Genomic DNA, 72,089 nt, shown 5'->3' with positions numbered 1-72,089 from the left:
CACACACACACACACACACACACACACACACACACACACACACACAACGATGGCCACATCTGAAAGGATGTTGACGTGTCAGATGAGTGGAGCAAATGGAGCGGCTTGCGCTGTGTGTACTCAGGGCTGAGCACAAATGCAACGGGGTGACTGTTAATGTTACACGTTAATAACAATAATAATAAGAAGAACAATAATACATTTTATTTGTGGGCGCCTTTCAGAGCACTTAAGGACACCTTACAGAAGACAGTAAAAAACCAGCATCTCTTTATGACACATAAATTCAGAACAAAGCAGGTCGACAATAAAAAGTTAACACAACAGATAAAATCATCATCTGCACAAAACTCAGTGAGGCGTGGCTCAGACTGAACATGCCAGTTTGAAAAGGTGCGTTTTGAGATGGGATGTGAAGGTTGAAAGGGAGTCGGTGTTGTGAAGGTCTTGTGGGAGAGAGCTCCATAGGCGGGGGGCAGAACGACTGAAGGCTCTAGACCCCATGGTAGTCCAGCGGGCCGACGGTGTAAGTGAGTTGGAGGGCAGAAGAGGATGTGAGTGCGAGAGGGCGTGTGGATATGAAGGAGTTCAGAAAGGTATTAAGGAGCTAGGTCATTAAGGGTCTTAAAGGTGAGGAGCAGGATCTTGAAGTCAGTAGGGTATTCAACAGGGAGCCGGTGGAGCTGCTGCAGAACAGGAGTGATGTGGTCTATGGAAGGAGTTCTGCTCATGATACAGGCAGCTGGATTCTGGACCAACTGCAGTTTATGAAGACAGGTGAAGGACAGACCAGAGGAGATAGCCTGATGTTGGGTGAAGGCCGGAGAAACTAGCCGCCGCTGCCCGCTGGATCTCTTTGCTCTGTCGTTGTTGTAATGTTTCTTATTATAAATGAAGAAACGTGGGTTCAACAATTACAACTATTTATTCAAGTACCGTGACAACTCAGCTAACACGTGTATCAAGTATCGTGTGGCGTCTTCTTCTGCCACAATCCTAGACTACTAAAGACAATACTGTTATAGCTTACAGGTAGGTACGTTTGTGGCTACTGCCCTCAGGTGGTAAGTATTGGTATAAATATTAGTATTAACTCCTGTCACCACATCCCCTTTCCTTTACATACAGCGCTACACAAACAAACTATTCATCTAGCCTTAGTAGCAACTTCCAACTGTAATAAAAACATCCTGTCACCCACAAGCATGAACAGCAGCTTTTTCAGCAGCATAAACAAACATATGTATCTCGTTTTTCCAGCAGAACGAACAAGCACATAGAGCTATTTCTACCAGCATAACCAGGTTCCTTTTACTAAGTGTTCATGTTTGATTGCAGTCTTTCTTTCAAGACTATATCACAAGGATACAGCTCAGCTTTTTCTTCCATTACAGATTCAACCAGTCAGGTGCTTCCATCTTGCGTGTGGATCTTCTCAGCACAGGTGAGTGTGCAGGTGATGTGTGCCTCTGCTCAGCTGGCGCTTCAGCGGATGCACTGCAGGTTGGATCTTCTTCATTTGTTTGTTCTTGCAGTGTCTCGTGTTTTCAGCAAGCTGCTTTGATTCGTCCTCAGGATTTGACCATCCTCTGTTCTGACTGTGTAGGGTCTTGGACTTACTTCCTCCTGAACAATGGCTTTCTTATTCCAGCTGCTTCTCGATGACTTTTCATAGTTTGCTTTTTGTCTTTTTTGCAGATGCTTTTGTTTCTGTTTCACCTCTTTGTGCTTCTTTTGCTCTTCAGTGCAGGGAAGCATGGCGCATAACCTACGTCCCATCACAATCTCAGCACGAAACTTGCCACGTTCAAGCGGCGAAGCTCGGTAACTTAACAGAGCTATTAGATATGGATCTGAGCAGCTGTTTGACTATGTGAACTCCTTTTTCTGCTTTACCATTTGACTGGGCATACAGGGGGCTTGAGGTCACATGTCGAAAGTCATACTCTTAGGCAAAGTCCTGGAACTCTTTGCTGCTGTAGCATGGTCCATTGTCACTGTAGACGACCTGTGGGATTCCATGTCTTGCAAATATTGACTTCGTGTGTCTAACCACTCAAGTAGCAGACATTCTGGGAAGCAGCGCCATCTCTGGATAATTTGACAGGTAGTCGATCACCAGCAGGTAATTCTTTCCATCCAGGTGAAACAGGTCAGTCCCAACTTTCTGCCACAGCTCGTCTGGTAGGTTTGTGATTGCTATTGGCTCTTTTGGCTGTTTTGCGTGATATTTCAGACAGGTCTCACAGCTTGAGACCAGCCTATCGATGTCTGCATTGATTCCTGGCCAATAAACGGCTGTTCTGGCCCTTCTCTTGCATGTTTCCATACCGAGGTGCCCCTCGTGCAGCCTTTTCAGCATCTCTGGTCTCAGTGACTGAGGAATGACAATTCTGTTTTTTTTGAGTAGAAGCCCGTTGACAACGCTCAGCTCAGCTCTGATGTTGTAATACTGTTGACATTCACCTCTAGGCCAACCCTCATTCAGATTCTTGATGACTTTCTGTAGGCCTGTGCCCTTTTCTGTTTCAGCTGCAATCTGCTTGGATTTCCTGTCAGACATGGGTAGTGATTCAGTAATCAGGTTCACGTGGAGAACACATCCGTCTCTGTGGAGCTCCCGCTGCGTACTTCACACTGTGTCGTCACCCCTGGACAAAGCATCAGCGAGCACAATGTGCTTACCCAGTGTGTAGATCAGGTCGAAATCATAGCATTGTAGCTTCATCATCAGTCTTTGAATTCCCGTTGACATCTCGCTGAGGTTTTTCTTGATGATGGCTATTAACGGCTTGTGGTCTGTCTTTGCCACGAACGTTGGTAAGCCATAGACATAACTGTGGAATTTTTCAAAGCCATATACCAGTCCCAAACACTCCTTTTCAATTTGTGCATAGCGACATTCAGCCATGGATATTGTTCTTGATGTGTAGGCGACTGGCCTCCATTGTTTTCCATCAGCCTGTAGTAACACCGCTCCAATCCCATTTTTCGATGCATCAGTGGATATCTTTATCTTTTTGGACGGGTCGAAGAACGTCAGCACTGGTTCTGTTGTGAGAGTGGTTTTCAGTCGTGTCCATTCCTTTTCATGATCCTCAGTCCACTTGAACTCAGTTCTGTCGTGCAACAGCTCTCTCAGGTGCACAGTTTTTGAGGACAGGTTTGGCATGAATTTGCCGATGAAATTGAACATTCCCAGCCCTCTCAACACACCTTTTTTATCCTCGGGCCTGCAAATCTCCAGTATTGCTGTCACCTTGTCTGGCTCCACACCCGTTTCTGACAGTTTGTCTCCCAGAGAGGTGATTTCGTTCACACCAAACTCACATTTTGCTCTGTTCAGCTTGAGTCCATACTTCTGGATGCTTTGGAGCACTTTGATGAGCCTCTCATTGTGCTGCTCCAGTGTGGATCCCCATAGCACGATGTCATCCACATACACATGTACCCCGTCAATACCTTCTATGATGTGCTCCATGGTCCCGTGGAACACTTCGGGAGCAGAGGAGATTCCAAAAGGCAGCCTTTGGAAAGAGTAGCGGCCAAATGGTGTATTGAATGTACAGTACTTTGTGCTATTCTCGTGTAGTTTTATCTGTCAAAAGCCCTGGGGTGCATCCAGCTTGCTGAAGAACTTTGCACCAGCCATCTCACTTGTTATTTCCTCTCTAGTTGGAATTTGGTAATGTTCCCTCTTATGTTGGCATTCAAGTCTTTTGGATCCATGCACACATGTACTAGGTCGCCGTTCTGTTTCTTGACACACACCATCGAATTCACCTGCTCTGTGGGCTCCTCCACCTTTTTTATTACTCCCAGTGACGTCATTCGGTCGAGTTCTTGTTTCAGCTTGTCTCGTAGAGGTGCTGGAACCCGCCTGGGAGCATGGACGACTGGCTGTGCATCATCTTTTAGCTGTATCTTGTAGGTGAATGGTAATACACCAAACCCTTTGAAGCTGTCTGGATACTGATCCACTATTGACTCTATGCTGTTCTGTGCACTGACATTGACGCGGTACGCGGTACACCCTCTTAACTAAGCCTAGATTTTCACATGACTGGTCACCAAGCAGTGAGTCGTGTCCCTCTGGAACTACTACAAACGTGAGGTTGTGTTTTTTTCCTTTAACTCTCACCTTGAGTCTGCATGTGCCTTTGGTGTTGATGAGCTGCCCATTGTAGGCTGAGTGGAATAGAATTTGGATGAATGTATGGCTGTACCTTCATGGCTTTGATGTTGAGCTCATTCATCGGGTTAGCCTTTGCTCCTGTGTCCAGCTTGAGAGGAATGACAGCTCCGTTTATATGCACTGGAACAGTCCACTTGTCCTGCTCAACTCTGTTCACACTTGACTGTTCAGTCCCTTTAGGTGTGACATCTTCCTGCGCTGCCATTCCGACGAAGAATGAATCAGAGATCAGTTTCTTCCACTGCATGCACACATCCACCTCGGCTTTGTTTCCCCTGGGAAAAGCATCGTTTCGCATAGTGATTCTGGCCTTTACATTTATTACAGACTTTGCCATAAGCTGGGCATTGTTTTGGTGCATGTCGAGTGCCACATCTTTTACAATTAAAAGTCTCTAAGCCCTTTTGATGTTTGGACTGCCGCCGTGATGTTCTCTGTTTCTGTGCCCGTGCTGGCAGGCACCGTGGCCATCGCTGCGACGTCTTTTTCACTTTCCTTCGCGCCACCACCGAACGTTCTAGCACGTTGCAGGGCTGCTACCTCACTAGCAGGGCGTATCCTATCCTCACAGCTCCAGCTAAGCTAAGGTCCGTTTCTCGTAGTAATCTCTCTCTCTCACTTTCTTGTCATTAATGCCAAAGACTAATTGATCCCGGATCATTGAATCATGCAGCTCTCCAAATCTGTATGTCTTAGCTTTCAACTTCAAGTCCGTCAAAAAAATGTCAAAGCTGTCACCATGTTGCTGCGTGCGCATGCGAAACACGTACCGCTCGAATGTGGCGTGTTTCCTTTGCGAACAGTGCTCATCAAACTTCGACGGACGTGTCCTCATTAGCTGCGTCGGTATAAACAAACGTGTTGTGTACCTGCAATGCCCGAGGTCCCGCGCAGTCTTCCGTGCGTCCGGTTTGTCCTGCAGGCCGAGGGCTTGCAGGTGCAGCATGAATCGCTGTTTGAACGCCCGCCCCTCGTAGTCCACATTTCCGGCCCCATTCACAGCGTCAGGCGGCTTCAAACTTTCCATGACGGCTGTCTCTGGACCACTCCTGCTACCATGTAATGTTTCTTATTATAAATGAAGAAACTTGGGTTCAACAATTACAACTATTTATTAAAGTACTGTAACAACTCAGCTAACATGTGCATCAAGTATCGTGTGGTGTCTTCTTCTGCCGGAATCCTACAGACTACTAAAGACAATACTGTTATAGCTCACAGGTAGGCACGTCTGTGGCTACTGCCCCCAGGTGGTAAGTATTGGTATAAATATTAGTATTAACTCCTGTCACCACAGTTGTCTCTACTGTTCCTTTAGCTAAATGAACAGTAGCTCATTCTGCTGACAGTTTCAGACACGTTTGCTTGTTTTCATTTTGTTTTTATCTGACAATCTCGTGTGTTTTTGGCTACCAGTTGTTTTATACCTGGCTACTGGTCCCCTCGCCTCCCCCAGCGACTGCCGTTCTACTCCGGAGCCTAGGTTTGGTACAACACCAGCAGTCATGTGGATCAGTGGGCCGTTCAAATGGACCATGTTCTCCTGGATTACTTTATCTTTCACACTCCACCCAGTAACACCGCTGCTTCAATACAGGCAGCGGAACTTGTTCGACTACCACCCCCCCCCCCCACCTCTCTGAGCCTCCACCAGCACTGCAGCTTCACCGGCATATGGTTCGTCATTTTCGTCAGAAATACAGTCACCGTGGATCCCGCTGGAGCTTCGATGACACAAACCCAACCCGTTCCTTCTGGTCTTCCTGTCCCCGTTCCTTCTGGTCTTCCTGTCCTCGTTCCTTCTGGTCTTCCTGTCCCCGTTCCTTCTGGTCTTCCTGTCCCCATTCCTTCTGGCCTTCCTGTCCTCGTTCCTTCTGGTCTTCCTGTCCTCGTTCCTTCTGGTCTTCCTGTCCTCGTTCCTTCTGGTCTTCCTGTCCCCGTTCCTTCTGGCCTTCCTGTCCTCGTTCCTTCTGGTCTTCCTGTCCTCGTTCCTTCTGGTCTTCCTGTCCTCGACCCTCAAGACCCCGACGGACTGTTGCCCACAGAGCCCTAGCTAACCTAGCCAGGTCGGCTAGCATCAAAACCGGGAAAAACAACCTCTCCATCGGGTTATTTAACATCCGCTCGCCAACCAACAAGGGACTCTTACTTCGTGATCTACTGAATGATCGTAAGTTTGATTTCCTATGCTTGACTGAGACGTGGCAACAACCCAATGACTTTTCACTGTTTAATCAAACTATTCCTCCTGGGTTTGTGTCCACCCGCAAATCCCGTGACAGCGGCCGGGGGGGGGGGTGTAATGGGCCAAATCCTACCAGACTAGCCACTGTTTATCGACCACCCAAGCCCAACAACGATTTCTTAAACGAACTTTCTGTTTTTCTAACCTTTTTATGTTCCTTATCCCCCAATGTAATATTGCTGGGTGATTTTAATATACACATGCAGGACACATACTTGATCTGATTTGCTGCTCTGGTGTAACTCCTCTTAACTGCAGTGCATCTGATTTGCCCATTTCCGACCACAAGTTAGTGTCTTGCCATGTTATTTTAACAGTATCCAAAACAAATGTGTCACGCTCCATCTGGTTCCGTAATATTAAGAATATTGATTTATCTGCTCTCACTAGTGAAATTGATAACCTCCCCAGCAAAGACAATTCATCCACCCCAGACGAACTGGTCTCTCATTACAACGGTGGCCTTGATAGTCTTTTAAACGATCTTGCACCTTTAAAAACCCGGTCTGTTTCCTTTACCCACTCTGCCCCTTGGTTACACCTGCACTAGGTCAGTTTAAAGCTAAAGGCCGTCGCCTGGAACGCCTTTACACGAAAACTGGCCTTGTTGTTCATAAAGACATGTATAATGACCACATTCTTCATTATAAGGAGGCTTTGTCCACAGCTAAATTGTCTTATTACGCAAATTTAATTAGATCAGGTGAAGGGAACAATAGAACCCTGTTTTCCGTGGTAAACAATATTTTACGGCCACGGACACTCTTGCATCTCACCTGTATTCATTTGGTCAATGTAATGCCTTCATGACCTTTTTTAATGCCAAAACTGAAAATATTCATCAGCAATTGACCTCGTTAAACAATACTACATACAGTTTATCCTATTCACCCTCCTATGTCCCCCTCTGTTCTTCACTATCTAGTTTTAAACTCCCAACTGTTGCAGAAATATCTGGTCTTAATTGCAAATCCAAATCATCTACCTGTCAGTTAGACCCCCTTCCTACTCATTTAGTAAAAGCCTGTCTACCTTCTCTATCCTCTTTAATAACTGATATCATACATTCCTCCCTTACCTCTGGTCTTGTTCCCTCATCTCTCAAAACAGCTGCAATAACTCCAATACTCAAGAAACCTGGTGCACACTCCAACAATTTGAATAATTTTCACTCAATCTCAAATTTACCATTTCTTTCTAAAATACTTGAAAGAACAGTCACATCTCAGACACACGCTCACTTGACTAACAGCAATCTGTTTGAACAATTCGTCTGGTTTTCGCTCCATGCACAGTACGGAGACCACCTTGGTGAAAATCATTAACGATCTGTTGATGGCAGCTGACTCTGGGCTCTTAACCATACTTGTCCTCCTTGATCTGAGTGTAGCCTTTGATACCATCTCACATAACATCCTCCTAGAAAGATTAGCTTCCATTGTAATAACTGGCACCCCCCTTGACTGGTTTAGATCATATCTCTCTGGCTGCACTCAGTTTGTCCAGCTTAGAAATTTGAGATCTCAGTCCTTTCCTGTTACTACTGGTGTTTCCCATGGCTCTGTATTGGGACCCCTCCTATTCATTATTTACCTACTACCTCTTGGCCACATTTTCAGGAAATTTGGCATTCAGCTTTACTGCTACACGGATGACACCCAGCTTTATCTATCCACCAAACCTACCTCCACTCTTCTGCCCACTTCCCTTTCTGACTGCTTACTAGAAATTAAATCCTGGTTTTCATACCACTTCCTAAAACTTAATAGTTATAAAACCGAGGTCCTCCTAGGAGGCACTAAATTTACTTTGGCCAAAACTGATAGTTTTTCTCTTACTATTGACATTTCTATAGTTTCCCCCATCGCCTCAGGTTAAGAGTCTGGGTGTCATCCTGGACATCACATTATCTTTTGAAGCTCACATCAACAATGTTACTTGGTCTGCATACTTCCACCTACGCAATATTAATCGTCTTCAGCCGTCACTTACACCTAACAGCACCACCATACTCACTCACACCCTGGTCCTCCCCTCCTCACATAGGTGACCTCTTTGACTCCCTGTTCAAACCAGCGTTCCTCCCTATGTGCACATCCTCATCCTTGAAAAAGTGGCCACTGGTCTGTAGATGGTGTAGACTGTGGAGTCCTGGCCTGTAGATGGTGTAGACTGTAGAGTCCTGGCCTGTAGATAGTGTAGACTGTGGAGTCCTGGCCTGTAGATGGTGTAGACTGTGGAGTCCTGGTCTGTAGATAGTGTAGACTGTGGAGTCCTGGCCTGTAGATGGTGTAGACTGTGGAGTCCTGGTCTGATGTGTTAAATCTCCCGTGTTGTGCCATCCTCTTGGCCAGCATCTGTTTAGTTTCCCTGATGTACAAGTCACGTCAATCCTCCTGGCACTTAACAGCATACACTATATTGCTCTGTTTGGGGTTTGAAAGCAACTGAGACGCAGTGTTTGGAAAATATGTGTCTCAACTGTTCCAACACTCCTGCCACATACAGAATCACCACTGGTTTACACTTAGACAGCTGTTGTCCTTCTCCTCTCTTGGATCAGCTGGTGCACTGTTTGGGGTCTTCCTGGCTTTGACAAACGCCCAGTTAGGATAACCACACTTAACCAGGGCCTGTTTAATGTGGGACTTCTCCTCTTCCCCGGCTGCTGTGTGGGTGGAGACATTGTCAGCTCAGTGGTACAGCATCCTGATTACTCCTAGTTTGTGCTCCAGTGGATGATGAGAGTCCAACCTTAAGTACTGATCAGTATGTGTTGGTTTACGGTACACATCAACAATCAAATGTCCCCCATCACCAACTGCAATTTCACAGTGTAAGAAGGCTACCCTGTCATGTTCCACATCCTCGCTGGTGAACTTGATGTGGTGTCCACAGAGTTAATGTGGTCAGTGAAATGTGCTACATCCTGAGATTTAATTTTAACCCAGGTGTCATCCACAAATCTGAACCAATGGCTAGGTGGTGTCCCTAGATAGAACATCAGAGCCTCTTTTCCACTTCCTCCATATACAAGTTGGCCACTACAAGGTAGGTGGGGACTCCCTAAAAACTTGGTGTTTCGCTCGGGGGCAGTGCCTTATGTCCTGCGTCATACGGTGTGTCGTGTGCTTGATGCGCGTGGAGCTCTGTGACCGTCTTTTCTACAAGTCACATTTTGCGCCATTCCACCATCTATCGAGCACAGTATTGGGAGATGATGAAAATAAATTGCACTTGGTTTTTTATTTTAGTTTGGATGAAAATGAGAAGTTGGACTGAGTGGCAAAGTGCGGGCCAGTTTTATTTCTAAAGATTGGAAAATGAGGCAAACTAGACTAAATAATACACGCATACAATATGAGAATGGGTTTACTTAATGCATATCAAGTATGAAGGCATACAGAATATTCATGTTTTTTTTCCCTATAATTTTTGTCACGGTAGGCGCAAAGAGGAGGACCCAAGTGCAGACGGTGGAGGCAAACCAGTTCCGACAAACTCCTTTATTAAAAGGAAACAAAAACCACAGGTACAGATAGCGGGGAGGGCTGACAAACAGGATGAGGAAAAACTTACAAAACAGCAGAAATGGACAAGGGAACGATAACAAAGACAAGGCACTCTGGCGATAAGAATGTCTCTGAGTCTCAGGGGGTGAGAGTGAGACGACCCGACAAAGTGCCAGAGCAACCAAGCGGCATATATACCCAGGGAAGGCCAATCAGGGAGATTGGGCGCAGGTGCGCAGGAGCCAGCCAGCCAACCAGAAACAGGGGAGGTTGAGCGAAGCCGAGCAATCCGGATCACTGAGGACCCCGGGTGCAGGTGTATTAACGCACCAATCAGGGGATGGGAGAGCCACGACCAGAGACCATGACAATTTATATATTTAGTCTCACAGGCGCACCAATGTAGCCTACATGGAACATGCCTGTTTGAGCTGGCCATCTATTTTCAGAAATACTACATTGATATCAGAATACAAATCTATTGATGCAAGATATTACAATACAAATATACAAATACAGACCTCTGCCTGCGTAGATTGTTGTTGTTAGACAGCTAACTGTCAATATATTTTACTATTTGGTTGTATATTTTCCAGTATAACGTGATGGTCAATTTGAGAATTATCAGGGAAAAGCTGCAGGGAACTCTTGTTAGTCGCAGGGAACTCTAGTTAGTTGTAGGGAACTCTAGTTGCAGGGAACTCTAGTTAGTCGCTGGGAACTCTAGTCTCAGGGAACTCTAGTTAGTTGCAGGGAATTCTAGTTAGTTGCAGGGAACTCTAGTCGCAGGGAACTCTAGTTAGTCGCAGGGAACTCTAGTTAATCATAGGGAACTCTAGTCGCAGGGAACTCTAATTAGTCGCTGGGAACTCTAGTCTCAGGGAACTCTAGTTAGTTGCAGGGAATTCTAGTTAGTTGCAGGGAACTCTAGTCGCAGGGAACTCTAGTTAGTCGTAGGGAACTCTAGTTAATCGCGGTTGCAGCCATGCCAGCAGTACAAGGAGCAAAAATCTAAGTGCATCTTCGTAAAACGATGATCGCATCTTTGTATGAAGTTACCATTTGGCCAGAGGTCTCTTGTAGGTTTAATCTTGGGGTTAAGCCAAATATTAGGTTATTAAATGACTTTTTAGGTTACGATTTCGCTAGCTAGCTAGCTTATCCAAAAAGCGAGCGACGAAACGAAGTAATGCACGCGCATCAGGCACACGACACTCTGTGTGACGCAGTAAGTAAGACACCGCCCCTGGGCGAAACACCAAGTTTTTAGGGAGTCCCACTACGGGAGAGACTGGGGAATCCATAGCACACCCATGCCTCTGCCTATAGTACTGCCCCCTGTATGTGAAGTACGTGGGCTGAAGACAGCTTCAGGAGCACACACACTTGGTCAGTGTTAAGGGTGGTTGATGGTCATGCCTATTTGCATATGAAACCAATCGTTGGTTTCGGTTGTTATGCAGCTGTGCTGTGTATAAGGGGGGGGACACCTGCAGTCAGTTGAGACTGACTAAGTCCCTTGGATGTGTGAAGAAACGTTTCTCTCATTAAACGTTGTGTCCAGATGAACTGATTCAGCTTTCTGTGATTTCCTTATCTGGATTATTGAGCATGCATAAAGACATTTTGAGTCATTTTGGCGAAGATTAATTTGAAAGTCAATATATTTTTGCCACTTAGCCAGTAGAAACTGTAGTGTAATTTTAACTACCACCCCCTCCCTGGCTTTGTCTTATTTTACATACTCATTTATGATCACTTATCAGCCCATTTCTTTCATATCATTACAGTGTCTCTCAGCCTTTATAAAAGATGCAGTGGTCAGTTAACCCATTCCCCCCGTCTCTATATGCTGAGTTGGACATGCGTCCACTGACTGGGCTTTTGTGGACTCTGCTGCTCCTCTTTCTTTGGTACTGTTATCGGATGGGCTCTGACCTTCCTACCCCGCGCCGAGTGCACCCCAGCAAACTCATGTCTGGCTGCAGGCACACCATGCTGTCCAGCACTGGAAGCAAGCGCAGTGCAGCATCCAAGTTTTCAAGAACTGATCGTGTCACCCCGTGTATTTCAATGGAAATGGGGGAGGATGAGGAGCAGGGACGGGACTACCTCCATCCAGTGCTGAGTCATCCCTTGTTCCCAGTCCAGGCATCTGAAGAAGGCAAGAGACGTTATGCTGCACTGCAAGAGTATGCCAAGCGCTACAGCTGGGTGGGCATGGGGCGAATCCACAAGGGACTCCGAGAGCAGGTAAAAACAGTTCAGACTGGTCCATACTACCATGCAATGCATCTTCTTGTCTGTGAGTAATGTGTTCCCTAAGGAATCGTGTAAAATAAATGAACACACTTGTTTAGACTTTTTTGTGCTTTTTGCATGCAAAATCCCCCCCCCAAGCATTTATTGTGAATCCTTCTAAACGGGTAAAATCGTGGCATTATAATGGTGAATTTTATGATTTAGAAAATGCTGAAGTGTTATTAAACATCCATCCATTTCATCATAATTTGGAAACGTGTTAAACCAATTGTCATGCTACGCTAACTCCCAGAGCTTCATATGCTGTGAGATTTGTCCATCTAGCCCAGTCACCAGGACACCCCCCCCCCCACTACCACATTTATATACAGAAAAGCTTCCAGAGATTCATAAGCTGTGAGATTTGTCCATCTAGCCCAGTCACCAGGACACCCCCTCACTACCACATTTATATGGAGAAAAGCTTCCAGAGCTTCATACGCAGTGAGATTTGTCCATCTAGCCCAGTCACCAGGACACCCCCCCCACTACCACATTTATATACAGAAAAGCTTCCAGAGCTTCATAAGCTGTGAGATTTGTCCATCTAGCCCAGTCACCAGGACACCCCCTCACTACCACATTTATATGGAGAAAAGCTTCCAGAGCTTCATACGCTGTGAGATTTGTCCATCTAGCCCAGTCACCAGGACACCCCCCCACTACCACATTTATATACAGAAAAGCTTCCAGAGCTTCATACGCTGTGATATTTGTCCAGCTAGCCCAGTCACCAGGACACCCCCCACTACCACATTTATATGGAGAAAAGCTTCAAGAGCTTCATACACTGTGAGATTTGTCCATCTAGCCCAGTCACCGGGACACCCCCTCACTACCACATTTATATGGAGAAAAGCCTCCAGAGCTTCATACGCAGTGAGATTTGTCCATCTAGCCCAGTCACCAGGACACCCCCATCTACCACATTTATATGGAGAAAAGCTTCCAGAGCTTCATACGCTGTGAGATTTGTCCATCTAGCCCAGTCACCAGGACACCCCCTCACTACCACATTTATATGGAGAAAAGCTTCCAGAGCTTCATACGCTGTGAGATTTGTCCATCTAGCCCAGTCACCAGGACACCCCCTCACTACCACATTTATATGGAGAAAAGCCTCCAGAGCTTCATACGCTGTGAGATTTGTCCATCTAGCCCAGTCACCAGGACACCCCCCCACTACCACATTTATATACAGAAAAGCTTCCAGAGCTTCATACGCTGTGAGATTTGTCCATCTAGCCCAGTCACCAGGACACCCCCCTCACTACCACATTTATATACAGAAAAGCTTCCAGAGCTTCATACGCTGTGAGATTTGTCCATCTAGCCCAGTCACCGGGACACCCCCTCACTACCACATTTATATACAGAAAAGCTTCCAGAGCTTCATACGCTGTGAGATTTGTCCATCTAGCCCAGTCACCAGGACACCCCCCCACTACCACATTTATATGGAGAAAAGCTTCCAGAGCTTCATACGCTGTGAGATTTGTCCATCTAGCCCAGTCACCAGGACACTCCCCTCACTACCACATTTATATACAGAAAAGCTTCCAGAGCTTCATACGCTGTGAGATTTGTCCATCTAACCCAGTCACCAGGACACCCCCCCACTACCACATTTATATGGAGAAAAGCTTCCAGAGCTTCATACGCTGTGAGATTTGTCCATCTAGCCCAGTCACCAGGACACCCCCCCACTACCACATTTATATGGAGAAAAGCTTCCAGAGCTTCATACGCTTTGAGATTTGTCCATCTAGCCCAGTCACCAGGACACCCCCTTACTACCACATTTATATGGAGAAAAGCCTCCAGAGCTTCATACGCTGTGAGATTTGTCCATCTAGCCCAGTCACCAAGACACCCCCTCACTACCACATTTATATACAGAAAAGCTTCCAGAGCTTCATACGCTGTGAGATTTGTCCATCTAGCCCAGTCACCAGGACACCCCCTCACTACCACATTTATATGGAGAAAAGCTTCCAGAGCTTCATACGCTGTGAGATTTGTCCATCTAGCCCAGTCACCAGGACACCCCCCACTACCACATTTATATGGAGAAAAGCTTCCAGAGCTTCATAAGCTGTGAGATTTGTCCATCTAGCCCAGTCACCAGGACTCCCCCCTCACCACCACATTTATATGGAGAAAAGCTTCCAGAGCTTCATACGCTGTGAGATTTGTCCATCTAGCCCAGTCACCAGGACACCCCCTCACTACCACATTTATATACAGAAAAGCTTCCAGAGCTTCATACGCTGTGAGATTTGTCCATCTAGCCCAGTCACCAGGATGCCCCCTTACTACCACATTTACATGGAGAAAAGCATACGGTAACAACTTGAACAATTTGGAAGAAAACCTTTTGTGATGTCGGCATTTCTTTACCACAAGCACCTTGATCTGGTGCTAAATCTAATGCAATGGTTCTCAGTCCTGACCCCATTGCCTCTGTTTTGCTGGTTTCCCATCCTGCAAGGTCAGTCAAGTCAAGTCAAATTTATTTGTATAGCCCAAAATCACAAGGAAGTCCCAAAGGGCTTTCCATCAGTACAATATACAACAATATACAACATACAAAGATAGTTAATAGTGTTCACTTGTTATACCTGGTGGAACAGTAAACCAGCGATACTGGGGTCCATAATGACCGGATCGAGAATCACTGATCTGATGTAACTATAGGTCACAAGAAAACCTTGACAGGCAGTGTCATTGTCAAGCAGTTCAGCAATTTGACACTAACCAGTGATTGATTTTACTGCAGGTCAGGCTGAACAACTATTCTACTATCCAGAAGCCTCATCTTTTCTTCCTCCCAGATGTCCCAAGCATCCCCTTCTTCCCACGGGATGCTCATCGGCATGACATCGAGGTCTTAGAGGCCAACTACCCTGTAATCTTGGCAGAGTTCAAGGCTGTTTACCAGAGAGGCATTGACCCAAAATTAGGATGGACGTATCATGGACCAAAGGTACCAGAAATGATAACTCCAAGCGTGTCACCTACTAAGCAGGATACATATTTGTTCTGCATTTTTCCTACAGAAAAGTCTGCACCCTTGGCATGTGGTTTGTTATGCAGTATTGTGGACCAAGTGACATCTGCATGGTTTTTACGAGGTGTTTGTGAAGTTCAAAATGAAATCGGTGCTTTACAATGTGGTAAATTTCACCGATATTTGATTTATCTCCTCCATTTTTGCCGATACTCATCCAAATATATTTTACTTTGGTAAACGTCAAAAAAAGTTACAGTTCCTTTAAGACTAACCTGTTTGACTCATGAAAATCAGAACATACCACTCCATCATATTCAACAGCATTATTGTAGTTCATCCAACAAAAATGCACCTCTTGACTTTACTTCAACATTTGTGTGCATATCTATTCCTATATATTCCAAGGCTGTCAGTGGTTGTCTGTCCTGAGCAGTATGTAATGCGGCTGACCATCTCTTTCAGGGCCAGGCAGTGTTTCCCTTGTACAGAGCAGGCGTCTGTGTCGCAAGCAATTGTCGCTCCTGTCCCTACACCTACCGGACACTCCTCTCCCTACGTACGTTCATAAGCAGTAACACCTTGGGAGCAGCTGGATTCTCCGTTTTAGTGCCCGGGGCCACATTGGGGGGATCATATGGGCCCACCAATACATGTCTACGCTGTCATCTTGGTGAGAAGCACACACATTCATACTGGGAAGAAAGTAAGTGGTCGTGTGATGTGGTAGGAACAGTGAGAGGTAATGTTTACAACATCTTGGGCTCTCATGTCGAGAACCGAAGGCCGTCAGCCAGTGATCTAATATTCTCCTACAGGCCCTCACCCACTCTGCTGATTTCTGGAAACTGATCCACGATCCATGAGTTTTCTGAATTGGAATAGATTTCCCCACTGCACTTGACTGAGTCGGAATCGTTCTACTTTTTTTTAGACCCCCCCCCCCCCGGTATCCGGCCAATTACCCCACTCTTCCGAGCCATCCTGGTCGCTGCTCCACCCCTCTGCCAACCCAGGGAAGGCTGTGGACTACCACATGCCTCCTCCAATACACGTGGAGTCGCCAGCCGCTTCTTTTCACCTGACAGTGAGGAATTTCACCAGGGCATGTGGGAGGATCATGCTATTCCCCTCAGTCCCCCCCCCCCTGAACAGGTGCCCCAACCAACCAGAGGAGGCGCTAGCGCAGCAACCAGGACGCATTCCCACATCCAGCTTCCCACCTGTTGACACGGCCAATTGTGTCTGTAGGGACGCCCGACCAAGCTGGAAGTAACACGGGGATTTGAACCGGCGAGCCCTGTGTTAGTAGGCAACGGAATAGACTGCCACACCACCCAGATGCTCGGAATCATTCTACTTTAAAACGTTGCCCAGAATAGAGATAGGCCATAACTCTGATTCAGGGGTTTAAAGTCATTTCTTTAAAAGTATTAAGTGAGCTTCCACCACAATACATTATAGATCTACTTACTTTACCCAGCATACAACTCTGCTCATGAGATGCAGGATTCCTTGACTTTCCCCATATTCTGGAGGAATCGGCTACTTGGAGCCCCTTCACTCCGAGCACCTCCTACATCAGGGAAATAGACACTCTTTTCAGTGTTTATTCCAGACTCAGGACCTATCTGGTGAATTTGTCTTAAATGTAAAGGTACCAATTTGTGGGAGAAATGCCCATTTGACAACATAATGACTGACACATCTACCTGCACACTAAGTGCTTGAGGTCATTATTATTTTTTTTGTCTGTGAAGTACCATTCTCCTGTCCTTTTGTGAGATTTTAGATCCCTACATTGTCTTCTATCACAGGGAACGTGTTCGGGGCGCAACAGAAGAGTGATGTCCAGATGAACTGACTCAGCTTTCTGGGATTTCCTTACCTGAGCTATTGAACATGCATCAAGACAGAAAAATGAAGTGGTGTCAACACACCAAGGGTTCAGGGCTTGATCCTTTTTTAAAAACAAGATAGCCAGCCAGCCAGCCAGCCAGCCAGCCAGCCAGACGGACAGATGGGTTTTTTACTGTTCTACTTGACGAGATGTGTTGTCACAGCCTGTACATCAAAAATACAAGTCCACCTCCAAACACCCAAATACAAGTTGATCACATCAGAATACAAGTTCACCACCATACGTACTTACATGATACTTGTAATAAAAATATAATCTTCAGGGAGAACAAGTCTTGCACACTCAGTGGCACACAAAATTTAAGAAAAACAAGAAAACACGTTCAAGTGAGCAAGGCAACAGTACACTTGCCTCGCATCCCTGTCTCACACATCCTGAGTTTGTGTGTCTGTGGGGGGGGGGGGGGGCTGCATGATTATATCTTGCACGTTGTGTTACCACCTCCCATTTTTCTGTCTGACTTTACTAAAACTGAAGAGCTAACCAAATACCGAGAACCTTCTTTCGTTTTGCAGAAAAATAAGAGCTCCAATGGCATTTAGTGAGGGTTTAGCACAACCAGAGTATATAACAATAATAATAATAATACTAATAATAAAAACTCAAACTTACATAGTGCCTTGTGATGCAGTCAGATTAGCTTCTGACTGTCACACATCTTGTGTGATTAGAATGATTTGGGGTGGAGGTTCACCTCCCCAGCTGTGGCACACTTGGTGCTCTTGACTCCTCCGTCGATAATCCGCTGCTTCTGTCTGAGCCCACGCTGAACTGAGCAAGTGTGAAACCATTAAAAAGCCATCGTTTGTAAGTGAGGTGAAAAACTAAAACAAAAAATTGTATATTGTAGGCCTGCAGACACCTCCCCTTTGTGAGCTGGTTGTGGGAGGGGAGCCTCAGTGCTGGTCGGAGGGACACTGCCTCCTGGTGGATGACTCGTTCCTTCACACCATCTCTCACAAGGGTCTGTGAAGCACATTTCATTTTGAAATACATAAAGTTGGAGCCGAGGCTTGTACATAGTATATCTGTTGATGAGTAGAAGAGAAACACAGCCATGCCTGTTTTACTTGTCTCATACTATACATAACAAAATAAAAAGGCCAGAGGTTCCCCGTACGAGTTTTGTCATGTACCTCCTGATGTGCAAGGTAATGTGTTTCATGAAGTGACACCTTTCCAGTACTTGTAGTAGTACTTACAAGCAGGCATAAGTTCCAGTAAAGGTGTTAATATGAATGAGTTGGTTACTCCAACATAGTCTATCAACACAAACAAACAAAACAACAACAGCTGCACATTTACCTGAAAGCAGAACAATGTGTGTTTCTGCAGGACTGCCAGAAGATGGGCCACGAGTCCTTTTCAGCGTGGACCTCTGGCATCCCAACCTGGCTGCAGCAGAGCGACAAGCGCTGGATTTTATTTTCAGCCCTGAACCCTGAACCCTGAACCTGTGAACCCTGAACCTGTGAACCCTGAACCTGCTCCTGTACTACCCATGTACAGTACACGTACAGTACATGTAGAGGTGTACAGTGCATATACTACATGTACAGGACATGTTGATGTACATATAGAGCTGTACAGTACGTATAGATGTACATGTAGGTGTACAGTACATGTACAGTACATATAGACGTGTACAGTACATATAGCTGCACATATAGAGGTGTACATTACATGTAGATGTACAGTACATATAGATGTACACATAGAGGTGTACAGTACATATTGATGTACACATAGAGGTGTACAGTACATACAGAGGTGTACAGTACCTATAGATGTATACATATAGAGGTGTACAGCACATGTAGAGGTGTACATATAGAGGTGTACAGTACATATAGATGTACATACAGAGGTGTGCAGTGCATGTAGAGGTGTACATATAGAGGAGTGCAGTACATATAGAGGTGTACAGTACATGCAGAGGTGTACATAGAGAGGTGCAGTACATATAGATGTACATACAGAGGTGTAAAGTACATGTAGAGGTGTACATATAGAGGCGTGCAGTACATATAGATGTACATACAGAGGTGTACAGTGCATGTAGATGTACATATAGAGGTGTGCAGTACATATAGATGTACATATAGAGGTGTACAGTACATGCAGAGGTGTACATATAGAGGTGTGCAGTACATATAGATGTACATACAGAGGTGTACAGTACATGTAGAGGTGTACATATAGAGGAGTGCAGTACATATAGATGTACATACAGAGGTGTACAGTGCATGTAGATGTACATATAGAGGTGTGCAGTACATATAGATGTACATATAGAGGTGTACAGTACATGCAGAGGTGTACATATAGAGGTGTGCAGTACATATAGATGTACATGCAGAGGTGTACAGTACATGTAGAGGTGTACATATAGAGGAGTGCAGTACCTATAGATGTACATATAGAGGTGTGCAGTACATGTAGAGGTGTGCAGTACATATAGAAGTACATATAGAGGTGTGCAGTGCATGTAGATGTACAGTACATGTGGAGGTGTACAGTACATATAGAGGTGCCTTATCTTAACCTTGCCTGCTATGGGTCATAAGATATCTTAATGTTCACATCATCCCAGCTAAAAGAATCACTGTGTGGATCAGACCTACGAACTGTATGAGCCATTAAAACTTATAGCCTAAAAAGATCACAATCACTTTAGACTTTTCAAAAAACACAGGTGCAACATATTGTGTACCGTATTACTGGCATGAACGTACTTTGCATGTGAAACCTTTTTGAGCTGCCATCTGGTTGTTGTATTGCGCTGTGGTGTATGTGGTGCATGTGAAAAACGGTCTTCATGAAATTAAGACTTCTAATAAGTCTCACGTGACTGCTGAACATAAAGATCTTTGCTTTGCTAAATAACAAACTGTGAGAACAGGAAAGGTGCATGTATGCAAACGTCCACATTCATATTTTGGTTTCCTAAGTCGGCCCTGTGATGGCCTGGCGGCCTGTCCAGAATGTCTCCCCACCTGCCGCCCAGTGACTGCTGGGATAGGCTCCAGCATCCCCACCACCCTGACAGCAGGATAAGTGGTGTGGATAATGGATAAATGGGTGGATGGATGGATGGAAGTCAGTACCAACACGTTTTATCTTTTTATGTGCTACATTCAGGTTTATTTGCATGCTGTGGTTCTTGTTTTTATTTTTGGACTCTTGTCCTCTTCTTTGCCTTGTCACTTTCTGCTCTGGTAATCTGTCTGGAATGAGCCATCTGACTAGATCACTATGTATTTACGTGTATCGTATGTACACTATTCGTTCAATGTAGGTAAATATTATCACTATGGTTTGAATATGGCATGCTATACTCGTGAATATCGTACAACCGTTGGCTCAACTCTGTTTCCCTGAAAACAAACCCTCACATGGTATGTGCCAAATAAACCTGTACATTGTGAAATAAACCCATACATTGTGAAATAAACCTATACATTGTGAAATAAACCCACACATTGTGAAATAAACCTATACATTGTGAAATAAATCCACACATTGTGAAATAAACCCGTACATTGTGAAATAAACCTGTACATTGTGAAATAAACCTATATATTGTGAAATAAACCTATACATTGTGAAATAAACCCACACATTGTGAAATAAACCCATACATTGTGAAATAAACCTATACATTGTGAAATAAACCCACACATTGTGAAATAAACCCACACATTGTGAAATAAACCCATACATTGTGAAATAAACCCACACATTGTGAAATAAACCCACACATTGTGAAATAAACCTATACATTGTGAAATAAACCCACACATTGTGAAATAAACATATACATTGTGAAATAAACCCACACATTGTGAAATAAACCCATACATTGTGAAATAAACCCACACATTGTGAAATAAACCCACACATTGTGAAATAAACCTATACATTGTGAAATAAACCCACACATTGTGAAATAAACCCACACATTGTGAAATAAACATATACATTGTGAAATAAACCCACACATTGTGAAATAAACCTGTACATTGTGAAATAAACATATACATTGTGAAATAAACATATACATTGTGAAATAAACCCACACATTGTGAAATAAACCCGTACATTGTGAAATAAACCCACACATTGTGAAATAAACCCGTACATTGTGAAATAAACCCATACATTGTGAAATAAACCTGCACATTGTGAAATAAACCTATACATTGTGAAATAAACCCACACATTGTGAAATAAACCCACACATTGTGAAATAAACCTATACATTGTGAAATAAACCCACACATTGTGAAATAAACCCACACATTGTGAAATAAACAAATACATTGTGAAATAAACCCACACATTGTGAAATAAACCTGTACATTGTGAAATAAACCCACACATTGTGAAATAAACCCACACATTGTGAAATAAACCTGCACATTGTGAAATAAACCTATACATTTTGAAATAAACCCATACATTGTGAAATAAACCCATACATTGTGAAATAAACCCACACATTGTGAAATAAACCTGTACATTGTGAAATAAACCTATACATTGTGAAATAAACCCACACATTGTGAAATAAACCCACACATTGTGAAATAAACCTGCACATTGTGAAATAAACCCGTACATTGTGAAATAAACCTATATATTGTGAAATAAACCCACACATTGTGAAATAAACCCGCACATTGTGAAATAAACCTGCACATTGTGAAATAAACCCATACATTGTGAAATAAACCTGCACATTGTGAAATAAACCCACACATTGTGAAATAAACCCGCACATTGTGAAATAAACCTGCACAATGTGAAATAAACCTGCACATTGTGAAATAAACCCACACATTGTGAAATAAACCTGCACATTGTGAAATAAACCTGCACAATGTGAAATAAACCTGCACAATGTGAAATAAACCTGCACAATGTGAAATAAACCTGCACATTGTGAAATAAACCCACACATTGTGAAATAAACCTGCACATTGTGAAATAAACCTGCTCATTGTGAAATAAACCCACACATTGTGAAATAAACCCGCACATTGTGAAATAAACCTGCACATTGTGAAATAAACCCGCACATTGTGAAATAAACCCACACATTGTGAAATAAACCCACACATTGTGAAATAAACCCATACATTGTGAAATAAACCCACACATTGTGAAATAAACCCACACATTGTGAAATAAACCCACACATTGTGAAATAAACCTGCACAATGTGAAATAAACCCGCACATTGTGAAATAAACCCACACATTGTGAAATAAACCTGCACAATGTGAAATAAACCCGCACATTGTGAAATAAACCCACACATTGTGAAATAAACCTGCACATTGTGAAATAAACCTGCACAATGTGAAATAAACCCACACATTGTGAAATAAACCTGCACAATGTGAAATAAACCCACACATTGTGAAATAAACCTGCACATTGTGAAATAAACCTGCACAATGTGAAATAAACCTGCACAATGTGAAATAAACCTGCACAATGTGAAATAAACCTGCACAATGTGAAATAAACCTGCACATTGTGAAATAAACCCACACATTGTGAAATAAACCTGCACAATGTGAAATAAACCTGCACAATGTGAAATAAACCCACACATTGTGAAATAAACCTGCACATTGTGAAATAAACCTGCACAATGTGAAATAAACCTGCACAATGTGAAATAAACCTGCACAATGTGAAATAAACCTGCACAATGTGAAATAAACCTGCACAATGTGAAATAAACCTGCACATTGTGAAATAAACCTGCACATTGTGAAATAAACCCACACATTGTGAAGTAAACCTGCACAATGTGAAATAAACCTGTACTGACTTATAAATTATAAACCAATTGTGAAGTATACCATGGTGACATGAGGACAGTTTCTTACTTTGCTCACAGTAAAACGAGTTTTTGGTTTGTGACAGTGGACATAAATCATGCAACAATACGGAGCATATCAGTAAATATGAAAGACCACTCAATTCCCAGTCCATGCTGTAGTAGTAGTGTGTTGCATCAGGCAGTTATTTCATGACACATCTCTCAGACTCTCGTCCATAGTATTCGGATGTGCCACGTTTTGACCATCTGGCCTGCTGAATGAAAACAAGACTATGTGAACAACAGAGACAGACCCAAAGGTTGAGATTACCCACTTCCCAATTCATTGTCATATCAACTCATACCTAATGCACTGAAACATAAAACTTCTTTCACACACACACACACACCACTCTATATATATATACACACACACACCACTCTATATATATACACACACACACACACACACACACCACTCTATATATATATATATACACACACACACCCACACACACCACTCTCTCTCTCTCTCTCTCTCTCTCTCTCTCTCTCTCTCTCTCTCTCTCTCTCTCTCTCTCTCTCTCTCTCTCTCTCTCTCTCTATATATATATATATATACACACACACACACACACACACACACACACACACACACACACACACACACACACACACACACACCACTCTCTCTCTATATACACACACACACACCACTATATATATATATATATATACACACATATATACATATATATACATATATACATACATACACACACACACACCACTCTATATATATACACACACACACACCACTCTATATATATACACACACACACCACTATATATATATATATATATATATACACACACACTTGCTTGCTGGTTGTCCATGGTGCCCGATGATGACCACCTTCTTCTATTTGTGGGTCCTTTGAGGACTCAGATAGCAGAAGATCCCTGTGCAGCAGAGATGGTTTTTAAAGTGGCATGGGGGGTGGGGCGCTTCCCCCAACGCCACATGACTTGATTGTAGAGGAGATGGTTCCGATGGCAAGGGGGATCCCTAGACGACCGGCACCTCCACACAACTGCAGGGAGCTGCCAAAAATCCAGTTTTTCGGAAACCGCCTCGAAGCGTGCCGCCACAGCTTGCTTTTCTGTTGGGGTGAGCTCCCTTAGCCTTATGTCTTCCAGACTCACCCACAAGGCAGCGGGGCAGTGGTTGATAGGTGCCAGGGCGTGTCCACCAGGGTGGGCCTGCACACCATATCTCTGGGGCCCGCTGCTGCTCCGAGATCCCCTGCCAAGTTAGCCTGGGGCCGCAAGACCCCAGTTACCACGTGTGGCCACGGGGAGGCCTGGCAGGAGTCTTGGTGAAGGAGAGGCTATGTACTGGCAAGGGAAGGCTTACACGCTAGGATGCTTCCCTATTCGCCACAGAGGCTAGCCAGCGGCAGCAGGCTAAGGGCAGGAGTCTTGGTGAGGGAGAGGCTATGTACTGGCAAGGGAAGGCTTACACGCTAGGATGCTTCCCTATTCGCCACAGAGGCTAGCCAGCGGCAGCAAGCTAAGGGCAGGAGTCTTGGTGAGGGAGAGGCTATGTACTGGCAAGGGAAGGCTTACACGCTAGGATGCTTCCCTATTCGCCACAGAGGCTAGCCAGCGGCAGCAGGCTAAGGGCAGGAGTCTTGGTGAGGGAGAGGCTATGTACTGGCAAGGGAAGGCTTACATGCTAGCATGCTTCCCTATTCGCCACAGAGGCTAGCCAGCGGCAGCAAGCTAAGGGCAGGAGTCTTGGTGAGGGAGAGGCTATGTACTGGCAAGGGAAGGCTTACACGCTAGCATGCTTCCCTATTCGCCACAGAGGCTAGCCAGCGGCAGCAAGCTAAGGGCAGGAAGGACACAAGCGGGTTGGAAGAACACATGCACCTTCCCTCCAACTACACACTGCTGCACTAGACGCATCACAACACCCTGTGTGTATGTACACACACACACACACACACACACACACACACACACACACACACACCACTATATACAGTGCATCCGGAAAGTATTCACAGCCCTTCACTTTCCCCACATGTTGTTATGTTACAGCCTTATTCCAAAATGGATTAAATTCCTTTTTTTTCTCATCAATCTACACACAATACCCCATAATGACAAAGTGAAAGAGGTTTTGTAGAAATTTCTGCAAATTTATTAAAAATAAAAAACTTAAATATTGCATGTACTTAAGTATTCACACCCTTTGCTATGACACTCAAAATTGAGCTCAGGTTCATCCTGTTTCCACTGATCATCCTTGAGATGTTTCTACACCTTGACTTCAGTCCACCTGGAGTAAATTCAATTGATGGGACATGATTTGGAAAGGCACACACCTGTCTATATAAGGTCCCTCTGTTGACAGTGCATGTCAGAGCAGAAACCAAGCCATGAAGTCAAAGGAATCGTCTGTGGACCTCCGAGACAGGATTGTATCGAGGCACAGATCTGGGGAATGGTACAAAAACATTTCTACAGCTTTGAAGGTCCCGAAGAGCACAGTGGTCTCCATCATTCGTAAATGGAGGAAGTTTGGATCCACCAGGACTCTTCCTAGATCTGGCCACCAAGCCAAACTGAGCAATCGGGGGAGAACGGCCTTGGTCAGGGAGGTGACCAAGAACCCGATGGTCACTCTGACAGAGCTCCAGCGTTCCTCTGTGGAGATGGGAGAACCTTCCAGAAGGACAACCATCTCTGCAGCACTCCACCAATCAGGCCTTTATGGTAGAGTGGCCAGACGGAAGCCTCTGCTCAGTAAAAGGCACATGACAGCCCGCTTGGAGTTTGCCAGAAAGCACCTTAAGGACTCTCAGACCATGAGAAACAAGATTCTCTAGTCTGATGAAACCAAGATTGAACTCTTTGGCCTGAATGCCAAACGTCACGTCTGGAGGAAACCAGGCACCTCTCATCACCTTGCTAATACCATCCCTACAGTGAAGCATGGTGGTGGCAGCATCATGCTGTGGGGATGTTCTTCAGCGGCAGGAACTGGGAGACTAGTCAGGATCGAGGGAAAGATGAATGGAGCAAAGTACAGAGAGATCCTTGATGAAAACCTGCTCCAGAGCGCTCAGGACCTCAGACTGGGGCGAAGGTTTACCTTTCAACATGACAACGACCCTAAGCACACAGCCAAGACAACGAAGGAGTGGCTTTGGGACAAGTCTGTGAATGTCCTTGAGTGGCCCAGCCAGAGCCCAGACTTGAACCCCATTGAACATCTCTGGAAAGACCTGAAAATAGCTGTGCAGCGACGCTCCCCATCTAAACTTACAGAGCTGGAGAGGATCTGCAGAGAAGAATGGGAGAAATACCCCAAATATAGGTGTGCCAAGCTTGTAGCTTCATACCCAAGAAGACTTGAGGCTGTAATCGCTGCCAAGGGTGCCTCAACCAAGTACTGAGTAAAGGCTGTGAATACTTATGTACATGCAATATTTCAGTTTTTTATTTTTAATACATTTGCAAAAATTTCTACAAAACCTTTTTCACTTTGTCATTATGGGGTATTGTGTGTAGATTGATGAGGGGAAAAAGGAATTTAATCCATTTTGGAATAAGGCTGTAACATAACAAAATGTGGGGAAAGTGAAGGGCTGTGAATACTTTCCAGATGCACTGTGTGTATATATATATATATATATGTGTGTGTGTATATATATATATATATATATATACATACATACATACATACATACATACACATACATACACACATATAGTATATAGGGTATGTTAAATTGGACATATCAGATCACAGGGTGAGCCTAATATACACACCCTGTGATCTGATATGTCTTATTTAATATATACATCATGTGACCTTTTATGTCTTATTTAATATACACACCCTGTGACCTGATGTGTCTGATTTAATATACACATCATGTGACCTGATGTGTCTGATTTAATATACACATCATGTGACCTGATGTGTCTGATTTAATATACACATCATGTGACCTGATATGTCTGATTTAATATACACATCATGTGACCTGATGTGTCTGATTTAATATACACATCATGTGACCTTATATGTCTGATTTAATATACACATCATGTGATCTGATATGTCTGCCAGTTTCACCCTCAAACATCAACATGTTCTCCCCTCTTTTAGACCTACTGACTCTGAAAGACCGTTGAGTCAACTGATGATGAGATGTATAAAAACATTCCCCACCGTGTCCACAGCCCACCTGGTTCCCCACCGTGCCCACAGCCCACCTGGTTCCCCACCGTGCCCACAGCCCACCTGGTTCCCCATCATGCCCACAGCCCACCTGGTCCCCCACCGTGTCCACAGCCCACCTGGTTCCCCACCGTGCCCACAGCCCACCTGGTTCCCCACCGTGCCCACAGCCCACCTGGTTCCCCACCGTGTCCACAGCCCACCTGGTTCCCCACCGTGCCCACAGCCCACCTGGTTCCCCACTGTGCCCACAGCCCACCTGGTTCCCCACAGTGCCCACAGCCCACCTGGTTCCACACCGTGCCCACAGCCTACCTGGTTCCCCGTCGTGCCCACAGCCCACCTGGTTCCTCACCGTGCCCACAGCCCAACTGGTTCCACACCGTGCCCACAGCCTACCTGGTTCCCCGTCGTGCCCACAGCCCAACTGGTTCCCCACCGTGCCCACAGCCCACCTGGTTCCCCGTCGTGCCCACAGCCCAACTGGTTCCCCACCGTACACACAGCCCACCTGATTCCCTATCATGCCCACAGCCCAACTGGTTCCCCACCGTGCCCACAGCCCACCTGGTTCCCCGTCGTGCCCACAGCCCAACTGGTTCCCCACCTAGCCCACAGCCCACCTGGTTCCCCACCGTGCCCACAGCCCAACTGGTTCCACACCGTGCCCACAGCCTACCTGGTTCCCCGTCGTGCCCACAGCCCACCTGGTTCCTCACCGTGCCCACAGCCCAACTGGTTCCCCACCGTGCCCACAGCCCACCTGGTTCCCCGTCGTGCCCACAGCCCAACTGGTTCCCCACCGTACACACAGCCCACCTGATTCCCTATCATGCGCACAGCCCACCTGGTTCCCCACCGTGCTCACAGCCCACCTGATTCCCTATCATGCGCACAGCCAAACTGGTTCCCCACCGTGCCCACAGCCCAACTGGTTCCCCACCGCGTGCACAGCCCACCTGGTTCCCCACCATGCCCACAGCCCACCTGGTTCCCCACCGTGCTCACAGCCCACCTGATTCCCTATCATGCGCACAGCCAAACTGGTTCCCCACCGTGCCCACAGCCCAACTGGTTCCCCACCGCGTGCACAGCCCACCTGGTTCCCCACCATGCCCACAGCCCACCTGGTTCCCCGTCGTGTCCACAGCCCAACTGGTTCCCCACCGTGTCCACAGCCCAACTGGTTCCCCACCGTGCCCACAGCCCAACTGGTTCCCCACCGTGCCCACAGCCCACCTGGTTCCCCACCGTGCCCACAGCCCACCTGATTCCCTATCATGCGCACAGCCCAACTGGTTCCCCACCGCGTGCACAGCCCACCTGGTTCCCCACCGTGTCCACAACCCACCTGGTTCCCCACCGTGCCCACAGCCCACCTGGTTCCCCACCGTGCCCACAGCCCACCTGGTTCCCCACCGTGCCCACAGCCCACCTGGTTCCCCACCGCGTGCACAGCCCACCTGGTTCCCCAACGTGTCCACAGCCCACCTGGTTCCCCACCACGCCCACAGCCCACCTGATTCCCTATCATGCCCACAGCCCACCTGGTTCCCCACCGTGCCCACAGCCCACCTGGTTACTCGCAAGACTCCACATCCACTGGAATAGAAACCAGCCATGTGGAGCCCACACAGACGGAAACGCCCCTGAATCAGCATCAAGGCTGGATTATTTCGTGATGGAATGGAGCATTGTGGACTTTTAAACACCAGCAAGAGATGTGGTTTTGAGGTCAAGCCCCAAGGGTATTACACCACCACCAATCAGGCAACACTCGCTATACACGCTGATGCGCATCGCACAACCAGGATGTGGTATGTAGCATGTGACGTCACGGTATTGACAGATTGGATTCTTTGTAGCCATGATACATTTCTAATTAAATGGCTGTGAGCCCTGGGGTGAAAGTAGGACAACACGGTGGGAGAGGGCAGCGCAGATCAGACGTCTGCAGCCATGACATGAATTTGACATGAATAACTTAAATTTAAATGCTCTTTAATTCCGTTTGGCTGTGTGCTCCAGTTGAGATGCAGCTCCTAAACTGAAGCTCTTTTTTGGTGTCATTTGGGTATTATTTAGCCAGCAGCTGAGTAGATGAGAGTTTGTGTGGCGGTTTTGTCTTATCTGCCATCTGCTTATCTGGGGGTCCCATGATGTGGATTAGAGAGATTGAACTAATCCCTTCCTGAAAGACAGATTATTCCGGAGATGTTTTAATGCATAACTAGGCATACTGGTCTCCCATTCCGTGTTCATGAAACACAGGAGGCAAAGCATCTCATTACTTGTATTTTTAGTAAAATAAAGTAAATCAATAAATAATGATACTGAATCACAACAACAGATTTGATTTTATAGGTATGTTTTATTTATTCATTGTTTCACCGGCACAGAAGCCAGTGTGAAGGACAAGACATCTATTATATATCATTTCAACGGCAGAGTCCGTTTTTGAAAGGTAGTACATATAAGACATGCATGCATTAGGGATACCCACTTGGACTATGAAGTCGGACCCCTTTGAGGTTTATAATACTTAATCACATTTTATGTAGCTGAGAAAGGATGACAACTGGCTCACGTGCACGTAGCTCACTCACTCGGTGGTCTCTGTGGGTGCTTTCTGCAGCTCAGCCTCATGGGGGGCTGGAGCCCCCTCCCAAAGCCTTAGGTGCACACACCACTCACATTTTATGGGCAGTTTAGACAGTCCAGTTCAGCTCACATACATGTCTTGGAAAAGCCATGCAGACGCAAGGAGGACACGCATACTCGCAGAAAAGCCAGGACCCAACCCCAAACCCGATCCCTGTGAGGCGACAGTGCGCCACGCCGCTTTTAACCACGGCTTCTGCACACTACAGTTACATGATCATTAAAGTTGATAAGCTGTTGCCCAGCATGAATCGTAGTGATTAGCAACATTTCTATTATACCACAGAATTCCTAAAAATATGACCTTTACTTATGCAAGATGCTAGAAGAAGCAAGTGGTGGGGCATACATCATTATTACCACAAGAAATGACCAGGAGGCCTAAATACACGAGAAGGGGGCATTAATCTGCTGGTTGAGAACATGGCGTTTGTGTCAGCAGTACACATCAGGATTTGTGGCTGAGCCACTGTAACCTTCGCCAAAGTGATGCAGGCCGTTTACTTTTTCCTGTCATACACAAACAACTCCCCAGCAGCTTGTTTTCTAGAGGTGCAGCAGGGCTTTCCTCCAAAGCTCGCTCACGCCGGATTTCTGCTGCGTTACAGCGTGACCCTCCTCCAGCCTCACAGCCGCCTGGCATCCTGGGAGTTACCCTTTCTGCAACTCTTCTGAAATCCGACTTTCAAATGGTTGCAAAGTCAAAAAGCAATGTCTTTAAAATTTGCTGATGTTTAGTTCGATTAATAAACGAGATAGAATATGAAATTGCAATTTACAACAACATGGGTGCAGTTGTGCGAGATGTGATGGCTGACGTGGAGTGGTGTTGGAACAAGTGCTGCTGGTGCATCAGCCTCACTTTAACACAAACACCAATGGCAGGGCTGTGAACCAATGGCAGCGCTGTGAACCAACGGCTGGGAACCAACGGCTGTGAACCAATGGCAGGGCTGTGAACCAACAGCAGGGCTGTGAACCAACGGCTGTGAACCAACAGCAGAGCTGTGAACCAATGGCTGTGAACCAACGGCTGTGAACCAACAGCAGGGCTGTTAACCAACGGCTGTGAACCAACGGCAGGGCTGGGAACCAACGGCTGTGAACCAACGGCAGGGCTGTGAACCAACGGCAGGGCTGTGAACCAACGGCAGGGCTGTGAACCAACGGCAGGGCTGTGAACCAACGGCAGGGCTGTGAACCAACGGCAGGGCTGTGAACCAACGGCAGGGCTGTGAACCAACGGCAGGGCTGTGAACCAACGGCAGGGCTGTGAACCAACAGCAGGGCTGTGAACCAACAGCAGGGCTGTGAACCAACGGCAGGGCTGTGAACCAATGGCAGGGCTGTGAACCAACGGCAGGGCTGTGAACCAACGGCAGGGCTGTGAACCAACGGCTGTGAACCAACGGCTGTGAACCAACGGCAGGGCTGTGAACCAACAGCAGGGCTGTGAACCAACAGCAGGGCTGTGAACCAACGGCAGGGCTGTGAACCAACAGCAGGGCTGTGAACCAACGGCTGTGAACCAACGGCTGTGAACCAACGGCAGGGCTGTGAACCAACGGCTGTGAACCAACAGCAGGGCTGTGAACCAACGGCTGTGAACCAACGGCTGTGAACCAACGGCAGGGCTGTGAACCAACAGCAGGGCTGTGAACCAACGGCAGGGCTGTGAACCAACGGCAGGGCTGTGAACCAACGGCAGGGCTGTGAACCAACGGCAGGGCTGTGAACCAACAGCAGGGCTGTGAACCAATAGCAGGGCTGTGAACCAACGGAAGGGCTGTGAACCAACAGCAGGGCTGTGAACCAACGGCTGTGAACCAACAGCAGGGCTGTGAACCAACGGCAGGGCTGTGAACCAACGGCAGGGCTGTGAACCAACGGCAGGGCTGTGAACCAACGGCAGGGCTGTGAACCAATGGCAGGGCTGTGAACCAACAGCAGGGCTGTGAACCAACGGCAGGGCTGTGAACCAACGGCAGGGCTGTGAACCAACAGCAGGGCTGTGAACCAACGGCAGGGCTGTGAACCAACGGCAGGGCTGTAAACCAACAGCAGGGCTGTGAACCAATGGCTGTGAACCAACGGCAGGGCTGTGAACCAACGGCTATGACCCAATGGCAGGGCTGTGAACTAAGCCTGCAGCTCAGCGCAGCTCCTGCCTACGGGACAATCCTGCATGGGCACATGAGTAAAATCTGACAGACAAAATGGCAGGTCACAAAATTAATCCAAAATCCTTTCATTTCCTTTGTGGGTGGCTTAATACTACATAGTTAGTGTCGCATTGCTCCGTGCTGTACGTAAATTCCGGAACAGCTTATGTCCCGCAGCGTTGATTCAGGCACGTGACCTTTCTGGTTTAAAATAGCGACAGAAATCTGGTGACATGGCAGCCTGACCTGATCAGCTAGTGTGCTAGCAAAACCCGCTCCAGCAGAACCCGCTCCAGCAAAAACCCGCTCCAGCAGAACCCACTCCAGCAGAACCCACTCCAGCACAACCTCCTCTAGCAGAACCCGCTCCAGCAAAACCCACTCTAGCAAAACCTGCTCCAGCAGAACCCACTCTAGCAAAACCCGCTCTAGCAGAACCTGCTCCAGCAGAACCCACTCTAGCGAAACCCGCTCTAGCAGAACCCGTTCTAGCAAAAGAATAACTTCAAAAAGTGAAACGGAATTAAACACTGGCTCCAGCTAGCATCCGTTCTTCACAAGCAAGGACACGGACCTGGTAATCTGGTAATCAAGTATGCCACGTGAACTGAGATCTTGCCAATTTTCTGTGGTCCTTCTGCCGGTGTAAGGACAACTGTGTAAGGACAACTTTTCTTGATAGCTTTGCGATTCCTGGGGACAACTTCAGAGTATTCTTTGTTTGAGCTACGGCTGTCCCTGCTATCCGTGGGAGACGTGAACTTATTGTGTACTCCAAATGAGACTTGTGACAATGTTCTGAAAAAATATATATAATGCATGAACAGGACTCAATGGTAATTTCTAGACCAGGCGTGGGCAGTCTTATCCAGAAAGGGCCAGTGTGGGTGAAGGTTTTTGTTCCAACCAAGCAGTTACACACCTGACCCCACTAATCAGCCCGCAGAGTCTTTGCTGAGAAACTTGATTAGGAGACATAAGTGTGTAACTGCTTGGTTGGAACAAAGACCTGCACCCACATCGGCCCTTTCTGGATAAGACTGCCCATCCCTGGTCTAGAGGGACCTACTGGTGTGGGTAAGGGGTCCCTTTTCAGTCTTGATTTATGAATCAAAGATGTCCATAAATGATGAATTTGCAGCCCGGATCCACCGTGCGTATCACAGTCACATTCAGTATGTTGCAGTAGCTGTACAGCATTACATCGCCCTCATTTACTTACTGGGACGGCTCAATTCAGTGAAAAAAATAAAAGTCAAGATGGTTTTGGATTCATGCAGACGTTACTAATATGTATAAAATTATCAATAGTATTGTGAATAAATTCCAGCCATCCCTCTGCAGTCAGCATGGTAGATCTTCTTCGTGTTGTGTGGTGTGGTCATCATTCCCGTGACATCATTCTCACAAACTCTGAAATGGAGAGCAAGAAAAGGCAGAAATTAGTTAAACTTAGCTAGTAATTGTTTTTTTACCAGGGGTACATAGCGTGTGGGAGGATCACGCTATTCCCCCCATCCCCCGAACAGGCGCACCGACCGACCGACCGACCGACCGACCAGAGGAGGCGCTAGTGCAGCGACCAGGACACATACCCACATCCGGCTTCCCATCTGCAGACACGGCCAATTGTGTCTGTAGGGACGCCCGACCAAGCCGGAGTAACATGGGGATTCGAACCGACGATCCCCGTGTTGGTAGGCAATGGAATAGACCACTGCGCTACCCGGATGCCCTTAGTTAGGTTTTTAAGTAATACTATGTTAGATTTTTAAGCAATACTTATTTAGGTTTTTAAGTAATACTAAGTTATAGGTTTTTAAGCAATACTTAGTTAAGTTTTTAAAGTAATACTACGTTAGGTTTTAAGTAAGTAATACTAATTTAGGTTTATAAATAATACTAAGTTAGGTTTTTGAATAATACTTAGTTAGGTGTCTGTGAATGTTCTCATTCATCCAGGTCGTCATGGTTACCAAAGGAATTGAATCAAGTGCAACTGCACTTGGTATATATCCGTGAAGACGTTTCGCCTCTCATCCAAGAGGCTTCCTCAGTTCGTGCCTTTCTGAGTAGACCAAGCTAGTCTGACTGGCTGCTGATGAGACTCAGAATTTATCCTCTAGGAGTCGTTGTCAGAGCTATTGATGTCCATGGCTCTTTGTGTTCCGATGTTTACCAACGCCCATCGCTAACAGAGCCATAGATATGAGTGGCTCTTTTGTGTACCAATGTTTGGCCACGCCCGTCGCCATCGGAGCTGTTGATTTGCATTTGTTTAGCAGCGACGGTGGTTGGGGGTGTTATTTCGACTTCATTGTTCAGTGGTTATGAGAGTGGTTGGAGCCGTTAGTGAGCGACTGTTGTTCTTGGAGGCTAGGCTTCTTGAGTCTCCTGGGTAGAGATGAAAGGACAGCATTGTAAGTGGGAGATAGGTGGTGTCGCAGACCTCCTCCTCTGTTGAGGGATGGTTCTTCCAGTTTCACATAAATGGCTTCCTTCACCCCTCTTTCAAACCATCTATCTTCTCTGTCCAAAATGTGTACGTTGCTGTCCTCGAAGGAGTGTGTCTTCTCCTTTAGGTGTAGATAGACTGCTGAGTCTTGTCCTGAGGAGTGTTGCCTTCTGTGTTGGGCCATCCGGTTGTGTAGTGGTTGTTTGGTTTCTCCTATGTATAGGTCAGTGCAGTCCTCATTGCATTGTACAGCATACACCAGACTGCTTTTCCGGGTGTGTGGTACACGGTCTTTGGGATGAACCAGTCTTTGTGGGAGTGTGTTGCTGGGTTTGAAGTACACCGGGATGCGGTGTTTGTTAAAAATTCTCCTGAGTTTCTCGGAGACCCCAGAAACATACGGGATGACTATGTTATTCCTTCTGTTCCTTTTCTCCTCGTCGCTCACCTGGTTGGTCTTTTTGGACCGTGTTGCAGTTTTCCCAAAGGTCCAACTGGGGTAGCCACAGGTTTTTAAAGCTCCCCTCAGGTGTTTGTGTTCTTCTTGTTGGGCCTGAGTGCTGCTGGGCACATTGTCAGCTCTGTGTTGCAGAGTTCTGATGACGCTCAGTTTGTGTTCCAGAGGGTGGTGTGAGTTGAAAAGTAGATATTGGTCTGTGTGTGTAGGTTTCCTGTAAACCCCAATGTGGAGGCTCCTGTCTTCCCCAATGTGGACGTCACAGTCCAAGAAGGGCAAACTGTTGTTCTTTACGTCTTCCCTTGTGAACTTAATGTTCTTGTCCACTGAGTTGATGTGTTTGGTAAACGCTTGCACCTCTTGTGTTGGGATTTTGACCCATGTGTCGTCCACATATCTGAACGAGTGGGTCGGAGGTGTTCCTCTGAAGGAATTCAGGGTCCTGTGTTCTACCTCTTCCATATATAAGTTGGCCACAATGGGCGATACTGGTGAGCCCATTGCACAGCCGTGTTTCTGTCTGTAAAACTGGCCCCTGAATTGGAAATATGAGAGAACCACCAAATGGTTTTGGTATGAAACCCTCTTGGGGAGAACCACCACATGGTTTTGGTATGAAACCCTCCTGGAGAGAACCACCACATGGTTTTGGTCTCTTTGCACTGCAGGACACATGTTGGCATGTGAGACGGACGGAGAAGAGAATAGGAACTGTCCTCCACACGCCGTTATTCATTCTTCTCATTTGGAAGCTTGTTAAGTACGTGTGTAACCTATGCGTACCTGTGAGGCATGTCATAAAGTAGAACCACTCACATTGACCATCTCCCAAAATGTACAAAAGAAAGAATTTGAAGAGGAATCTCTTAACACAAAATCAACAGTAACAGCTGCATGTGAAAACAAAGAAGGGGGGTTGGGGGTTGGGTAGCATATGTACATATGTTGTGGGAGTGCAGGAATGAGGAGACGGAGAGATCGAGTCGAGTCAATTCCGTTTACTCGCCACACAAAACAACACCGATACAGCACAATCGCTCGTGGCAACCAGCTAACCAACCGCTAGGCTGCTGAAAACATGGCTCCACCCCGGAAACTCCAAGCAGTGCCTACGTCAGCACTCTAAAATGTCTGCCTTAAAGGAGCAGCAGCCCCTGGTGAATCTACCCTCAAATTTGTATCACCACAATGTCTTTATTAACTGTCCAGGAAACTCAACATTGGTGGCCTCATTGTTTTATAGCGGACTAATGGGAATATGAGGAAATCCTCCAGGATAGTGTGTACGCAGATGACGTGACAACACGGTGCATGGTGTGTATCCATGTTGTAACACAACAGGATGGAGACAAGCTGACCTCTGGACAACACGTGCCCAGTTTGTTGCATGAGAACACTTCTCATAACATCTGAACTTTGAAAACGGGTATTTATTAAAAACCGTCAATGATGCGCCAGGGTTTCAAAAGAGGAGGGATTTCATTTTGTAACAAGCTGCAAATAGTGCATTTGCAGGCACCCAAAAGGGTGGAAGTTTTTACCGAGACCAGGGTTATGAAGAACTGCTCCAAGTCGTTCTTTAGTAGTTGCATAAATATTTTCCTCAGAATTAGCATTTGCCCAGTCTGCTGTCACAAGGTCTGCTGTCACACCCGATATGCAGTCACACCCGGTCTGCAGTCACACTCAGTCTGCTGTCACACCCAGTCTGCTGTCACACCCGATATGCAGTCACACCCGGTCTGCAGTCACACCCGGTCTGCTGTCACCCAGTCTGCTGTCACACCCGGTCTGCAGTCACACCCGGTCTGCTGTCACCCAGTCTGCTGTCACACCCGGTCTGCTGTCACACCTGATATGCAGTCACACCCGGTCTGCAGTCACACCCGGTCTGCTGTCACCCAGTCTGCTGTCACACCCAGTCTGCAGTCACACCCGGTCTGCTGTCACCCAGTCTGCTGTCACACCCGGTCTGCTGTCACACCTGATATGCTGTCACACCCGGTCTGCTGTCACACCCGGTCTGCTGTCAGGCCACCACAGGGCCATCTACGTCTTTGTGAACAATCAATTTTAATCGAGAAGAAAAATATAGAGCAATAGAGACAAACTTTATAATGCATTGCAGTTGAGAACATTGCAGATCTGGTTCAAAGTCACAAAAATTGCATACGACACACTGCACTTGCAAGTATACCAAGTTCTTTACATCATGTCAGTGATTTCACATTTCGAATGCAATCATAGATTGAGATTCTTCCTACGAAAGACAGCAACCTTACATGATTACTATCCGTAACCCAAACAGCAAAGTGATATTTGGACACCAGAATTATATTCAAGATATGATATGCTATGATAAATAATTAGCAGCCACAACCCTGCCTCCCAAAAAACAAAGGATCATTCCTTGAAAGTTTAGGTATTTTCATGTGTGTCTCACCTTCAAAGTCAACTGTGCCATCTCCATTGTTGTCAGCTTCTCTGACCACTGCTTCAATCTCAGTTTTGGTGGTTTGTTCACCCAATAACTTCGTCATGGCATGCCTCAACTCATCAGACGTAATGGAGCCATCCCCGTCCATATCAAACTGTAGTAGAAGAGAAGAAAGGGACAAAGAACGAGAAACTGTGAGCAAATGGCTAAATTTAATTCAAAGAGTAATTCGAGTGTTTCCCCTATATGCTGCTCTCAAACACAACATGATTTGCGCTGCGCTCGCCACTGGGTTCAGAGTATGAGGCACCAAAATTGAGAGAGAAAACACATGTATGTACAGTGCATCCGGAAAGTATTCACACCCCTTCACTTTCCCCACATTTTGTTATGTTACAGCCTTATTACAAAATGGATTAAATTCCTTTTTCCCCTCATCAATCTACACACAATACCCCATAATGACAAAGTGAAAAAGGTTTTGTAGAAATTTTTGCAAATGTATTAAAAATAAAAAACTGAAATATTGCATGTACATAAGTATTCACAGCCTTTACTCAGTACTTGGTTGAGGCACCCTTGGCAGCGATTACAGCCTCAAGTCTTCTTGGGTATGAAGCTACAAGCTTGGCACACCTATATTTGGGGTATTTCTCCCATTCTTCTCTGCAGATCCTCTCCAGCTCTGTAAGTTTAGATGGGGAGCGTCGCTGCACAGCTATTTTCAGGTCTTTCCAGAGATGTTCAATGGGGTTCAAGTCTGGGCTCTGGCTGGGCCACTCAAGGACATTCACAGACTTGTCCCAAAGCCACTCCTTCGTTGTCTTGGCTGTGTGCTTAGGGTCGTTGTCATGTTGAAAGGTAAACCTTCGCCCCAGTCTGAGGTCCTGAGCGCTCTGGAGCAGGTTTTCATCAAGGATCTCTCTGTACTTTGCTCCATTCATCTTTCCCTCGATCCTGACTAGTCTCCCAGTTCCTGCCGCTGAAGAACATCCCCACAGCATGATGCTGCCACCACCATGCTTCACTGTAGGGATGGTATTAGCAAGGTGATGAGAGGTGCCTGGTTTCCTCCAGACGTGACGTTTGGCATTCAGGCCAAAGAGTTCAATCTTGGTTTCATCAGACCAGAGAATCTTGTTTCTCATGGTCTGAGAGTCCTTTAGGTGCTTTCTGGCAAACTCCAAGCGGGCTGTCATGGGCCTTTTACTGAGCAGAGGCTTCCGTCTGGCCACTCTACCATAAAGGCCTGATTGGTGGAGTGCTGCAGAGATGGTTGTCCTTCTGGAAGGTTCTCCCATCTCCACAGAGGAACGCTGGAGCTCTGTCAGAGTGACCATCGGGTTCTTGGTCACCTCCCTGACCAAGGCCCTTCTCCTCCGATTGCTCAGTTTGGCTGGGCGGCCAGCTCTAGGAAGAGTCCTGATGGATCCAAACTTCTTCCATTTACAAATGATGGAGACCACTGTGCTCTTCGGGACCTTCAAAGCTGTAGAATTTTTTTTGTACCCTCCCCAGATCTGTGCCTTGATACAATCCTGTCTCGGAGGTTCACAGACAATTCCTTTGACTTCATGACTTGGTTTCTGCTCTGACATGCACTGTCAACAGTGGGACCTTATATAGACAGGTGTGTGCCCTTCCAAATCATGTCCAATCAATTGAATTTACTACAGGTGGACTCCAATCAAGGTGTAGAAACATCTCAAGGATGATCAGTAGAAACAGGATGAACCTGAGCTCAATTTTGAGTGTCATAGCAAAGGGTGTGAATACTTATGTACATGCAATATTTCAGTTTTTCATTTTTAATAAATTTGCAAAAATTTCTACAAAACCTTTTTCACTTTGTCATTATGGGGTATTGTGTGTAGATTGATGAGGGAAAAAAAGGAATGTAATCCATTTTGGAATAAGGCTGTAACATAACAACATGTGGGGAAAGTGAGTGGTGTGAATATTTTCCGGATGCACTGTATGTTGCAGTGCTGTTAAGATGCGCGAGAGAGAACAAGTTACCACACAAGACAGGTTTATTGCAAAACACAAACTGAGTTACTGTGTGAGAGAGAGGATGTTACTGTGCAAGAGAGAGGATGTTACTGTATGAGCGAGGATGTTACTGTCCAAGAGAGAGAATGTTATTATGTGAGAGAGGATGTTACTGTGCGAGAGAGGATTTTACTGCATGAGAGGATGTTACCGTGCGAGAGAGGATGTTACTGCATGAGAGGATGTTACTGTGCGAGAGAGAGAATGTTACTGTGCGAAAGAGGATGTTACTGCATGAGAGGATGTTACCGCGTGAGAGAGGATGTTACTGTGCGAGAGCGGACGTTACTGTGCGAGAGAGGACGTTACTGCATGAGAGAGAGGATGTTACTGTGCGAGAGAGGATGTTACCGTGTGAGAGAGGATTTTACTGCATGAGAGAGGATATTACTCTGCGACAGAGGATATTACTGTGCGAGACAGGACGTTACTGCATGAGAGAGAGGATGTTACTGTGCGAGAGAGGATGTTACTACGTGAGAGAGGATGGTACTGCATGAGAGAGGATATTACTGTGCGACAGAGGATATTACTGTGCGAGACAGGACGTTACTGCATGAGAGAGAGGATGTTACTGTTTGAGAGAGGATGTTACCGTGTGAGAGAGGATGTTACTGCATGAGAGAGGGAATGTTACTGGACGAGAGAGGATGTTACTGTGTAAGAGAGGATGTTACTGTGCGAGAGAGGATGTTACTGCATGACAGAGAGGATGTTACTGTGTGAGAGGATGTTACTGCATGAGAGAGGATATTACTGTGCGAGAGAGGATGTTACTGTGCGAGAGAGGATGTTACTGTGCGAGAGAGAGGATGTTAATGTGTTAGAGGATGTTTTGTGTGAGAGAGAGGATGTTACTATGCGAGAGAGGATATTACTGTGCGAGAGAGAGGACTTTACTGCATGAGAGGGGATATTACTGTGCGAGAGAGGACATTACTGCATGAGAGAGGATGTTACTGCGCAAGAGAGAGGATGTTACTGCATGAGACAGTATGTTACTGCGTGAGAGACAGGATGTTACTGTGCGAGAGAGGAAGTTACTGTGCGAGAAAGAGAATGTTACTGTGCGAGAGAGGATGTTACTGCGTGAGAGAGAGGATGTTACTGTGCGAGAGAGGACGTTACTGTGTGAGAAAGAGAATGTTACTGTGCGAGAGAGGATGTTACTGCATGACAGAGAGGATGTTACTGTGTGAGAGGATGTTACTGCATGAGAGAGGATATTACTGTGCGAGAGAGGATGTTACTGTGCGAGAGAGGATGTTACTGTGCGAGAGAGAGGATGTTAATGTGTTAGAGGATGTTATTGTGTGAGAGAGAGGATGTTACTATGCGAGAGAAGACATTACTGCATGAGAGAGGATGTTACTGCGCAAGAGAGAGGATGTTACTGCGTGAGAGAGAGGATGTTACTGCGTGAGAGAGAGGATGTTTCTGTGTGAGAGAGAGGATGTTACTGTGTGAGAGAGGATATTACTGTGCGAGAGAGAGGATGTTACTGTGTGAGAGAGAGGATTTTACTGCATGAGAGAGAGGATATTACTGTGCGAGAGAGTTTGTTTCTGCATGAGAGACAGGATGTTACTGTGTGAGAGAGAGAATATTACTGCGTGAGAGAAGATGTTACTGTGTGAGAGAGATGATGTTACTTTGTTAGAGAGAGAGGATGTTACTGTGCGAGAGAGGATGTTACTGCGTGAGAGAGGATGTTATTGTGTGAGAGAGAGGATGTTACTGTGTGAGAGAGAGGATGTTACTGTGTGTGAGAGAGCATGTTACTGAGTGAGAGAGAGGATGTTGCTGTGTGTGACAGAGGATGTTACTGAGTGAGAGAGAGGATGTTACTGAGTGAGAGAGAGGATGTTACTGTGTGAGAGAGAGAATGTTACTGTGCGAGAGAGGATGTTACTGTGCGAGAGAGAGGATGTTAATGTGTTAGAGGATGTTTTGTGTGAGAGAGAGGATGTTACTATGCGAGAGAGGACATTACTGCATGAGAGAGGATGTTACTGCGCAAGAGAGAGGATGTTACTGCATGAGACAGTATGTTACTGCGTGAGAGACAGGATGTTACTGTGCGAGAGAGGAAGTTACTGTGCGAGAAAGAGAATGTTACTGTGCGAGAGAGGATGTTACTGCGTGAGAGAGAGGATGTTACTGTGCGAGAGAGGACGTTACTGTGTGAGAAAGAGAATGTTACTGTGCGAGAGAGGATGTTACTGCATGACAGAGAGGATGTTACTGTGTGAGAGGATGTTACTGCATGAGAGAGGATATTACTGTGCGAGAGAGGATGTTACTGTGCGAGAGAGGATGTTACTGTGTTAGAGGATGTTTTGTGTGAGAGAGAGGATGTTACTATGCGAGAGAAGACATTACTGCATGAGAGAGGATGTTACTGCGCAAGAGAGAGGATGTTACTGCGTGAGAGAGGATGTTACTGCGTGAGAGAGAGGATGTTTCTGTGTGAGAGAGAGGATGTTACTGTGTGAGAGAGGATATTACTGTGCGAGAGAGAGGATGTTACTGTGTGAGAGAGAGGATTTTACTGCATGAGAGAGAGGATATTACTGTGCGAGAGAGTTTGTTTCTGCATGAGAGACAGGATGTTACTGTGTGAGAGAGAGAATATTACTGCGTGAGAGAAGATGTTACTGTGTGAGAGAGATGATGTTACTTTGTTAGAGAGAGAGGATGTTACTGTGCGAGAGAGAATGTTACTGCGTGAGAGAGGATGTTATTGTGTGAGAGAGAGGATGTTACTGTGTGAGAGAGAGGATGTTACTGTGTGTGAGAGAGCATGTTACTGAGTGAGAGAGAGGATGTTGCTGTGTGTGACAGAGGATGTTACTGAGTGAGAGAGAGGATGTTACTGAGTGAGAGAGAGGATGTTACTGTGTGAGAGAGAGAATGTTACTGTGCAAGAGAGAGGATGTTGCTGCGTAAGCGAGAGGATGTTACTGTGAGAGAGAGGATGTTATTGTGCGAGAGAGGATGTTACTGCATGACAGAGAGGATGTTACTGTGTGAGAGAGGATGTTACTGCATGAGAGAGGATATTACTGTGCGAGAGAGGATGTTACTGTGCAAGAGAGGATGTTACTGTGCGAGAGAGAGGATGTTAATGTGTTAGAGGATGTTATTGTGTGAGAGAGAGGATGTTGCTTCATGAGAGAGGATATTACTGTGCGACAGAGGATATTACTGTGCAAGAGAGGATATTACTGCATGAGAGAGGATGTTACTGCGTGAGAGAGGATGTTACTGTGCGAGAGAGGATGTTAATGTGCGAGAGAGGACGTTACTGCATGAGAGAGAGGATGTTACTGTGCGAGAGAGGATGTTACCGTGCGAGAGGATTTTACTGCATGAGAGAGGATATTACTGTGCAACAGAGGATGTTACTGTGCGAGAGAGGATGTTACTGTGTGAGAGAGGATGTTACTGCATGAGAGAGGATATTACTGTGCGACAGAGGATACTACTGTGCGAGAGAGGACGTTACTGCATGAGAGAGGATATTACTGTGCAAGAGAGGATGTTACTGTGCGAGAGAGGATGTTACTGCATGACAGAGAGGATGTTACTGTGTGAGAGAGGATATTACTGTGCGAGAGAGGGTATTACTGTGCGAGAGAGGATGTTACTGTGTGAGAGAGGATGTTACTGTGCGAGAGAGGATGTTACTGTGCGAGAGAGGATGTTAATGTGTTAGAGGATGTTATTGTGTGAGAGAGAGGATGTTACTGTGCGAGAGAGGACGTTACTGCATGAGAGAGGATGTTACTGCACAAGAGAGAGGATGTTACTGCGCAAGAGAGGATGTTACTGCATGAGAGAGAGGATGTTACTGTGCGAGAGAGGAAATTACTGTGCGAGAAAGAGAATGTTACTGTGTGAGAGAGGATGTTACTGTGCGAGAGAGGATGTTACTGTGCGAGAGAGAATGTTACTGTGCGAGAGAGGATGTTACTGTGCGAGAGAGGATGTTAATGTGTTAGAGGATGTTATTGTGTGAGAGAGAGGATGTTACTGTGCGAGAGAGGACGTTACTGCATGAGAGAGGATGTTACTGTGCGAGAGAGGAAATTACTGTGCGAGAAAGAGAATGTTACTGTGCGAGAGAGGATGTTACTGTGTGAGAGAGGATCTTACTGCGCAAGAGAGAGGATGTTACTGCATGAGAGAGAGGATGTTACTGTGCGAGAGAGGAAATTACTGTGCGAGAAAGAGAATGTTACTGTGTGAGAGAGGATGTTACTGTGCGAGAGAGGATGTTACTGTGCGAGAGAGAATGTTACTGTGCGAGAGAGGATGTTACTGTGTGAGAGAGGATGTTACTGTGCGAGAGAGAGCATGTTGCTGTGCGAGAGAGGATTTTACTGCATGAGAGGATATTACTGTGCAAGAGAGGATATTACTGTGCGAGAGAGAGGACTTTACTGCATGAGAGGGGATATTACTGTGCGAGAGAGGATGTTTCTGCATGAGAGAGGATGTTACTGTGTGAGAGAGAGAATATTACTGCGTGAGAGAGGATGTTACTGTGTGAGAGAGAGGATGTTACTGCGTGAGAGAGAGAGGATGTTATTGTGTGAGAGAGGATGTTACTGTGTGAGAGAGAGGATGTTATTGTGTGTGAGAGAGGATGTTACTGTGTGAGAGAGAGGATGTTGCTGCATGAGTGAGAGGATGTTATTGTGCGAGAGAGGATGAGTTCCACATGACGGAGACCACTTTACCAAGTGATTTACAAATTTAATGATTAATTATTAATACAAATAAATACTCATATCTCTCTCACACAGTATGACCAGTCTCTCTCACACAGTATGACCCAGTCTCTCTCACACAGTATGACCAGTCTCTCTCACACAGTATGACCAGTCTCTCTCTCACAGTATGACCCAGTCTCTCTCACACAGTATGACCAGTCTCTCTCACACAGTATGACCAGTCTCTCTCACACAGTATGACCAGTCTCTCTCACAGTATGACCCAGTCTCTCTCACAGTATGACCCAGTCTCTCTCACACAGTATGACCCAGTCTCTCTCACACAGTATGACCAGTCTCTCTCACACAGTATGACCAGTCTCTCTCTCACAGTATGACCCAGTCTCTCTCACACAGTATGACCAGTCTCTCTCACACAGTATGACCAGTCTCTCTCACACAGTATGACCCAGTCTCTCTCACAGTATGACCCAGTCTCTCTCACAGTATGACCCAGTCTCTCTCACACAGTATGACCCAGTCTCTCTCACACAGTATGACCCAGTCTCTCTCACACGGTATGACTCAGTATGACCCAGTCTCATTAACACTCTCTCACGCAGGTCTCTCTCACACACTAAATGGCCATTCAACCTCTCTTGCGCAGTAACTGGTCCTTTCGTGCGCGTGTGTCCCCGTGTCCACTTGCAATTTTTGCTTGGCTTTTGTCCAGTTTGGCTGCCCATACGTGGCGGGGTGCTGTGATGAAGCGCTAGCATGTCCATATAGTATTTTTCTCTGGCAGAAAATAAAACGTTGCATGTGGGTTTTCTTTCTACGACAACATATCACCACGCCGTTGTATGATAGACTAGCATAACCTCTTTGCTTTGTATTATCTGTTTATCTTGCTATCTGTTTGTTACCTTACTATCTGTTTGCTATCTTACTCTCAGTTTATCTTACTCTTTGTTATCTTTCTATGTTTATCTTACTATCTGTTAATCTTACTATCTGTTTGTTAGCTTACTATCAGTTTATCTTACTGTTTGGGTAACACTTTAGTATGGGGAACGTAGTCACCATTAATTAGGTGCTTATTAGCATGCAAATTAGCAACATATTGGCTCTTAATTGGTCATTATTACGTACTCATTAATGCCTTATTCTGCATGGCCTTATTATACCACCAGTAAGCCATTAACTATGAGTTTTCCCTCTATAACCTCAGAATTATTGCTTATTAGCAGTACCATCTCAATATGCTTTGCTTAGCATGGCCTTTATAAGGTGGTAGTACCACAAGAAGAGTTATTCTCCCTTACTAACACTTAATGAGTATGGTCTGTTCTTACATAACAACACACAAAACTACAAGTGTTCATAGTGTTACATTACTGTAAATTAAGTTTTTGTTACTTAGAATATGTTCCCCATACTAAAGTGACATCTTGATCATTACTAATTCACTAGTAATTAAGTTTTTTTATGTTCCCCATACTAAAGTGTTACCACTGTTTGTTATCTTACTATGTTCATCTTACTATCTGTTTGTTATCTTACTATCTATTTTCTATCTTACTATCTGTTTTTCTTACTGTTTGCTATCTTACTATCTGTTTGCATTGGTTGCTCGCTCCTGCAGATTTCTCCTCTATAACAGCAGGAGGATTCACCCATTCCTCACCGATGAGATGGCACAGGTGCTCATCCAGGCTCTGGTCATCTCCCGGCTGGACTACGGCAACTCCCTCCTTGCTGGCGCCCCGGCATCAGCCATCAGACCTCTGGAGCTTGTTCAGAAAGCTGCACCTCGTCTGTTGTTCAACCGCCCTAAGTTCTCCCACACAACTCCCCTTCTCATGTCCCTACACTGGCTCCCAGTAGCTGCTCACATCCAGTTTAAGACTCTGGTGCTAGCCTACAGGGCAGTGAAAGGAATGGCTCCTTCCTATCTCCAGGCCATGGTCAAGCCCTACACCCCCGCCCCACCACTTGGCTCTGCTGCCTCGGGACGCCTGGTTGCCACATCACTCAGAGGCCCCTTGCTGCCGACCGACCCGGTCCCGGCTCTGTTCTGTCCTGGCCCCACAGTGGTGGACTGAACTCCCCACTGATGTCAGGACAGCGGAGTCGCTGCCCATCTTTCAGCGCAGGTTGAAAACTCACCTCTTTAAGAACTACGAGTACCCTGTTACTTGCTCTTAGTACTTACTGTATTCACTCTGCTAAAAAAAATCTTTCTTGCGCTTTTACTTTAGTACTGGTTTTGCTCTTCGATGCTTGTTTAGAGAGAAGATGCACTTATGACCTCTGATGACGAGTAGTTCTCCTGATCTCCTACGTTAAATGATGCACTTATTGTAAGTCGCTTTGGATAAAAGCATCGGCTAAATGACTGGAATGTAATGTTTTGTTTTTACTTTTTTATGTTTTTATTCCTCCCCAACTGTACCTGGCAAATTACCCCACTCTTCCGAGCCGTCCCGGTCACTGCTCCACCCCCTCTGCTGATCCGGGGAGGGCTGCAGACTACCACATGCCTCCTCTGATACATGTGAGCCACCAGCCGCTTCTTTTCACCTGACAGTGAGGAGTTTCACCAGGGGGACGTAGCACGTGGGAGGATCACGCTATTCCTCCCACTTCCCCCTCCCCCCCGAACAGCCGTCCCGGCCAACCAGAAGAGGCGCTAGTGCAGTAACCAGGACACATACCCACATCCGGCTTCCCACCTGCAGACACGGCCAATTATGTCTGTAGGGACGCCCGACCAAGCTGGAGGTAACACGGGGATTCGAACCAGCGATCTCCATGTTGGTAGGCAACGGAATAGACTGTTACACCACCTAGACGCCCCTAGTCTGGGGACCTTTTTTTCATTTGTATATGTGCCTATGTGAACCCAGTAACTTCAATATTTTTACTAGCCCTCTAAGTGATCGAGTCATGATTCAGGAAATCTCACTCATCATGCGCAGCTCTGCAGCAGTGCTGACGTCAGAGCTGCATGAATACATTCATTCAGAGGAGGAGAAGGAGAAAGAAACCAGCATTCATGGGCTTACCTCTTTAAAAGCATCCTTAAGTTCCTTCAGTCCAATCATGCCCGCAGTTTCAGCCAGAAGCTTTGGTGTCATCAGCTCCACAAAGTCCTCCAAGTCCACCCTTCCTCCCACTGTGACAAACCAGACCACCAGACCACACCATTCTTATTAGATGCCAGAGGTCAGAGGGGCAGCAACACACCACCAAGGCAAAATTCAGAATCATGTAAAGCTCCTTTATCCAATTTCTAGCTTTGAAAAAAAAGAAAAGAAACAAATTACTGTAACTGTACCTATATTCAGTAGGGTATTTTTTCAACACTGATGTTGTGACACACAACATGACAGCAACAATACAACAAAATAACATTTTACTTTAAATACTTCACTCAAAATAGCTCAATATAAAAAATATAAAAAACCCCTCAAAATAGCTTGAAGAATAGAATGGGTCTAGGGTCTAAGGACAGAGGGTGTCATGTACTGTTGTATAGTATACTGACTGTAAAGCCCTTCAGGTCTACCTTGTGAATTTGGGTTATACACATAAGCCTGACTTGACTTTTTTATTTTCACACATAAGTTTGGCTTTGGGATATGTGGTTAGCCAAAATTGCAGGTAAGTAAACCTAAAAAAGGAAGTGCACTTTAACCACTGGTGTAGAAGAGGTGCTAGATAGAAAGTGCCGGATGGTTAAGAAGGGGGATAATAACACACTGGGCTCACTCATTCTTTCAGTCAACTCCTCTCAGACAGTCTTCAGCAGCCACAGAGAGCTGATGTATTTCCTTCTTCCTAAACCAAAGTGAGTCACTCACAGTTCATGTTGATGTTCTGGCTGAGCTCTATCAGCTCCATCTCTGTGGGCATGTAACCCATGGTCCTCATCAGGTTCCCCAGATCTTTACAGCTGATGAAACCATCCTTGTCCTTATCAAACTCTTCAAAAGCCTCGCGCAGCTCTGCAAAGCCAAACAAGGGATAGAGCGCATTTGAGATCGCTGCGTAACTGAAAAAGGTGAGGATGAAGGTTCAGGAAGGATCCGTTAGTGGATGTCGGCTAAAGAATATTACCTTCTATTTCATCATGTGTCAGGTCTCTTGTCTGCAAAAACAAACACTTGAAATGATTAGTACTCCTTTATGTATCTCATCCACAACAACATTCACCACTATGTACTACATGGTAGCTCCATGTAGGAGGAATGCCCTCCATGCCATCAGACATGTGCTGCACAATTGACAGAAGAAAGGGATGTGTACAAAAGTCCACTAGAAATGTGTAGTCTGCATGATGCATAACTGACAGAAGAAAGGGATGTGTACAAAAGTCGACTAGAAACGTGTAGTCCGCATGATGCGTAACTGACAGAAGAAAGGGATGTGTACAAAAATCCACTAGAAACGTGTAGTCCGCATGATACGTAACTGACAGAAGAAAGGGATGTGTACAAAAGTCCACTAGAAACGTGTAGTCTGCATGATGCGTAACTGACAGAAGAAAGGGATGTGTACAAAAGTCCACTAGAAACGTGTAGTCTGCATGATGCATAACTGACAGAAGAAAGGGATGTGTACAAAAGTCCACTAGAAACGTGTAGTCTGCATGATGCATAACTGACAGAAGAAAGGGATGTGTACAAAAGTCCACTAGAAACGTGTAGTCTGCATGATGCATAACTGACAGAAGAAAGGGATGTGTACAAAAGTCCACTAGAAACGTGTAGTCTGCATGATGCATAACTGACAGAAGAAAGGGATGTGTACAAAAATCCATTGGAACATGTGTAGTCTGCATGATGCGATAAACAAGACAAATGGAGCCAAAACGTTTGAACAGGTGATACTGCCACGTTGACTAAACTTGATAAACAGTTCTTTTTATGAAATAACTTACTAATACATGATAAATTAATAATAACCTAATAATAGACCATTACCTGTGACGATCTTGTTAAGTTATTATTTGTTAATAATAATAAGAGTTTACCATCTGTTTACGTTTTCAACAATGTCATCTTGTTTTATACGACTTTATAAATCACCTGTTAGAGAACTCTGGTCACTTCCCACTGACTGAATGGCTTTGCTTCATATTTGTGTTTCTTTTTCAATTAAATGATTATCGTTTGACAGGAGATACGAAGACACCTGTGTATGCTAACAAATACTAAGCTACAAACTGTAATGTGGGCGCACATTTACTTACTTGTCTCCTCTTTCCTCCTCTGAGGAAGATGCAGGCTTGTCCATGACTCATGATGACGATCCCAAGATGCTTTCCAGTAAGTGAAGCAACTCTGTCCAAATGTCAGTGTTTCTGTGCTGTGCTGTGCTGTGCTGTCTTGCTACAGAAGCATTTGTCTTTTTGTGTTTTCGTTTTGTCTATGGAAAACCGAGATCAGAATAGATGTGTGTATGCCAGTGAGCAGGAATGAGGTCTCTGGTGGATTATCTCATCCGTGCTGGTCTACAAGGGGAAGATATAGGCTTAATACTGTGAAAATATTTCACTGGAATGCCACAGTTGCCACATCTCTAAGACTGAACCGACATTGCTTTTTGAAATTTCAATCAAGTATTTTGCATTAATCCAACAAACAATAACATTCACCTGAACAAATGATTAAAAAACTGAAAATATTTGTAATATAAATGAAAATTTTTCACCTTCTTTGGATTTCACTTCGTTAAAAGAGAGTCTATAAAGAATAATTTTGTCTTTCTTCAACTTTTCCTCACACAATACTTTCTGCTCTTTTCTCCCTTGTAATGAGATGCTACACAATACTTTCTGCTCTTTTCTACTGTGTTATGTGATGCTACACAATACTTTCTACTCTATTCTACGTGTTATGTGATGCTACACAATACTTTCTGCTCTCCTCTCCTGTGTTATGTGATGCTACACAATACTTTCTGCTCTCTTCTCCTCTGTTATGTGATGCTACACAATACTTTCTGCTCTCCTCTCCTGTGTTATGTGATGCTACACAATACTTTCTGCTCTCTTCTCCCTTGTAATGAGATGCTACACAATACTTTCTGCTCTCTTCTCCTGTGTTATGTGATGCTACACAATACTTTCTGCTCTCTTCTACGTGTTATATGATGCTACACAATACTTTCTGCTCTCTTCTCCTGTTATGTGATGCTACACAATACTTTCTGCTCTCTTCTACGTGTTATGTGATGCTACACAATACTTTCTACTCTCTTCTACGTGTTATGTGATGCTACACAATACTTTCTACTCTCTTCTACATGTTATGTGATGCTACACAATACTTTCTGCTCTCTTCTCCTGTTATGTGATGCTACACAATACTTTCTGCTCTCTTCTACGTGTTATGTGATGCTACACAATACTTTCTACTCTCTTCTACATGTTATGTGATGCTACACAATACTTTCTACTCTATTCTACATGTTATGCGATGCTTCACAATACTTTCTACTCTCTTCTACGTGTTATGTGATGCTACACAATACTTTCTGCTCTCTTCTCCTGTATTATATGATGCTACACAATACTTTCTGCTCTCTTCTCCTGTATTATATGATGCTACACAATACTTTCTGCTCTCCTCTCCTGTGTTATGTGACGCTACATGAGTAAACACATAACCGGACAGCGTTAGCTGCTCTCACTGGATGCAGGAGGACCAGTGGCAGAAACGCAGCAGATGGGAGAGAACAAGACAGGTTTCAGATGGAATGGGATCCTGGCATCACGCCATATGTACGCCATGTGTACGCCATTACCTAACATTACAAGCAATACTTTTTGTAGTTATACGAGAAAGGATTTTCTGAGGACAATAGCTGTCCTAGTACTGACTTCAGTGAAGTCCACTCTAAACTGCACTCAGTGTATGCTTAAAAAAAGAAACCTACCCGGCATGGATGTTGAATTCATGAGAAACATTTTGCTACAGGGAAAAGGCTCATGCAGATCACGTATTTTTACAACAGAACTTACATTTTCATATCAGATCAAGTATTTTCATATCAGAACTTACATCATCAGCCTTTTACATAACCATGTATGATATGGCGACGTAAAAGCTGCTGACCTTAGTGTAACATAAGAAGATTTCCCATAATCCACACACCACCACTGCATGTTAATATGGATTTTTCAGTCATCCATGTGCATGGCCAAAGAACCTGGGCCAAGATCTAAATCAGCTCACGATTAATTAGACTACATTAAAAAATATATAAAATGAAAGAAGACTTCAGCAAAATGTTCAATCTCCTCATTATATAAATACTGATAGCCATAGAAGTCCTCATGTTACTTCTGAAATCTTTTTGTGTAATACCATTATGTGTTCATATACAGACATTTAATAATGACATTTGTAATTAATAAAAACAACAAGCATGGTTACAGAGTATTTCACTACAACAGAGAGAATGTTTATCGTGAAGGGATATTTCACTTTCAGGTGAAACAAATCCACTGAGAGAATGTGTTTCAATGTATCCAGAATCCTCTACACAGAGTTCCCCAATTAGTTTTCCTCAAGGGCCAAATCATGTCATGCATGCCAAGCCAAGGGCCGAAACATCCGGGGGGGGGGGGGTTCCATGGCGCCAGCAGCAAAAGTTATTTTATGTGTAGATGTTGTTACTGCTATTAAGATTATTATTATTATTATTATTATTATTAGTAGTAGTAGTAGTAGTAGCAGCAGCATTAGTAGTAGTGGTGGTGGTAGTAGTCATAATTTAGGGCTGGGATTCTCAACGCCTGCGTTGAGGGTAACACAAGAAAAAAATTGCACTCTTGAAACAAAATAAGTCCAAAACCAACCACTTGATTATGGACCAAGGGACAGAAGTGAATGGATGTTGATCCATCAGCCAGTGAGAGACGTGAGAGCAACGGGATGAGGCAGTCCTTCTGATGCTGCGGCTGTGTTCTGTTGTGGCAACCCTGAGGCACTGGCCAAGATGTGCATTGGATAGTGTTTCTTTCCTTCTTTTTTTTTTTAGATTAGCCCCCCCTCTTTTCTCCCCCAATTGTACTTGGCCAATTACCCTATTTTTCAAGCCCTCCCAGTCATTTCTCCACCCCCTCTGCTGATCCGGGGGAGCGCTGCAGACTACCACATGCCTCCTCCGATACATGTGGAGTCGCCACCCACGTCATTTCACCTGACAGTGAGGAGTTTCACCAGGGGGACGTAGCACATGGGATGATCAAACTATTCCCCCCAGTTCCCCCTACCACAGTAACAGGTGCCCTGACCAACCTGAGGAGGCACTGGTGCAGCGACCAGGACACATACCCACATCCGGCTTCCCACCGACAGACACGGACAATTGTGTCTGTAGGGACGCCCGACCAAGCAGGAGGTAACTCGGGGATTCGAACCAGGGATCCCCATGTTGTCAGGCAACAGAATAGACCTCTACGCTACTCGGATGCCTCCTAGTGTTTCTTTCCTGATTCTTTTTTTTTTTTTACATTTGAGCAATTTCTTAATGCACACACACACACACACACACACACGCACTTGCTTGCTGGTTGTCCATCATGTCCAATGATGACCATCTTCTCCTATTTGTGGGTCCTTTGGTGGCTGAGTAGTCCGATCCTGGATGCACAGTTGCGGTTGCAGACCGGGCATGTAAAAGTGGTGCTGGAAGGGGCAGGGGTAGCTTTGCGAGCATGCCTCTTCGCACACTTTGTTAGACAGTTTTGTGTGCGCTGGTTTTCCATATACTTCACTCCCTCTGAGACGTGAGAGCGCCAGGTTGTGCGGCAGAAAGCAAGTTCCTCCAAAGAAGACGGGTTGATCTGCCATCTTTTCAGTGTGGTCTTCATTTGGTCTTTGAACCGCTTCTTCTGCCCACCAGCGGTGCGGTGCGTTGACCAAGGTGTAGTTGGCCGTAGAGGACTTTACGTGGGAGTCGTAATAACATGCTCAAGCCACCTGAGTTGATGGTGTTTTAGGGTAGACTCCACGCTGCAGCTGCCTGCCCGCTCCAACACCTCTGTGTGTGGCACTCTGTCCTCCCAAGTAATGCCGAGGATCCTCTGGAGACATCTCACATGGAAGGCCTCCAGGCTTCTGAGATGGTGGCTGTAGATGGTCCATGCCTCACATCCATAGAGTAGTGTTTGGATGCACACTGCTCTGTAAACAAGCACTTTGGTGTGGAGATTGAGGTTGCTGTTCTGGAAAACCCTTCTCCTTAGACGACCAAAAGATGTTGAGGCTTGTTTGAGGCGGTGCTGAATCTCATCGTCCATTGGGCAGGTGTCGGATAGCATACTTCCCAGATATTTGAAGGCAGGAACAGTGGCCAGTTGTTGCCCTTCTGGTGTGAAGGTTGTTGGGTGGTTTGGGAGGCCGGCAGTCAACTGACAGATTACCTCTGTCTTTTGGGTGTTGATCAGTCCCATTCTCCTGTATGCAGTTACAACTGCTGACAGAGTGTTTTGTAGGTCTTCTGGTGTGTGAGCTACCTGGGCACAATCGTCGGCATACTGTAGCTCAATAATGTCCTCAGAGGTCAACTTGGTGGTTGCCTGAAACCTCCTGATGTTGAATAGGTTTCCATCGAGCCTGAAGTCAATGGTAACTCCAGCCTGCTTCTCCAACCTCCTTCGTAACAGTGTTGTAACAGAGACTAAGAAGATATTGAACAGGACTGGGGCTAGCACACAGCCTTGTCTGACTCCAGTCTGCACACCAAAGGGCTCAGAACTGTGGTTTCCCACTACCATTCGGGCCATCATTCCTGAGTGAAACTGTCCAAGAAGGGTGAGAAACTTGGGTGGAAATCCAAATTTCTTCAGGACTTGCCACAGCAGGGCCTGGTTAACTATCAAATGCCTTTGAGAGGTCTATGAACGCTATGTATAGATCCTTGTGCTGTTCTCGGCATTTCTCCTGGAGCTGGCGTGTGACAAAGATCATATCAACGGTCCCTCTATCCTTTCGGAAGCTGCATTGTGACCCATTCGGCTATTGCGAGTGTTAGTCTGCGGAGCATGATCTTGGCTAGAACCTTTCCAACAATGGCCAGTAGTGAAATACCCCTACTGTTGGAGCAGATGGATTTGTCTCCTTTGTTTTTATAAATAGTCACAATGTTGGCATCTTTCCACTGTTGGGGGACACACTCGCGACTCCACACCTCAAGGATATAGAGATACAGTGTCCTCGTACAGAGGTAGCCTCCTTCCTTGAGTATTTCAGCTGGAATAATATCAGGTCCAGGGGTTTTGTTGTTTTTCAGGGTCTTGACTGCATGTAGGATTTCTTTAAAAGCTGGTGGGAGGTCTAGCTCTTGCAAGGTAGGCTGTTCAGGGAGCTCTGCCTATACAATTGAGTCCACTGGGGTGGGCTGGTTGAGCAGGGCGTTAAAATGCTCGGCCCACCGCTCCACTAACAGGGCCTGATCCTTGATGAGAGTTGTTCCATCAGCAGACCTAACGGGTGTCAGGGAGCAGTTTCTGCAGCCATAGATGGCCTTAACTGCATCATAGAAACCATGCATGTCGTTCCCGTCTGCATGAGCCTGGATTTCGTTGGCTTTCAAAATCCACCACTCATTTTGCAGATTCTGCAGAGTTGCTTGGGCCTCAGAGCGAAGGTCTTGCCGTTTTTTCTTGAGAGGTTGGGATGGTGGGTTGCCGAAGGCGGCTCTGTGTGCCTTATGCATGTTATCCAGGAGGGTGGAGATCGTTCCAGCATTGTCATCAAACCAGCCCTGATGTTTCTTGGTTTTGAAGCCAATGGATTGGGCTGCATTGTCAAAGAGGGTGGTGCTCAGAGAGGTCCACTTTTCATCCACCCCAAACTCTGAGTTGATCAGCTGTTCAATGTCAACTAAGTTGTCGGCTAGATAACGACGGAAGGTGTTTTGGGTGTCGCTGTTGGATAGTCTGGCGCAGTGGAGTGGTTTCTTTTTTGGCCCAGATTTGCGTCTCAAGCGTCAGACATGCACTCTGACTTTTGTCAGGACCATACAGTGGTCTGTCCAGCAGTCTGCTCCTTGCAGGAGCAGTAAGGAGCTGCTGTAAGGAGCACGTCTTTAAGATCAGCCCGCCTTACGGTAGCATAATCAAGCAGGTGCCAGTGTTTGGATCTGGGATGCATCCAGGATGCCTTGTATTTATTCTTTTGTTGGAAAATGGTGTTTGTGATGGTGAGGTCATGTTCCGAGCACAGACTAAGAAGTCTTATGCCATTGGGGTTGACTGTTCTAATGCTGTGGGTGCCAATCACTCCATTCCAATTTTGCATGCTCTTCCCAACTCGGGCATTAAAATCACCACGCAAAATGACTTTGTCGCTCCTTGGGATGTTGGTGAGTATATCATGGAGTGCCTGGTAGAAGCGATCTTTCTCTTCATCATGGGATGGTAAAGTTGGAGCGTAGGCACTTATCAAGGTGATGTATCGACATTTTGCGAGGGGTATGCGGAGAGTCATAAGCCGCTCATTAATGCCCACTGGTGTTTCTTCGAGTTTGGGTAAGAGACTGTTCTTGATTGCAAAACCAGCTCCACGGATGTGTTGACCTCCTAGGGGGTACCCTTTCCAAAAGAAGGTATAGCCCTCTCCTACTTCGTTGAGTGAGCCCTCTTGAAGGAGCCTGGTCTCACTGAGTGCCACCACATCCACACAATAGCACTTCAGCTCGCTGGCAATAAGTGCTGTTCTGCATTGAGGTCTGCCCGTACCATGGCTGACGTCCAGGAGTGTCCTTATGTTCCATGCTGCAGATCGTAGTGGTATAGTGTGTGTTTTTCGACCGCATAGTGGAATGGCCTGGCAGGTGCGGTTTCCTGCCCAGGCGCAGTGTTGAGTGGGCAATTTTTGGGCCACCTTTTCTAGGACGTTCCCTGAAAGGGGTGAGCAGTGCGGTCCCTAAATAGGGCTGCTTAGATGCACAGGGGTCTGCCGGAAACAGCTGCCACTCAATCCCAGCTGCTAACGACCGTTGCCCTGTGCCGCTGGCATGCAGAGTTCCAACTAACAGCTCCCAGCTCATTCAGACCTACTCCCGTCATTGGATACTCCATCGCCGCCAGACTTTGTGAGGTCGGGGACTCAGATAGCAGAAGATACCTGCACAGAGACCCCCAACGCTTCCCCCAACGCCACATGACTTGATTGTAGAGGAGATGGTTCCGATGGCAAGGGGGATCCCTAGACGACCGGCACCTCCACACAACTGCAGGGGGCTGCCGGAAATCCAGTTTTTCGGAAACTGCCTCAAAGCGTGACGCCACAGCTTGCTTTTCTGTTGGGGTAAGCTCCCTTAGCCTTATGTCTTCCAGACTCACCCACAAGGCAGCGGGGCAGTGGTTGATAGGTGCCAGGGCGTGTCCACCAGGGTGGGCCTTCACACCATATCTCTGGGGCCCACTGCTGCTCCGAGATCCCCTGCCAAGTTAGCCTGGGGTCCATGTGTGGCCACGGGGAGGCCTGGCAGGAGTCTTGGTGAAGGAGAGGCTATGTACTGGCAAGGGAAGGCTTACACGCTAGCATGCTTCCCTATTCGCCACAAAGGCTAGCCAGCGGCAGCAAGCTAAGGGCAGGAAGGACACAAGCGGGTTGGAAGAACACATGCACCTTCCCTCTAACTACACACTGCTGCACTAGACGCATCACAACACCCTGTGGGCATGTCCACACACACACGCACACACCCACACACACACACACACACACACACATACATACACATAAACACAAAACAAAACAAAACAAATAGGACATCAAGACAGAAGGTAAATATAGTTAGATATAGCCTGGGTAATCAGGTATGATGATGGGATAATGGCACATCACAACAGGACTGATATGGAGATGTATGTACCACAAGATCTCAGTCCAGACCATAGACACCAGTTCGGAGGGCCTGGGCCCCATCATCTCTAATATAGTCCAGAAAGGGATCCCGGATGTGAAAAAAAACTTGAATGGTTTGCCCTTGAGCCAGACGCTTATAGCTTCTAAAGGGGTAAGCTCCATAAGACACCGAATCCAATGTGAAAGCGTAGGGACAGAGTCTACACTCCACTGAAGAAGCACACATCTCCTTGCACCAAAAAGAAGCCACTTAAGCAGCTTCAGTGAAGAAGGGCTAAGAGTTCATGCCGCTGAATGTATTCCCAGAATGCAAAGAATAGGTTCAAGAGAAAGTTTTTTCTTGAATATAGCATCCATTTCTTTACACACTTTGACCCAGAAGTCATTAATAAAAGGGCACTCAAAAATACAGAGAAAATATGAACCTTCAGTGATTTTACATTTATTGGAGAGATGCTGGGTATATTGGGAGAAGGATGCTGAATAAGGAGCTGCCAGGGAAGAGGAGAAGAGGAAGGCCAAAGAGGAGGTTTATGGATGTGGTGAGGGAGGACATGCAGGTCGCTGGTGTGACAGAGGAAATTGCAGAGGACAGGAAGAAATGGAAATGGATGATCCGCTGTGGCGCCCCCTAATGGCAGCAGCCGAAAGTAGTAGTCATAGTAGTAGACAGTATTTTGAAAGTAAAAGGTTAAACTTGTTACGTTTCACCGGACTGATGTGAAGCCTGTGTATGACCCTAAATTGCAACCCCTGGCTTTGTTGGTAAATAAGCAACCTGAAGAGCTTGGCCAGATACTGGCCCACTCATCATCTGATACAGACTTTCCAAAGTCCACTTCACAGAGAGACCTGACACGAACTGTACAATTATTGTTTGAGATTGACAGGGCCCTATAAAACCTGGTGACACGTTTTCAGGTGTCAGAATTTTGAATAGCCTTCGCGACAGCTGAAAGAGAGAAACACTTAAGAGTGTAACTTGATGGCCGAGGTGATAAAACTGCATATTTGCAAATATCTAAAAAAGTTATTCTGAGGAAGATCGTATTTCTCTTTGAGCTGATCAAAAGACATCATAGTGCCATCCATCAACAAGTCGCCCACAGTCTTTATGCCCTTGTCAGACCGCAGAGAGAAAGCTTGGTATACCAGACCAGGGGGGAATTCTGGGTATAAGTGGACAGGTGTAAGGAGAGAGATACAGCCTTCTTAGTTTTCTAGTCAGTCTCCAAACTTTTAGAGTGTTCAATAGGATACAGTTGCCCTTAATATGAAGACTAACCCATTTCTTAGAGGCATATAAGATGTTACAGAGAGGAATAGGGGCCACCGGGGCAGCCTCCACAGCAAGCCAGGTAGTTTAGGGTCGCCCTCTCTTGCCCTCAACTGGAAGCCACTTTGATGTGGCGGGGCCAGCCTTGTCCTCTGTCTGCTCTTGTTGACTCCAGTGCCGATGCGAGTTTTTTTTTCCATCGTAACCATTTGCACTCAGCCTCTGCTCTGACCAAGTGGCCGGAGAGCTATGCCATCCCAAACCAAAAGGCAACCACAGTGGCTGAAGTCCTGGTCGATGGGTTCTTCACAAGGTTTGGTATGCCTGATGAAAGCCACAGTGACCAGGGTCGAAATCTTGAGAGTCAAGTCTTCAGAGAGATGTGGCGCCTACTACACATCCAAGAAGACACGCACAACGGCATTGCGCCCCAAAAGCGATAGGATGGTCCGGGAGGGTGCAGTACAACCGCACCCTCCTGGTGCAACTGTCCCTCTTCATCCAAAAGCACCAGCGTGACTGGGATGACTACTTACAGTTGTTGATGATGGTTTATCAAAGTGCAGTGCACCAAGGTACTGGTTGCATTCCAGCTTCGATCATGTTCGGCCAAGAACTGCGCACTCCGACACAGCTCCTTTTTGGGCATCTTCCAGGAGAAGAACTGGGTGAAGCAGGGCCCCTGTATGTCCAGCGCATCCAGGAGCAGATGGAGAGAGTTCATGAGTTTGCTCGACACCACATCCAAGGAGAATCCAAAAGACAGAAGCAACAGTATGATACCCGTGCTCATGGAAGACTGTACCAGCCAGGTGACTCTGTGTGGCTATACTGCCCTCGACGTCAGAGAGGAAGATGCCCCAAACTGGTGAGTCAGTGGGAGGGGCCCTGCACTATACTGGAAGCCCTGTCCGATGTAGTGTACCGGGTACAGAAAAATGTCCGGCGGAAGAGAGTGGTGGTGCACCAAGACCGTCTAACTCCATACAGAGGAGGGAGAGAAGTTGATCCAGGCTCTACACCTTCAGAACACTATACTACGGCAGACGACAACCAGCCAGACTTCGAAGCAGGGGCGACAGCAGCGTCAGGTGGAGAGGAGACAGAGGTGCCTATGTGGACAGAAATGGATGAAGAGGACGAAGAGTCAGCAGGGGCCAGTTGGGGGGAGGAAAAGGAGAAGACTTTTGAGTTGAGAAGATCAAAGCGACAGCGGCACCCAGCTCAGTGCTGCTGTTGTGAAAGCATAGCTGATGATGAAACAGATTGGAAAAGAAAAAAAAGATCCTGAAAAGAAAAAGAGTTCCTCAAAAGAGAAAAGAGTTCCTGAAAAAAAGAGCTCCTGAAAAGAGAAAAAGAGTTCCTGAAAAGAGGAACAGTTCCAGAAAAAAAAGAGTTCCTGAACAAACACATAGCTTCTATTCTGCACGGCGGCAGCATTAAGAAATATAACAAGAATAAACACATAGCTTCTATTCTGCACGCGGCAGCGTTAAGAAATAGAACCAGAACAAACACATAGCTTCTATTCTGCACGGCGGCAGCGTTAAGAAATAGAACAAGAATAAACACACAGCTTCTGTTCTGCACGGCGGCAGCGTTAAGAAATAGAACAAGAACAAAAACATAGCTTCTATTCTGCACGCGGCAGCCTTAAGAAATAGAACAAGAATAAACACATAGCTTCTATTCTACACGGCGGCAGCATTAAGAAACAGAACCAGAATAAACACACTGCTTCTATTCTGCACGGCGGCAGCATTAAGAAATATAACAAGAACAAACACATAGCTTCTATTCTGCACGCGGCAGCGTTAAGAAATAGAACCAGAACAAACACATAGCTTCTATTCTGCACGCGGCAGCATTAAGAAACAGAACCAGAATAAACACACTGCTTCTATTCTGCACGGCGGCAGCATTAAGAAATATAACAAGAACAAACACATAGCTTCTATTCTGCACGGCGGCAGCGTTAAGAAATAGAACAAGAATAAACACACAGCTTCTGTTCTGCACGCGGAAGCGTTAAGAAATAGAACAAGAACAAACACATAGCTTCTATTCTGCACGGCGGCAGCATTAAGAAACAGAACCAGAATAAACACACAGCTTCTGTTCTGCACGCGGCAGCATTAAGAAATAGAACAAGAATAAACACATAGCTTCTATTCTGCACGGCGGCAGCGTTAAGAAATAGAAACAGAACAAACACACAGCTTCTATTCTGCACGGCGGCAGCGTTAAGAAATAGAACCAGAACAAACACACAGCTTCTATTCTGCACGGCGGCAGCGTTAAGAAATAGAACAAGAATAAACACATAGCTTCTATTCTGCACGGCGGCAGCATTAAGAAATAGAACAAGAATAAACACACAGCTTCTATTCTGCACGGCGGCAGCGTTAAGAAATAGAACAAGAATAAACACATAGCTTCTATTCTGCACGCGGCAGCGTTAAGAAATAGAACCAGAACAAACACATAGCTTCTATTCTGCACGGCGGCAGCATTAAGAAATATAACAAGAACAAACACATAGCTTCTATTCTGCACGGCGGCAGCATTAAGAAACAGAACCAGAATAAACACACAGCTTCTATTCTGCACGGCGGCAGCATTAAGAAATAGAACCAGAAAAAACACATAGCTTCTATTCTGCACGGCGGCAGCATTAAGAAATAGAACCAGAACAAACACATAGCTTCTATTCTGCACGGCGGCAGCGTTAAGAAATAAAACCAGAACAAACACATAGCTTCTATTCTGCACGGCGGCAGCGTTAAGAAATAGAACCAGAACAAACACATAGCTTCTATTCTGCACGGCGGCAGCGTTAAGAAATAGAACCAGAACAAACACATAGCTTCTATTCTGCACGGCGGCAGCGTTAAGAAATAGAACAAGAATAAACACATAGCTTCTATTCTGCACGCGGCAGCGTTAAGAAATAGAACCAGAACAAACACATAGCTTCTATTCTGCACGGCGGCAGGATTAAGAAATAGAACCAGAACAAACACACAGCTTCTATTCTGCACGGCGGCAGCATTAAGGAATAGAACCAGAATAAACACATAGCTTCTATTCTGCACGGCGGCAGCATTAAGAAATAGAACCAGAATAAACACATAGCTTCTATTCTGCACGGCGGCAGCATTAAGAAATAGAACAAGAATAAACACATAGCTTCTATTCTGCACGCAGCAGCATTAAGAAATAGAACAAGAATAAACACACAGCTTCTGTTCTGCACGCGGCAGCGTTAAGAAATAGAACAAGAACAAACACACAGCTTCTGTTCTGCACGGCGGCAGCGTTAAGAAATAGAACCAGAACAAACACATAGCTTTTATTCTGCACGCGGCAGCATTAAGAAATAGAACAAGAATAAACACACAGCTTCTATTCTGCACGGCGGCAGCATTAAGAAATAGAACCAGAACAAACACATAACTTCTATTCTGCACGGCGGCAGCATTAAGAAATAGAACAAGAATAAAGACATAGCTTCTGTTCTGCACGCGGCAGCGTTAAGAAATAGAACCAGAACAAACACATAGCTTCTATTCTGCACGGCGGCAGCATTAAGAAACAGAACCAGAATAAACACACTGCTTCTATTCTGCACGGCGGCAGCATTAAGAAATAGAACAAGAACAAACACATAGCTTCTATTCTGCACGCGGCAGCGTTAAGAAATAGAAGAATAAACACACAGCTTCTGTTCTGCACGCGGCAGCGTTAAGAAATAGAACAAGAACAAACACACAGCTTCTGTTCTGCACGGCGGCAGCGTTAAGAAATAGAACCAGAACAAACACATAGCTTCTATTCTGCACGGCGGCAGCATTAAGAAATAGAACCAGAACAAACACATAGCTTCTATTCTGCACGGCGGCAGCGTTAAGAAATAGAACCAGAACAAACACATAGCTTCTATTCTGCACGCGGCAGCGTTAAGAAATAGAACAAGAATAAACACATAACTTCTATTCTGCACGGCGGCAGCGTTAAGAAATAGAACCAGAACAAACACATAGCTTCTATTCTGCACGGCGGCAGCGTTAAGAAATAGAACCAGAACAAACACATAGCTTCTATTCTGCACGGCGGCAGCATTAAGAAATAGAACCAGAACAAACACATAGCTTCTATTCTGCACGGCGGCAGCGTTAAGAAATAGAACCAGAACAAACACATAGCTTCTATTCTGCACGGCGGCAGCGTTAAGAAATAGAACAAGAACAAACACATAGCTTCTATTCTGCACGGCGGCAGCGTTAAGAAATAGAACAAGAATAAACACATAGCTTCTATTCTGCACGCGGCAGCGTTAAGAAATAGAACCAGAACAAACACATAGCTTCTATTCTGCACGGCGGCAGCATTAAGAAATAGAACCAGAATAAACACATAACTTCTATTCTGCACGGCGGCAGCATTAAGAAATAGAACCAGAACAAACACATAGCTTCTATTCTGCACGCGGCAGCATTAAGAAATAGAACCAGAACAAACACATAGCTTCTATTCTGCACGCCGCAGCATTAAGAAATAGAACAAGAATAAACACATAGCTTCTATTCTGCACGGCGGCAGCGTTAAGAAATAGAACAAGAATAAACACATAGCTTCTATTCTGCACGCCACAGCGTTAAGAAATAGAACCAGAATAAACACATAGCTTCTATTCTGCACGGCGGCAGCGTTAAGAAATAGAACAAGAACAAACACATAGCTTCTATTCTGCACGCGGCAGCGTTAAGAAATAGAAGAATAAACACACAGCTTCTGTTCTGCACGCGGCAGCGTTAAGAAATAGAACAAGAACAGACACACAGCTTCTGTTCTGCACGGCGGCAGCGTTAAGAAATAGAACCAGAACAAACACATAGCTTCTATTCTGCACGGCGGCAGCATTAAGAAATCGAACCAGAACAAACACATAGCTTCTATTCTGCAGGGCGGCAGCGTTAAGAAATAGAACCAGAACAAACACATAGCTTCTATTCTGCACGCGGCAGCGTTAAGAAATAGAACAAGAATAAACACATAACTTCTATTCTGCACGGCGGCAGCGTTAAGAAATAGAACCAGAACAAACACATAGCTTCTATTCTGCACGGCGGCAGCGTTAAGAAATAGAACCAGAACAAACACATAGCTTCTATTCTGCACGGCGGCAGCATTAAGAAATAGAACCAGAACAAACACATAGCTTCTATTCTGCACGGCGGCAGCGTTAAGAAATAGAACCAGAACAAACACATAGCTTCTATTCTGCACGGCGGCAGCGTTAAGAAATAGAACAAGAATAAACACATAGCTTCTATTCTGCACGGCGGCAGCGTTAAGAAATAGAACAAGAATAAACACATAGCTTCTATTCTGCACGCGGCAGCGTTAAGAAATAGAACAAGAACAAACACATAGCTTCTATTCTGCACGGCGGCAGCATTAAGAAATAGAACCAGAATAAACACATAACTTCTATTCTGCACGGCGGCAGCATTAAGAAATAGAACCAGAACAAACACATAGCTTCTATTCTGCACGCGGCAGCATTAAGAAATAGAACCAGAACAAACACATAGCTTCTATTCTGCACGCCGCAGCATTAAGAAATAGAACCAGAATAAACACATAGCTTCTATTCTGCACGGCGGCAGCGTTAAGAAATAGAACAAGAATAAACACATAGCTTCTATTCTGCACGGCGGCAGCGTTAAGAAATAGAACAAGAATAAACACATAACTTCTATTCTGCACGGCGGCAGCGTTAAGAAATAGAACCAGAACAAACACATAGCTTCTATTCTGCACGGCGGCAGCATTAAGAAATAGAACCAGAATAAACACACAGCTTCTATTCTGCACGGCGGCAGCGTTAAGAAATAGAACAAGAATAAACACACAGCTTCTATTCTGCACGCGGCAGCATTAAACTGACCCAGAGCACAATGAACTACAAACACGTGCAAGTTAAAAACTACCATCCCCAACAGGAGAAGCGAAATAACCACAAGCGCAGCGCAAAGCTAACACCGGAAGTTAAGCTCTGCTGAAGCAGGCTAGGCTAGGCTAACAAGGAGGCTGCAACACCATGGCAACAGTAAACAATGCGTCTCAGAGAAAGACCATGCTGTCAGCAGAGTTTCCGAATCAACCATGTCAGCTCATTTACAGTGTAGTCAGACTCACCGTTGACGGCTTGAGAGGAGCACAGTCCGGCGCTTCTTGTGGTTGTTGGCAAACACGTCAGTGATGTCTGGACCTCCGAGGCCTCCGTCCTTTGTTTGTTGGTGGCCAACAGGGCCGGGCTGCCGTCCCGGGCCGGGCTGCCGTCTCGGGCCGGGCTGCGGTTCCGTACAGAGTTCTGGATGGAGGCAAGAGAAGCTGCGTCCGCACGTTGCAGAGGTGACAGGCAGAGTCCGGGCGGTGCGGAAGAGTTGGTGTAAAGCGTGCTGGCAGGGCCGCATTAACGCAAGAAAGTCCGCCATGTCATCCACAGCATGTCGCCTGCTCTTCTCTCTTACCAGCAGGCGCTCCACCTGGTGCAGCTCCGCGGTGAGGTTCTCTTCCGTCACTCCGCAGAACTGGGCCGCGGGCTGCACAGACGTCTTGTCTAGGGAAGACGCGTGTTTGGGGTGAGACTCCGGGGAGCACACCTCCAGCCTCGGCTGAGAAACCACAAGTCTGTCTGTCGATCAGCGGGCAGAAACCGCGTGCGCACGCAGCGCATCTGGGGGGGGGGGCATATGAGCGACAGGTGAGCGCTCGATGGGGCCTCGACAACACACTCGTGTAGCCGTCCTTTCCGGGGGGGGGGTCCCGCACTGTACTCCGGCTTTGACGCACAGGTCCGTTGCTCGTTCCCGGGTTTCCCTCCACGACTCCTCTATCTACCGCAGAGTCCGCTAGCTCCACTGGTGTGTCCAGCTGAAGGCTGGGAGGTTGGAGCTGGTCAGACATGGCCTTTGTGGTGCGGAAGGGATCCTGGAAAAGCGTGGGAAGCAAGAAACGTGTTCATCGGTACGTCCCCTCACGGCTCTGGCCTCGGTTCTCCTCCGTGCACTGGACTGAGACAGGACATCCACGAGTGTTGCTCTAAGTGCAGGTAGTGATTGACGGACAGCCACCGACGCTGAGTACTGACGGGCCCGGCGGGTGTCGGACAGGCTCTGAAGTTCGACTGGCGGTGCAGCTGCCATTCCTCTCCGTTTCTTGATAAATATGTCATGAGCGACCGAGTTGGAGAAAAAGTTGCACAACATTTGTACACTTGGAACAAAAGATCTGCTGCTGCCTCCACGTTGCTGACCGCATCAACCGACACTAGGTTCAGTCTGTGCGCATGCGCGGTGGACGTACAACGCACCCGGCACCTCCGGTTTAAATGTCTGCTGTACTCCGTTCTTGCAGCCCGACGTGACAGCGGCCCCGTCAGAACACACGTGTTTTGGTCAGTGCTGCCGGGCCGAGGGTCCGCTTCATGCTCTGCAGAAGCGAGTCGGCATCCGGGCCACCGGCGTGCGTGAAGTGCACGAGTTCCTCACGCGCTTCTCCTCCTTTTAAATACCGCACAGCAGCGGACACTTGTTCGCTTTTACTGATGTCTTTGCTTTCGTCAACCAGTAGGGCGAAATGTTCAGCCTCCCTGGTTTCATCACTCACTGCTCCTCTCGCCATTTCAGCCATGGTTCCAAACATCTCGTCTTGGACGTCTTTGTGCGTGGATTTGTTGTTTTTCGTTTGTTTTTTGGGGGGTTGTCAGTCCTTTTCTTTGCCGCCGTCTGGTCAAATTCGCCAATTAAGTTTAGCAGCTGCACAAAGTTGCCCTTGTTTCCAGACCCCTCATCCTCCCGATGACCCCGCGGAGCGACGCCTTGACCCGCAGGGTAGCGTAGGGACGTCACGGCAGCTCTCGTACTCACGGCAGCTCTCGTACTCACGGTTTTCTCTCACGGCTCTTCAGCGCCCAGCGTCGGTCCTGTTGTCCAGTCTCCAGCCGTCGCTGGTTGCCAGTTTAAACTCAGCCCATGCCTCCACGGCAAACCTGTGTGCCAAACTCCCATTGTGCTTTTTAAAAGCTGCTGTTGCGTTCTTCCAGTCTTTATAGCCATCATGAGTGAGGGCCGGCTAAGAACGGAACCGCTGCCCACCACCACCCAAAACTGTCCACGGGCGAAGCAGAAGGCCGAGTCCTTCTCAATCGACTGTTCTAATCAGCTGTATATGTCAAACCAGGCAGCACTGCTGGCGACCCATGAGCCGTGAAGGGTCATTTCCCCTGACTGGGCACCGGGGTCCATCCCCAGGTCGCTGGCTAATGTCACTAACGTTAGCTCTACTAGCACTTGGATTAGCATGGCTAGTAACCTCGGCTAACGTTAGCTCTACTAGCACTTGGATTAGCATGGCTAGTAACCTCGGCTAACATTAGCTCAACTAGCACTCGGATTAGCATGGCTAGTGACCTCAGCTAACGTTAGCTCTACTAGCACTTGGATTAGCATGGCTAGAAACCTCAGCTAACATTAGCTCAACTAGCACTTGGATTAGCATGGCTAGTGACCTCAGTCGCTGGTAGTGCCTGGTGGTGCAGCTCCCTCTCCAGCTCCTCTTCCTCTTGCTGATCTTCTTTTTCCTCTTCCATCTCCTCTTCTCCTTGCCCATCTTGTTTATCTTCAGGGCGGCAGGTGGAGGAAGCAGGCTCCTGCTGCAGCCACTCCTCCTCTTCTCCTTGCCCATCTCTTTTATCTTCAGGGTGGCAGGTGGAGGAAGCAGGCTCCTGCTGCAGCCGCTCCTCCTGTTCTCCTTGCCCATCTTGTTTATCTTCAGGGTGGCAGGTGGAGGAAGCAGGCTCCTGCTGCAGCCGCTCCTCCTGTTCTCCTTGCCCATCTTGTTTATCTTCAGGGCGGCAGATGGAGGAAGCAGGCTCCTGCTGCAGCTGCTCCTCCTCTTCTCCTTGCCCATCTTGTTTATCTTCAGGGCGGCAGGTGGAGGCAGCAGGCTCCTGCTGCCGCTGCTCCTCCTCTTCTCCTTGCCCATCTTGTTTATCTTCAGGGCGACAGGTGGAGGAAGCAGGCTCCTGCTGCAGCCGCTCCTCCTCTTCTCCTTGCCCATCTTGTTTATCTTCAGGGCGGCAGGTGGAGGAAGCAGGCTCCTGCTGCCGCTGCTCCTCCTCTTCTCCTTGCCCATCTTGTTTATCTTCAGGGCGACAGGTGGAGGAAGCAGGCTCCTGCTGCAGCCGCTCCTCCTCTTCTCCTTGCCCATCTTGTTTATCTTCAGGGCGACAGGTGGAGGAAGCAGGCTCCTGCTGCAGCCGCTCCTCCTCTTCTCCTTGCCCATCTTGTTTATCTTCAGGGCGGCAGGTGGAGGCAGCAGGCTTCTGCTGCCGCTGCTCCTCCTCTTCTCCTTGCCCATCTTGTTTATCTTCAGGGCGGCAGGTGGAGGAAGCAGGCTCCTGCTGCCGCTGCTCCTCCTCTTCTCCTTGCCCATCTTGTTGTGCTCGGGCCCGGCCCCTCGTCCGTCCGAGGACGTGTAAAGACGAATCTACGCATGAGCCTGCCGTGCTCGGGTTATTAACGTAGCCTGTGTGTTTGTTTGGTTTGTGGCCTTCCCGGCTAGCCGCTACGGGTTCCTACACATCTCGCGAGATTAATCCGCAAGTAATAAAGTGACCTCTGATGAATGAAGGTGTGCACATCAAATGCGAGGTTCCGCGGTGCGAAAAGCGGAAGAAGCGCGGTCGAACCGGTGGCGATATTATGAACCCTACATAGGCCTCGCCAAAATCCCGTTTCTGGCTTTGTCACGTGTGCGCCACCGTAGCAACGCGAAAATATGTTGTTATGGGGTTAGCGCTCATCAAGGAAACGCTGTACACCCACAATTTAACCTGTCTAAGTTATCCACAATCAACATTAACGTTTTTAACTCAATCTTTGCTTGCTCCACGTTTGAGCATAGGATACTTCACCCCTTACCTCCGTTCTGTTGTTGACAGCCAGCAGTCCAAAATTACAAAAGCAGCCAGCTGTCCAAAATTGCGAAAAATACAAAATTACAAAATTGAAGGTAGCTAACGTTACCTTTGCTTCGCACCGAGTTGATAGTTGATTGTTTCCTTAGCAACGCAGCGGAAATCCGGCGTCCGTTCGCGAGATTTGGGACAGGGTAGGGTTCATAATATCGCGAACCGGTGGGGTTTCTGCGACTCGCCGGTGACGTCAGTTTGACCAATGGCATTGCTCGCTGCACGTCAACGTGTCGGGCCCGAGGAGAGCCTGACGCCGTGAGGTCACTGAAAACAACAATGGCGGAACGTCTTCTCGTGCTTGTCTCGGGGAACAATGTCTTGTTTGATAAGCGTAATGTCGTTCATATTAGCGCTCACTATGTCAGCCCACATGACATAACCGAGTGTCCTGCAGTAGTGGCCTTTGTTCTAAGCATCCACCAACCTCCCTTTACATTGCTGTTGATAAGACCACCGCTGAGACGTACACTACCCAGCCACCAGCTGTGTTGCTGGGTTCCATCTGCCTGCACTGTGCCTCCCGTATAGCCAGGCGGCGTAGCAACGTGATGGCGACACGCCGGACAAAAGCACCACCTTTTTTCCACATGCTCTCCATCACCATCGCTCTCAATTTTTGATGGGAGCCACTTCATCAAGATGGCGGATGGCGACCATCAAGTAAAATCTATAAGTGCCAATATCTCAGCTTGCAAGCCACTTAGAAGGTCCATCCTGATGTCAAAATATACATTTTCTGGGTCGACAAATGTATTAAAGCTATTGAGAATATCAACAGGTGACTTTTTTCTGATATTAGATCATTTAGGTCAGCGGTCCCCAACCTTTTTTGCGCCACGGACCGGTTTAATGCCAGACAATATTTTCACGGACCGGCCTTTAAGGTGTGGCGGATAAATACACAAAATAAAATGATACGACCGGCATCAAAACTGTGGTATTTTCTAAATATAATAACAAACGTGAATCCACCGTGTGCTCGTATGCAACTTTATTAGCAGCGTCCTCGTAACATCGCGCCAACAACAGAACATGAGTAACATCCTCTCTGCCCCCTAACGCTCTCTGGTCGCCATGGTAACGTTTAAACATGCCTTCAAAATAAGATACAACACAAAAACAAATATAAATTGCATGAAAATACAACTCACCATAACGCTAAATCAGTCGGAGCCCTGAGCTTGTTTCTCTGCTCGGAGACGGTGCCATCTAGGGGTGATGGGACACAATGACACCCCAAGTGTGTTGCTCATGTCCAGTCTACTCCGTCCTTTGGTTTCGGCTGCTTATGTCCAGTCTACTCCGTCCTTTGGTTTCGGTTGCTTATGTCCAGTCTACTCCGTCCTTTGGTTTCGGTTGCTTATGTCCAGTCTACTCCGTCCTTTGGTTTCGGCTGCTTATGTCCAGTCTACTCCGTCCTTTGGTTTCGGCTGCTTATGTCCAGTCTACTCCGTCCTTTGGTTTCGGCTGCTTATGTCCAGTCTACTCCGTCCTTTGGTTTCGGTTGCTTATGTCCAGTCTACTCCGTCCTTTGGTTTCGGTTGCTGTCACTGCAGAACATCCCGCTTCACACAAATAGGAGTGTGTCAGAAACGGCGACAGGGTTTCCAGGGTTGTTGTGCTGATCTCAGGGTATTCTGCCGCGACTTTAATCCAGAACACCGGCACAGTTGTTGTCTCCAACATACTTTTAAGGCCGCCGCCATTTGCCGTCTCCAGCAGCAGTTGATCTTCTTCTGGCATAGACATGCTGGACTCACCTGGTTCGTTGACAAATGGGTGGCGGATCCATTCCTCGGCAGTTCGTGGGTCTTCTGTGGTTGGGAAGTAGCGCTCAAACTCTTGTAAAAGCAAAGACCGGTGATGGTGCAGCAGCTGGGAGAATGAAGGCTCGGTCTCAGTCTCTTCCAAAATCCCCGCCAATGTTTGACACGTGTCAAATATACCTCTGTTCACGCGCCGTGCCCACAGATCCAGCTGGGCTTTAAATGCAGCTACTTTACCTGCCAACTTGAAGACAGTCCTCATTCCCCCTGAAGGGACCGATTGAGTTCATTGAGCAGGCTGAATATGTCGCACAAGTCAGCGAGTTTTGCGCCCCGTTCCTCGCCCCTGACATGTGCTGCCAGCGGGGACTGGTTTCTGAGAGACATCTCTGCAGCGGCTCTCGTCATTCAGACACTCTGGCCAGCGACCTCCCTCGGGATAGCCATCTTATTTCTGTGTATAAGAGAAGGTGTCTGTACTCCGCGTCCATCTCCTCACAAAGCTGCTCGAACAGGCGCGAGTTAAGGGCGCGTGCTCTGACGTGGTTAATAACTTTAACGACGTCATTCAATACGCTGTTAAGTTCCGGTGGTATTTGTCGGCTAGCCAGCATTTCCCGGTGAATGACGCAATGCGTAGACTCACATTCAGGTGCAACCTCCTTAATCCGAGTAGTTACACCAGACAGCCGTCAGTCCGGTCATGGCAGCAGCTCCGTCTGTGCATATGCCGACACCAAAGGACCAGTTCGGTTCTCCTGATTTATAATCATCCAGCGACTTGAATAGTTCTACGGCTGTGGTTTTGGTTGGCAACGATAGTGCACATAACATATCCTCATGCACATCCTCCCGATAAAGATATCGCACATAAACAAGTAGTGCTGCCTTGTTGTCAATATCTGTAGACTCGTCAACCTGGAGTGCGTACCACGGTGATGTATTAATCCTCTCCAACGACTGGGTCTCAATGTCCTCTGCTAGTATTTCCTCCATGTGCCGAGTGACGGTGCTGGCCGAAAGAGTCACCTGTGCCATCTTTTTAACCGCAGCCTCTCCTAGAAGTTCACGGCCAATGTCTTTAGTGGCGGGCAGGATCAATTCTTCACCAGTGGTGAATGGCTTCTTAGCCTTAGCGATACCATTAGCCAGCCAGTATGACGCTCTCAGTGCACTCGCATTTGTTGATGTGGTGGCCCTCAGTAATGCTTCTGTCCTTCTTGTTCATGCTTTTTTCTTCCAGAATACTCCGAAGGCTTGTCTTCTAATGCAGGGTGCTTGGTCTCCACGTGGCGAAGCCGTTCTGAAGGCTTCGTTGCCTCATTAGGGAGCTGGTCGCCGCACATTATGCAGAGCGGGCTTGCTGCGCGGGAATCACCTGTCGCGATAAAGCCATATTTTAAGTAGGACTCCTGGTATTGTCTGTTAAATGCAGCTTTCTTTTTCTTGGAAGTCGTAGGCTCTTCTTCTGTCTCCTCACCGGGCCTTTTCCCCTTCGCAAAGACACTTTCCAAAGACGTTTGGTTTTTACTCATTTTGCCAGCTTGTGGGTTTAATTTTAGCGGCAACGTATCACGTGACCGAGACAAGCGTCAAGAGTGAGTCATAGACGGATGTAACAGAGGGAATCCGGTCATTTTTCAAAATAAAACATCGTTCAGACTCAGATAACGAATAAAACGGAAATAATGTAAGTTATTTATTCTTTCTCTGCGGCCCGGTACCAAATGACCCACGGACCGGTACCGGTCCGCGGCCCGGGGGTTGGGGACCGCTGATTTAGTTCATTCTGGCAATATATCTACACAATTATGTACATTATGCACAACATATTTTTGTAAAACACAGCTTAAGCATTTCAGTAGACAATAAGGTAAGTAAAGTTAGCC

At 46.4% G+C, this 72,089-nt stretch overlaps 2 protein-coding genes across 4 annotated transcripts; one reads left to right on the top strand and one right to left on the bottom strand.

The window, feature by feature from the left end:
• Positions 1-11,764: 11,764 nt before the first annotated feature.
• On the top strand, positions 11,765-18,629 carry asphd1 (aspartate beta-hydroxylase domain containing 1). The gene is made up of 5 exons (XM_056288592.1): positions 11,765-12,205; positions 15,033-15,239; positions 15,729-15,936; positions 18,035-18,148; positions 18,520-18,629. Exons 1-5 carry the CDS (start codon positions 11,765-11,767, stop codon positions 18,627-18,629), a joined length of 1,080 nt encoding a protein of 359 aa, XP_056144567.1.
• A 14,856-nt stretch (positions 18,630-33,485) lies between these two features.
• Positions 33,486-49,528, bottom strand: cabp5b (calcium binding protein 5b). 3 transcript variants are annotated; one of them, XM_056288150.1, is made up of 6 exons: positions 49,468-49,528; positions 48,343-48,366; positions 48,087-48,230; positions 47,289-47,398; positions 37,457-37,604; positions 33,486-33,514 (listed from the first exon to the last, which is right to left on the bottom strand). In XM_056288150.1, the coding sequence occupies exons 1-6, from the start codon at positions 49,526-49,528 to the stop codon at positions 33,486-33,488; spliced, it is 516 nt and encodes a 171-aa protein (XP_056144125.1). The 3 variants fall into 3 exon arrangements, with proteins under 3 accessions (XP_056144125.1, XP_056144127.1, XP_056144126.1); XM_056288152.1 differs by having other exon boundaries at positions 49,474-49,528; XM_056288151.1 differs by having other exon boundaries at positions 48,343-48,373; positions 49,478-49,528.
• Between the last annotated feature and the right edge of the window lie 22,561 nt (positions 49,529-72,089).

Source organism: Lampris incognitus, chromosome 10 (assembly GCF_029633865.1).
Source record: "Lampris incognitus isolate fLamInc1 chromosome 10, fLamInc1.hap2, whole genome shotgun sequence".
Taxonomy (NCBI): Eukaryota; Metazoa; Chordata; class Actinopteri; order Lampriformes; family Lampridae; genus Lampris; species Lampris incognitus.
This window is presented reverse-complemented; position numbering and strand designations above follow the sequence as displayed.

Coding starts and splice junctions, on each gene's coding strand:
- cabp5b (XM_056288150.1), bottom strand. CDS start 49,528: ATGAGTCATGGACAAGCCTGCATCTTCCTCAGAGGAGGAAAGAGGAGA. Junction 47,399..48,086: donor CCAGAACATCAACATGAACT/GTGAGTGACTCA, acceptor GGTTTGTCACAG/TGGGAGGAAGGGTGGACTTG. Junction 33,515..37,456: donor TGGCACAGTTGACTTTGAAG/GTGAGACACACA, acceptor TCTCCATTTCAG/AGTTTGTGAGAATGATGTCA.
- asphd1 (XM_056288592.1), top strand. CDS start 11,765: ATGCAGTGGTCAGTTAACCCATTCCCCCCGTCTCTATATGCTGAGTTG. Junction 15,937..18,034: donor ATGTCTACGCTGTCATCTTG/GTGAGAAGCACA, acceptor TGTATATTGTAG/GCCTGCAGACACCTCCCCTT. Junction 18,149..18,519: donor TCACACCATCTCTCACAAGG/GTCTGTGAAGCA, acceptor GTGTTTCTGCAG/GACTGCCAGAAGATGGGCCA.